At 46.2% G+C, this 71,818-nt stretch overlaps 3 protein-coding genes across 7 annotated transcripts; all 3 read right to left on the bottom strand.

Moving 5' to 3' along the window:
- Nucleotides 1-17,388: 17,388 nt before the first annotated feature.
- On the bottom strand, nt 17,389-37,303 carry LOC128309587 (sodium/hydrogen exchanger 9B2). Of its 3 annotated transcripts, none has more exons than XM_053046017.1 (10): nt 34,109-34,156; nt 33,431-33,624; nt 21,415-21,568; nt 21,250-21,334; nt 20,917-21,162; nt 20,667-20,839; nt 18,800-19,567; nt 18,606-18,728; nt 18,291-18,540; nt 17,389-18,205 (listed from the first exon to the last, which is right to left on the bottom strand). In XM_053046017.1, the coding sequence occupies exons 3-10, from the start codon at nt 21,556-21,558 to the stop codon at nt 18,051-18,053; spliced, it is 1,944 nt and encodes a 647-aa protein (XP_052901977.1). In that variant the 5' UTR covers nt 21,559-21,568; nt 33,431-33,624; nt 34,109-34,156; the 3' UTR covers nt 17,389-18,050. The 3 variants fall into 3 exon arrangements, with proteins under 3 accessions (XP_052901977.1, XP_052901980.1, XP_052901978.1); XM_053046020.1 differs by having other exon boundaries at nt 18,300-18,540; XM_053046018.1 differs by lacking the exons at nt 33,431-33,624; nt 34,109-34,156 and adding an exon at nt 37,298-37,303.
- A 351-nt stretch (nt 37,304-37,654) lies between these two features.
- LOC128302047 (unextended protein) lies at nt 37,655-51,737 on the bottom strand. 3 transcript variants are annotated; one of them, XM_053038782.1, is made up of 13 exons: nt 50,337-51,737; nt 42,540-42,882; nt 42,326-42,466; nt 41,855-42,037; nt 41,555-41,770; nt 41,307-41,480; nt 41,060-41,231; nt 40,493-40,978; nt 40,110-40,373; nt 39,813-40,045; nt 39,630-39,737; nt 39,317-39,416; nt 38,930-39,160 (listed from the first exon to the last, which is right to left on the bottom strand). In XM_053038782.1, exons 1-13 carry the CDS (start codon nt 50,744-50,746, stop codon nt 39,063-39,065), a joined length of 2,928 nt encoding a protein of 975 aa, XP_052894742.1. In that variant the 5' UTR covers nt 50,747-51,737; the 3' UTR covers nt 38,930-39,062. The 3 variants fall into 3 exon arrangements, with proteins under 3 accessions (XP_052894725.1, XP_052894733.1, XP_052894742.1); XM_053038765.1 differs by lacking the exon at nt 39,317-39,416 and having other exon boundaries at nt 37,655-39,160; XM_053038773.1 differs by lacking the exon at nt 39,317-39,416 and having other exon boundaries at nt 37,655-39,154.
- A 2,221-nt stretch (nt 51,738-53,958) lies between these two features.
- LOC128309513 (myb-like protein Q) lies at nt 53,959-58,511 on the bottom strand. Its single transcript, XM_053045920.1, has 6 exons — nt 58,139-58,511; nt 57,742-58,005; nt 56,134-56,773; nt 55,904-56,061; nt 55,713-55,837; nt 53,959-55,642 (listed from the first exon to the last, which is right to left on the bottom strand). Exons 1-6 carry the CDS (start codon nt 58,410-58,412, stop codon nt 55,490-55,492), a joined length of 1,614 nt encoding a protein of 537 aa, XP_052901880.1. The 5' UTR covers nt 58,413-58,511; the 3' UTR covers nt 53,959-55,489.
- Nucleotides 58,512-71,818: the final 13,307 nt, after the last annotated feature.

Here is a 71,818-nt window from a genome sequence, read left to right as displayed (position 1 = left end):
TGGCCGCCATCTTGTCCGCCATCTTGTCCGCCATCTTGTCCGCCATCTTGTCCGCCATCTTGTCCGCCATCTTGTCCGCCATCTTGTCCGCCATCTTGTCCTCCATCTTGTGTCCACCATCTTGTCCGCCATCTTGTCCGCCATCTTATCCGCCATCTTGGCCGCCATCTTGGCCGCCATCTTGTCCGCCATCTTGGCCGCCATCTTGTCCGCCATCTTGTTCGCCATCTTGTCCGCCATCTTGGCCGCCATCTTGTCCGCCATCTTGTCCGCCATCTTGTCCGCCATCTTGTCCGCCATCTTGTCCGCCATCTTGTCCGCCATCTTGGCCGCCATCTTGTCCGCCATCTTGTCCGCCATCTTGTCCGCCATCTTGTCCGCCATCTTGGCCGCCATCTTGTGTCCGCCATCTTGTCCGCCATCTTGGCCGCCATCTTGTGTCCGCCATCTTGTCCGCCATCTTGTCCGCCATCTTGTCCGCCATCTTGGCCGCCATCTTGTCCGCCATCTTGGCCGCCATCTTGTCCGCCATCTTGGCCGCCATCTTGTCCGCCATCTTGTTCGCCATCTTGTCCGCCATCTTGTCCGCCATCTTGTCCGCCATCTTGTCCGCCATCTTGTCCGCCATCTTGGCCGCCATCTTGTCCGCCATCTTGTCCGCCATCTTGGCCGCCATCTTGGCCGCCATCTTGTCCGCCATCTTGTCCGCCATCTTGGCCGCCATCTTGGCCGCCATCTTGTCCGCCATCTTGTCCGCCATCTTGGCCGCCATCTTGTCCGCCATCTTGTCCGCCATCTTGTGTCCGCCATCTTGTCCGCCATCTTGGCCGCCATCTTGGCCACCATCTTGTCCGCCATCTTGTCCGCCATCTTGTCCGCCATCTTGTCCGCCATCTTGGCCGCCATCTTGTCCGCCATCTTGTCCGCCATCTTGTCCGCCATCTTGTCCGCCATCTTGGCCGCCATCTTGTCCGCCATCTTGTCCGCCATCTTGGCCGCCATCTTGTCCGCCATCTTGGCCGCCATCTTGGCCACCATCTTGTCCGCCATCTTGTCCGCTATCCTGGCCGCCATCTTGTCCGCCATCTTGTCCGCCATCTTGTCCGCCATCTTGTCCGCCATCTTGTCCGCCATCTTGTGTCCGCCATCTTGTCCGCCATCTTGTCCGCCATCTTATCCGCCATCTTGGCCGCCATCTTGGCCGCCATCTTGTCCGCCATCTTGTCCGCCATCTTGTCCTCCATCTTGTGTCCACCATCTTGTCCGCCATCTTGTCCGCCATCTTATCCGCCATCTTGGCCGCCATCTTGGCCGCCATCTTGTCCGCCATCTTGTCCGCCATCTTGTCCGCCATCTTGGCCGCCATCTTGTGTCCGCCATCTTGTCCGCCATCTTGTCCGCCATCTTGTCCGCCATCTTGTCCGCCATCTTGTCCGCCATCTTGTCCGCCATCTTGTCCTCCATCTTGTGTCCACCATCTTGTCCGCCATCTTGTCCGCCATCTTATCCGCCATCTTGGCCGCCATCTTGGCCGCCATCTTGTCCGCCATCTTGGCCGCCATCTTGTCCGCCATCTTGTTCGCCATCTTGTCCGCCATCTTGGCCGCCATCTTGTCCGCCATCTTGTCCGCCATCTTGTCCGCCATCTTGTCCGCCATCTTGTCCGCCATCTTGTCCGCCATCTTGGCCGCCATCTTGTCCGCCATCTTGTCCGCCATCTTGTCCGCCATCTTGGCCGCCATCTTGTGTCCGCCATCTTGTCCGCCATCTTGGCCGCCATCTTGTGTCCGCCATCTTGTCCGCCATCTTGTCCGCCATCTTGTCCGCCATCTTGGCCGCCATCTTGTCCGCCATCTTGTCCGCCATCTTGTCCGCCATCTTGGCCGCCATCTTGTCCGCCATCTTGTTCGCCATCTTGTCCGCCATCTTGTCCGCCATCTTGTCCGCCATCTTGTCCGCCATCTTGTCCGCCATCTTGGCCGCCATCTTGTCCGCCATCTTGTCCGCCATCTTGGCTGCCATCTTGTGTCCGCCATCTTGTCCGCCATCTTGTCCGCCATCTTGTCCGCCATCTTATCCGCCATCTTGGCCACCATCTTGACCGCCATCTTGTCCACCATCTTAGCCGCTATCTTGTCCGCCATCTTGGCCGCCATCTTGGCCGCCATCTTGGCCGCCATCTTGTCCGCCATCTTGTCCGCCATCTTGTCCGCCATCTTGTCCGCCATCTTGGCCGCCATCTTGGCCGCCATCTTGGCCGCCATCTTGGCCGCCATCTTGTCCGCCATCTTGTCCGCCATCTTGTCCTCCATCTTGTGTCCGCCATCTTGTCCGCCATCTTCTCCGCCATCTTGGCCGCCATCTTGTGTCCACCATCTTGTCCGCCATCTTGTCCGCCATCTTGTCCGCCATCTTATCCGCCATCTTGGCCGCCATCTTGGCCGCCATCTTATCCGCCATCTTGACCGCCATCTTGTGTCCGCCATCTTGTCCGCCATCTTGTCCGCCATCTTGTGTCCGCCATCTTGGCCGCCATCTTGGCCGCCATCTTGTCCGCCATCTTGTCCGCCATCTTGGCCGCCATCTTGGCCGCCATCTTGTCCGCCATCTTGGCCGCCATCTTGTCCGCCATCTTGTGTCCGCCATGTTGTGTCCGCCATCTTGTCCGCCATCTTGGCCGCCATCTTGGCCGCCATCTTGTCCGCCATCTTGTCCGCTATCCTGGCCGCCATCTTGTCCGCCATCTTGTCCGCCATCTTGTCCGCCATCTTGTCCTCCATCTTGTGTCCGCCATCTTGTCCGCCATCTTGTCCGCCATCTTATCCGCCATCTTGGCCGCCATCTTGGCCGCCATCTTGGCCGCCATCTTGTCCGCCATCTTGTCCGCCATCTTGTCCTCCATCTTGTGTCCACCATCTTGTCCGCCATCTTGTCCGCCATCTTATCCGCCATCTTGGCCGCCATCTTGGCCGCCATCTTGTCCGCCATCTTGTCCGCCATCTTGTCCGCCATCTTGGCCGCCATCTTGTGTCCGCCATCTTGTCCGCCATCTTGTCCGCCATCTTGTCCGCCATCTTGTCCGCCATCTTGTCCGCCATCTTGTCCGCCATCTTGTCCTCCATCTTGTGTCCACCATCTTGTCCGCCATCTTGTCCGCCATCTTATCCGCCATCTTGGCCGCCATCTTGGCCGCCATCTTGTCCGCCATCTTGGCCGCCATCTTGTCCGCCATCTTGTTCGCCATCTTGTCCGCCATCTTGGCCGCCATCTTGTCCGCCATCTTGTCCGCCATCTTGTCCGCCATCTTGTCCGCCATCTTGTCCGCCATCTTGTCCGCCATCTTGGCCGCCATCTTGTCCGCCATCTTGTCCGCCATCTTGTCCGCCATCTTGTCCGCCATCTTGGCCGCCATCTTGTGTCCGCCATCTTGTCCGCCATCTTGGCCGCCATCTTGTGTCCGCCATCTTGTCCGCCATCTTGTCCGCCATCTTGTCCGCCATCTTGGCCGCCATCTTGTCCGCCATCTTGTCCGCCATCTTGTCCGCCATCTTGGCCGCCATCTTGTCCGCCATCTTGTTCGCCATCTTGTCCGCCATCTTGTCCGCCATCTTGTCCGCCATCTTGTCCGCCATCTTGTCCGCCATCTTGGCCGCCATCTTGTCCGCCATCCTGTCCGCCATCTTGGCCGCCATCTTGGCCGCCATCTTGTCCGCCATCTTGTCCGCCATCTTGGCCGCCATCTTGGCCGCCATCTTGTCCGCCATCTTGTCCGCCATCTTGGCCGCCATCTTGTCCGCCATCTTGTCCGCCATCTTGTGTCCGCCATCTTGTCCGCCATCTTGGCCGCCATCTTGGCCGCCATCTTGGCCACCATCTTGTCCGCCATCTTGTCCGCCATCTTGTCCGCCATCTTGTCCGCCATCTTGGCCGCCATCTTGTCCGCCATCTTGTCCGCCATCTTGTCCGCCATCTTGTCCGCCATCTTGGCCGCCATCTTGTCCGCCATCTTGTCCGCCATCTTGGCCGCCATCTTGTCCGCCATCTTGGCCGCCATCTTGGCCACCATCTTGTCCGCCATCTTGTCCGCCATCTTGTCCGCCATCTTGTCCGCCATCTTGTCCGCCATCTTGTCCGCCATCTTGTCCGCCATCTTGTCCGCCATCTTGGCCGCCATCTTGTCCGCCATCTTGTCCGCCATCTTGGCCGCCATCTTGTCCGCCATCTTGTCCGCCATCTTGTCCGCCATCTTGTGTCCGCCATCTTGTCCGCCATCCTGGCCGCCATCTTGGCCGCCATCTTGTCCGCCATCTTGTCCGCCATCTTGTCCGCCATCTTGTCCGCCATCTTATCCGCCATCTTGGCCGCCATCTTGGCCGCCATCTTGTCCGCCATCTTGTCCGCCATCTTGTCCTCCATCTTGTGTCCACCTTCTTGTCCGCCATCTTGTCCGCCATCTTATCCGCCATCTTGTCCGCCATCTTGTCCGCCATCTTGTCCGCCATCTTATCCGCCATCTTGGCCGCCATCTTGTCCGCCATCTTGTCCGCCATCTTGTCCGCCATCTTGTCCGCCATCTTGGCCGCCATCTTGTGTCCGCCATCTTGTCCGCCATCTTGTCCGCCATCTTGTCCGCCATCTTGTCCGCCATCTTATCCGCCATCTTGGCCACCATCTTGTCCGCCATCTTGTCCGCCATCTTGTCCGCCATCTTGTCCGCCATCTTGTCCGCCATCTTGGCCGCCATCTTGTCCGCCATCTTGTCCGCCATCTTGTCCGCCATCTTGTCCGCCATCTTATCCGCCATCTTGTCCGCCATCTTGTCCGCCATCTTGTCCGCCATCTTGTGTCCGCCATCTTGTCCGCCATCTTGTCCGCCATCTTGTCCGCCATCTTATCCGCCATCTTGGCCGCCATCTTGGCCGCCATCTTGTCCGCCATCTTGACCGCCATCTTGTGTTCGCCATCTTGTCCGCCATCTTGTCCGCCATCTTGTCCGCCATCTTGTGTCCGCCATCTTGGCCGCCATCTTGGCCGCCATCTTGTCCGCCATCTTGTCCGCCATCTTGGCCGCCATCTTGTCCGCCATCTTGTCCGCCATCTTGTCCGCCATCTTGTCCGCCATCTTGTCCGCCATCTTGTCCGCCATCTTGTGTCCGCCATCTTGTCCGCCATCTTGTCCGCCATCTTGTCCGCCATCTTGTCCGCCATCTTATCCGCCATCTTGGCCACCATCTTGTCCGCCATCTTGTCCGCCATCTTGTCCGCCATCTTGTCCGCCATCTTGTCCGCCATCTTGGCCGCCATCTTGTCCGCCATCTTGTCCGCCATCTTGTCCGCCATCTTGTCCGCCATCTTATCCGCCATCTTGTCCGCCATCTTGTCCGCCATCTTGTCCGCCATCTTGTGTCCGCCATCTTGTCCGCCATCTTGTCCGCCATCTTGTCCGCCATCTTATCCGCCATCTTGGCCGCCATCTTGGCCGCCATCTTGTCCGCCATCTTGACCGCCATCTTGTGTTCGCCATCTTGTCCGCCATCTTGTCCGCCATCTTGTCCGCCATCTTGTGTCCGCCATCTTGGCCGCCATCTTGGCCGCCATCTTGTCCGCCATCTTGTCCGCCATCTTGGCCGCCATCTTGTCCGCCATCTTGTCCGCCATCTTGTCCGCCATCTTGTCCGCCATCTTGTCCGCCATCTTGTCCGCCATCTTGTGTCCGCCATCTTGTCCGCCATCTTGTCCGCCATCTTATCCGCCATCTTGGCCGCCATCTTGGCCGCCATCTTGTCCGCCATCTTGTCCGCCATCTTGTCCTCCATCTTGTGTCCGCCATCTTGTCCGCCATCTTGTCCGCCATCTTATCCGCCATCTTGGCCGCCATCTTGGCCGCCATCTTGTCCGCCATCTTGTCCGCCATCTTGTCCGCCATCTTGTCCGCCATCTTGTCCGCCATCTTGTCCGCCATCTTGTCCGCCATCTTGTCCGCCATCTTGGCTGCCATGTTGTGTCCGCCATCTTGTCCGCCATCTTGTCCGCCATCTTGTCCGCCATCTTGTCCGCCATCTTGTCCGCCATCTTGTCCGCCATCTTGTCCGCCATCTTGTCCGCCATCTTGTCCGCCATCTTGTCCGCCATCTTGGCCGCCATCTTGTGTCCGCCATCTTGTCCGCCATCTTGGCCGCCATCTTGTCCGCCATCTTGTCCGCCATCTTGTCCGCCATCTTATCCGCCATCTTGGCCGCCATCTTGGCCGCCATCTTGTCCGCCATCTTGGCCGCCATCTTGTCCGCCATCTTGTCCGCCATCTTGTCCGCCATCTTGTCCGCCATCTTGTCCGCCATCTTGTCCGCCATCTTGGCTGCCATCTTGTGTCCGCCATCTTGTCCGCCATCTTGTCCGCCATCTTGTCCGCCATCTTGTCCGCCATCTTGTCCGCCATCTTGGCCGCCATCTTGTCCGCCATCTTGTCCGCCATCTTGTCCGCCATCTTGTCCGCCATCTTGGCCGCCATCTTGTGTCCGCCATCTTGTCCGCCATCTTGGCCGCCATCTTGTCCGCCATCTTGTCCGCCATCTTGTCCGCCATCTTATCCGCTATCTTGTCCGCCATCTTGGCCGCCATCTTGTCCGCCATCTTGGCCGCCATCTTGACCGCCATCTTGTCCGCCATCTTGGCCGCCATCTTGTCCGCCATCTTGTCCGCCATCTTGTCCGCCATCTTGTGTCCGCCATGTTGTGTCCGCCATCTTGTCCGCCATCTTGGCCGCCATCTTGGCCGCCATCTTGTCCGCCATCTTGTCCGCCATCTTGTCCGCCATCTTGGCCGCCATCTTGGCCGCCATCTTGTCCGCCATCTTGTCCGCCATCTTGTCCGCCATCTTGTGTCCGCCATCTTGGCCGCCATCTTATCCGCCATCTTGGCCGCCATCTTGGCCGCCATCTTGGCCGCCATCTTGTCCGCCATCTTGTCCGCCATCTTGTCCGCCATCTTGGCCGCCATCTTGGCCGCCATCTTGTCCGCCATCTTGTCCGCCATCTTGTCCTCCATCTTGTGTCCGCCATCTTGTCCGCCATCTTGTCCGCCATCTTATCCGCCATCTTGGCCGCCATCTTGGCCGCCATCTTGTCCGCCATCTTGTCCGCCATCTTGTCCGCCATCTTGTCCGCCATCTTGTCCGCCATCTTGGCCGCCATCTTGTCCGCCATCTTGTCCGCCATCTTGTCCGCCATCTCATCCGCCATCTTGGCCGCCATCTTGGCCGCCATCTTATCCGCCATCTTGACCGCCATCTTGTGTCCGCCATCTTGTCCGCCATCTTGTCCGCCATCTTGTGTCCGCCATCTTGGCCGCCATCTTGGCCGCCATCTTGTCCGCCATCTTGTCCGCCATCTTGGCCGCCATCTTGTCCGCCATCTTGGCCGCCATCTTGTCCGCCATCTTGTGTCCGCCATGTTGTGTCCGCCATCTTGTCCGCCATCTTGTCCGCCATCTTGGCCGCCATCTTGGCCGCCATCTTGTCCGCCATCTTGTCCGCTATCCTGGCCGCCATCTTGTCCGCCATCTTGTCCGCCATCTTGTCCGCCATCTTGTCCGCCATCTTGTGTCCGCCATCTTGTCCGCCATCTTGTCCGCCATCTTATCCGCCATCTTGGCCGCCATCTTGTCCGCCATCTTGTCCGCCATCTTGTCCGCCATCTTGTCCTCCATCTTGTGTCCACCATCTTGTCCGCCATCTTGTCCGCCATCTTATCCGCCATCTTGGCCGCCATCTTGGCCGCCATCTTGTCCGCCATCTTGTCCGCCATCTTGTCCGCCATCTTGGCCGCCATCTTGTGTCCGCCATCTTGTCCGCCATCTTGTCCGCCATCTTGTCCGCCATCTTGGCCGCCATCTTGTCCGCCATCTTGGCCGCCATCTTGTGTCCGCCATCTTGTCCGCCATCTTGTCCGCCATCTTGGCCGCCATCTTGGCCGCCATCTTGTCCGCCATCTTGTCCGCCATCTTGGCCGCCATCTTGTCCGCCATCTTGGCCGCCGTCTTGTCCGCCATCTTGTCCGCCATCTTGTCCGCCATCTTGGCCGCCATCTTGTGTCCGCCATCTTGTCCGCCATCTTGGCCGCCATCTTGTGTCCGCCATCTTGTCCGCCATCTTGTCCGCCATCTTGTCCGCCATCTTGTCCGCCATCTTGTCCGCCATCTTGGCCGCCATCTTGTCCGCCATCTTGGCCGCCATCTTGTCCGCCATCTTGTTCGCCATCTTGTCCGCCATCTTGGCCGCCATCTTGTCCGCCATCTTGTCCGCCATCTTGTCCGCCATCTTGTCCGCCATCTTGGCCGCCATCTTGTCCGCCATCTTGTCCGCCATCTTGTCCGCCATCTTGTCCGCCATTTTGGCCGCCATCTTGTGTCCGCCATCTTGTTCGCCATCTTGGCCGCCATCTTGTGTCCGCCATCTTGTCCGCCATCTTGTCCGCCATCTTGTCCGCCATCTTGGCCGCCATCTTGTCCGCCATCTTGGCCGCCATCTTGTCCGCCATCTTGTCCGCCATCTTGTCCGCCATCTTGGCCGCCATCTTGTCCGCCATCTTGTTCGCCATCTTGTCCGCCATCTTGTCCGCCATCTTGTCCGCCATCTTGTCCGCCATCTTGTCCGCCATCTTGTCCGCCATCTTGGCCGCCATCTTGTCCGCCATCTTGGCCGCCATCTTGGCCGCCATCTTGTCCGCCATCTTGGCCGCCATCTTGGCCGCCATCTTGTCCGCCATCTTGTCCGCCATCTTGGCCGCCATCTTGTCCGCCATCTTGTCCGCCATCTTGTCCGCCATCTTGTGTCCGCCATCTTGTCCGCCATCTTGGCCGCCATCTTGGCCGCCATCTTGGCCACCATCTTGTCCGCCATCTTGTCCGCCATCTTGTCCGCCATCTTGTCCGCCATCTTGTCCGCCATCTTGGCCGCCATCTTGTCCGCCATCTTGTCCGCCATCTTGTCCGCCATCTTGTCCGCCATCTTGGCCGCCATCTTGTCCGCCATCTTGTCCGCCATCTTGTCCGCCATCTTGTGTCCGCCATCTTGTCCGCCATCTTGGCCGCCATTTTGGCCGCCATCTTGGCCACCATCTTGTCCGCCATCTTGTCCGCCATCTTGTCCGCCATCTTGTCCGCCATCTTGTCCGCCATCTTGTCCGCCATCTTGGCCGCCATCTTGGCCGCCATCTTGTCCGCCATCTTGTCCGCCATCTTGGCCGCCATCTTGTCCGCCATCTTGTCCGCCATCTTGTCCGCCATCTTGTCCGCCATCTTGGCCGCCATCTTGTGTCCGCCATCTTGTCCGCCATCTTGGCCGCCATCTTGTGTCCGCCATCTTGTCCGCCATCTTGTCCGCCATCTTGTCCGCCATCTTGGCCGCCATCTTGTCCGCCATCTTGTCCGCCATCTTGTCCGCCATCTTGGCCGCCATCTTGTCCGCCATCTTGTTCGCCATCTTGTCCGCCATCTTGGCCGCCATCTTGTCCGCCATCTTGTCCGCCATCTTGTCCGCCATCTTGTCCGCCATCTTGTCCGCCATCTTGGCCGCCATCTTGTCCGCCATCTTGTCCGCCATCTTGGCCGCCATCTTGGCCGCCATCTTGTCCGCCATCTTGTGTCCGCCATGTTGTGTCCGCCATCTTGTCCGCCATCTTGGCCGCCATCTTGTCCGCCATCTTGTCCGCTATCCTGGCCGCCATCTTGTCCGCCATCTTGTCCGCCATCTTGGCCGCCATCTTGTCCGCCATCTTGTTCGCCATCTTGTCCGCCATCTTGGCCGCCATCTTGTCCGCCATCTTGTCCGCCATCTTGTCCGCCATCTTGTCCGCCATCTTGTCCGCCATCTTGTCCGCCATCTTGGCCGCCATCTTGTCCGCCATCTTGGCCGCCATCTTGTCCGCCATCTTGTGTCCGCCATGTTGTGTCCGCCATCTTGTCCGCCATCTTGGCCGCCATCTTGTCCGCCATCTTGTCCGCTATCCTGGCCGCCATCTTGTCCGCCATCTTGTCCGCCATCTTGTCCGCCATCTTGTCCGCCATCTTGTGTCCGCCATCTTGTCCGCCATCTTGTCCGCCATCTTATCCGCCATCTTGGCCGCCATCTTGTCCGCCATCTTGTCCGCCATCTTGTCCTCCATCTTGTGTCCACCATCTTGTCCGCCATCTTGTCCGCCATCTTATCCGCCATCTTGGCCGCCATCTTGGCCGCCATCTTGTCCGCCATCTTGTCCGCCATCTTGTCCGCCATCTTGGTCGCCATCTTGTGTCCGCCATCTTGTCCGCCATCTTGTCCGCCATCTTGTCCGCCATCTTGTCCGCCATCTTGTCCGCCATCTTGGCCGCCATCTTGTGTCCGCCATCTTGTCCGCCATCTTGTCCGCCATCTTGTCCGCCATCTTGTCCGCCATCTTGGCCGCCATCTTGTCCGCCATCTTGTCCGCCATCTTGGCCGCCATCTTGTCCGCCATCTTGGCCGCCATCTTGTCCGCCATCTTGTCCGCCATCTTGTCCGCCATCTTGGCCGCCATCTTGTGTCCGCCATCTTGTCCGCCATCTTGGCCGCCATCTTGTGTCCGCCATCTTGTCCGCCATCTTGTCCGCCATCTTGTCCGCCATCTTGTCCGCCATCTTGTCCGCCATCTTGGCCGCCATCTTGTCCGCCATCTTGTTCGCCATCTTGTCCGCCATCTTGGCCGCCATCTTGTCCGCCATCTTGTCCGCCATCTTGTCCGCCATCTTGTCCGCCATCTTGTCCGCCATCTTGTCCGCCATCTTGTCCGCCATCTTGGCCGCCATCTTGGCCGCCATCTTGTGTCCGCCATCTTGTCCGCCGTCTTGGCCGCCATCTTGTCCGCCATCTTGTCCGCCATCTTGTCCGCCATCTTGGCCGCCATCTTGTCCGCCATCTTGTTCGCCATCTTGTCCGCCATCTTATCCGCCATCTTGTCCGCCATCTTGTCCGCCATCTTGTCCGCCATCTTGTCCGCCATCTTGGCCGCCATCTTGTCCGCCATCTTGTCCGCCATCTGGGCCGCCATCTTGGCCGCCATCTTGTCCGCCATCTTGTCCGCCATCTTGGCCGCCATCTTGGCCGCCATCTTGTCCGCCATCTTGTCCGCCATCTTGGCCGCCATCTTGTCCGCCATCTTGTCCGCCATCTTGTCCGCCATCTTGTCCGCCATCTTGGCCGCCATCTTGGCCACCATCTTGTCCGCCATCTTGTCCGCCATCTTGTCCGCCATCTTGTCCGCCATCTTGTCCGCCATCTTGTCCGCCATCTTGTCCGCCATCTTGTTCGCCATCTTGTCCGCCATCTTGGCCGCCATCTTGGCCGCCATCTTGTCCGCCATCTTGTCCGCCATCTTGTCCGCCATCTTGGCCGCCATCTTGGCCGCCATCTTGTCCGCCATCTTGTCCGCCATCTTGTCCGCCATCTTGTCCGCCATCTTGTCCGCCATCTTGGCCGCCATCTTGGCCGCCATCTTGTCCGCCATCTTGTCCGCCATCTTGTGTCCGCCATCTTGTCCGCCATCTTGTGTCCGCCATCTTGTCCGCCATCTTGTCCGCCATCTTGGCCGCCATCTTGTCCGCCATCTTGGCCGCCATCTTGTCCGCCATCTTGTCCGCCATCTTGTCCGCCATCTTGTGTCCGCCATCTTGTCCGCCATCTTGTCCGCCATCTTGTCCGCCATCTTATCCGCCATCTTGGCCGCCATCTTGGCCGCCATCTTGTCCGCCATCTTGACCGCCATCTTGTGTCCGCCATCTTGTCCGCCATCTTGTCCGCCATCTTGTGTCCGCCATCTTGGCCACCATCTTGTGTCCGCCATCTTGTCCGCCATCTTGTCCGCCATCTTGTCCGCCATCTTGTCCGCCATCTTGGCCGCCATCTTGTCCGCCATCTTGTCCGCCATCTTGGCCGCCATCTTGGCCGCCATCTTGTCCGCCATCTTGTCCGCCATCTTGTCCTCCATCTTGTGTCCGCCATCTTGTCCGCCATCTTGTGTCCGCCATCTTGTCCGCCATCTTGTCCGCCATCTTGTCCGCCATCTTATCCGCCATCTTGGCCGCCATCTTGGCCGCCATCTTGTCCGCCATCTTGACCGCCATCTTGTGTCCGCCATCTTGTCCGCCATCTTGTGTCCGCCATCTTGTCCGCCATCTTGTCCGCCATCTTGTCCGCCATCTTGTCCGCCATCTTGGCCGCCATCTTGTCCGCCATCTTGGCCGCCATCTTGTCCGCCATCTTGTGTCCGCCATCTTGTCCGCCATCTTGTCCGCCATCTTATCCGCCATCTTGGCCGCCATCTTGGCCGCCATCTTGTCCGCCATCTTGTCCTCCATCTTGTGTCCGCCATCTTGTCCGCCATCTTGGCCGCCATCTTATCCGCCATCTTGGCCGCTTTCTTGGCCGCCATCTTGTCCGCCATCTTGTCCGCCATCTTGGCCGCCATCTTGTGTCCGCCATCTTGTCCGCCATCTTGGCCGCCATCTTGGCCGCCATCTTGTCCGCCATCTTGTCCACCATCTTGTCCGCCATCGTGGCCGCCATCTTGTCCGCCATCTTGTGTCCGCCATCTTGTGTCCGCCATCTGGGCCGCCATCTTGTCCGCCATCTTGTCCGCCATCTTGTCCGCCATATTGGCCGCCATCTTGTCCGCCATCTTGTCCGCCATCTTGTCCATCATCTTGGTCCGCCATCTTGTCCGCCATCTTGTCCGCCATCTTGGCCGTCTTCTTGTCCGCCATCTTGTCCGCCATCTTGGTCCGCCATCTTGTCCGCCATCTTGTCCGCCATCTTGGCCGCCATCTTGTCCGCCATCTTGTCCGCCAACTTGTCCGCCATCTTGCGCGCCATCTTGACGGTGGAAGGGGGGGAGGGGGATGGAAGATGTTACCTCTTGAACAACATGCTCTCCTGGTATCGGAAATCTGAAAACAGCTGGTTTGTATGAAAAGTTAGTGTATAAACATTACATACCTTACGGCGGAAAGTTGGTTGCAAAGATAGTGTATAAACATTGCATACCTTACGGCGGAAAGTTAGTTGCAAAGATAGTGTATAAACATTGCATACCTTACGGCGCAGTACCAGGAGCTACCTCTTCCGTGGATGCTCTCCTGGTACTATACATTCGGAAACTGGTAGTTTTCGAAGAAAATTTTTCACGACCAACGGGAAAGTTAGTGTTTAAACATTGCATACCTTTCGGCGGTTTTCGACCAAAATTGCTGTACTAGGTGCTACCTCTTCCGTGGATGCTCTCCTGGTATTATACATTCGGAAACAGGTAGTTTTCGAAGAAATTTTTCTCGACCAACGGGAAAATTAGTGTCCTGGTCCTGGTGCAATTTCGTTTATACTTTAAAGTCACAAAGTCGATATTCTTCTCTGCATTTAATTTATCACATAGAAATAAATGTTTTATATAACCAAGGAAGTTATTTTTGATCAATTTTCTACCTTGTAAATTAATTTTTTTTGCTATAAATTAACTTTGTTGTTAAATTTTCAAAAATCGCACAATCGGCACAAATTTTTTGGGGCCCCCAACACGGCGAGGCCCTAGGCGACCGCCTACCGTTTGATCCGCCGCTGAAGCTCAATAAACTTTATTAAATCCTCGATTGATGTTTAGCATTTCTGCAATATCTTTGCCGGATGCACCATTTTCGTACGCTGTAACAACACGGTTTCGACCTTCGTCAGATGTAGTTTTGTTACGGCGTCTAGGTACTGCCTCCGATGTATCCAAGTTTACTGTAGGATTATCATGAACAGAATTATCTCCTTATTGTATTACAAGGATAAAATACACAGTACCGCTTTGAAATGCGTAGCTCTAAATGTGTTCCTAATGAGTAACACGTGATACCTGTGTGATACCTGTAAACAAGATCGTGGGTGAGTTAGAGAATTTCGGACGAACAATTACGTACCTGTCTAATGACACACAACACTATTGTTAGCAGCAGCAGTATTACGTGGGAATATATGAGGTTTAAGCAAAATTATTACACCGATGTCCGTGAATAGCTCTGGAGAAGATTAGAAATCTGGCGCCATTCTGTCGGTTAGCACAATTTTGAACCAATCCTATGGACATAGGTTTATTTCCAAGGATCCACTGCTGTACATTTAAATAAATCTGTTGCATACATAGAATGAGAGCGTTTTGGGCATAATACTTGAAATACGTTACCCAATACATGTTTTTTAAACCTTCTCACAATTTTTAAAACATATTTTGCACCAAAACTTATCAAGTAACTAAAAAAACAAACAATATTGCATATAAACAAATGCTACAAACTCAAACCAATCTTTCACAAGGGGGGTTATAAACATGTGGCCGAAAAGCTTTCAAGCATCTGGCTGTTGAAATTAAATGCTCCCGATAAAAAATCCGGTGCTTGCAATCAAAAATGTGCGCCGGCGACAAGAAATCGAGTGCGGCGTGTCAAAAAATGTGTGCTGCCAATCTGAACTAAAGTGTAAAACCCTGTAAGTAGACCGCGTGGGTTTCTTTGACAGTTGACAAGTGTAAACATCGTTAGGAGAGTGTAACGCCCAGGAGCGTTACACTGGTAGGGAGAATGTTGTGACTGTTATCACAACGCGCGTTGTTTACACTAGAGTAGCCCCTTACAACAGCATTGCTGTTGTAAGGTTTCGGAGTTAGGATGATGGTGGAACAGTGCCCACCATCATTATAGCAGCGGTTACGATGGCGCCCTGGGCAAAAAGCATAAATAAGGCCGAAGGATGCGCCTTCGGCCTCTTTCACCGCGAACCGTACTAAAATACACACTAATTTTGTGATATACTTCAAAGAATATCGAACATTATTAATTTACTTAGAACGGGACGCAAACATCCGCAACAAGCACTCTAGGCACAACCATGACTAAAATACATTTTGAAAATAACTCATTAGAACATAAATTCCATTTGATAACGAAAGACATTGAATTGAATGCAGACGGTATTCTAGGAAGAGACTTTTTTTCAAAACACAGATGTAACATTGATTATGAACACTGGTTATTAAATTTTATGCATGAAGGAGAAACAATCTCACACCCAATCGAAGACAATAGAGAAAGAAATTGTATGCTACCAATGCGAAGTGAGGTAGTACGCAGGATTTATTTACCAACATTGACAGAAGATTCAATAATTTTCTCTCAACAAATTCAAGCAGGTGTATTTTGCGGAAATACAATTATTTCCAAAACTAATCTGTACTAAACTGTAGTCATCAATGAAAATAATAGAACCACTAAGAAATTTTTACCCTCTTCACCCACTTCATCGTTTTTATATCAATGCATACTTGATTTCTTCAAGTATCTTTTTTCTTGTTTTTTTTTTTTTATTTAGATGAACGATTTCGCGGTGATGATCTTCAACCGTATGGATTTAGAATTGGAAATTTTAGAACAATTTCAGTCTAACAACGATGCAAATGTTACCGAGATTACAACAATGTAGTTTGAACAGTATTCTACACGGGGATATGATGAAGTATTTGGACAGTTTGGGATGGATGGACATAAGCTGGACCTACAATCCAACTTCGAATAAGTATTAATCAAGAAAGACAGAAATGGTATTCCAGGAACCATGAAGTATCAAATATCGAACGGAAAAGAAAGTTCTAATGATTGCAATATGATTTTATTCATATGCTATGACAATGCTAGCTATGTCGTAGTATACTGACAGATTGTGTCATTTATAACATCATTACCGGCTTGCAAACTTGCAGAAATTGTGACAATCGAAATACTAAACACAATACTCCACCACAATACTGTTTCGAAACACGTAGGCTGGACATTTTCACGGTTCAATCGGGGAGAGAAAACAATACCACACCACGAGTATCGCAATGGCAATAGCTTGCGAATATTGCGGAAGTGAAAATTAGCATGGTTTCTATTCTAGCATCTAATGGTAGGATCATTTACGAACAGATGAAAAAATCCCGTTCAAGAAATAGAATTCATGAATAGGTTGAAGTAAAAGGGCATATAAGGGTTCACGGGGCCAGATGGTGTATTGGTAGCGCAGCCGGTCTGCACAAGACTGGACCACGGAAAAATTTCATTTGGACCACCAAACCTCCGTACGCAGCACTGACTATCCTACGGGTAAATAAAGTAAAACAAATAGAAATGGTAGGCTTAAACATCCTAAAGATGTCGTGCCGATAAAGAAGAAGGAGTTTGAATACACTGCATACCCCTGCTAGCCATGTAACCGGGCCGATATAGCTAATCAAATAAAAAAAAATTATCTAACAAAGGATATCCAATTTTCTACCTTTTGAATTAGATTTTATGCTATAAATTAACTCTGCTGCTAAATTTCCAAAAATCGCACAATCGGCACAAGCTGTTTGGGGCCCCAAACACGGCGAGGCCCTAGGCGACCGCCTACTCCGCCTACCGCTTGATCCGCCGCTGGTTGTACGCAAGGGAAATTTGTTTTCGATACTTTGCTGAAGTTTGTTTGATCATGGAGGTAGTCTTTCAACACAAAAACTTGACTTGATTTTAGTTTTCAAATGCTAAAAGCTATGCAAATCTAACCGGCTGGGCAAAACACAAATTACTATTATTATTAAATAAAATTTGCGTTGTTTGCTTAATGGGATACACAATGTTAAACAATCCACTAAATAACAAATAAATAAAAGAATCGAAATTCACAACTTAGTAACTCGCTCATTCTGTATTGAAAATCGTACTGGACTATATTCCTGTTATCAACACTCGGATTACGAGTCACGGTGATGAACAGTTCTGATTTGCCCAAAAGCACAAACAATGATCATTGAATTTTGATACTGTGCCCTCATGTATCCGCTGCAACTGAGTGTTGCATGGCGAATATCCCGGAAGCACTGCGAGCGAACCTATTCGATGGCAAAGTGCTCCTTGAATGCTGTAGTTGTAAAATGCAGCTTCTCAAAGTTGGCACACGTATGATTGTAGCTCCATTTAGAAGAGTACAGATACAGTGGTAACCGGTGTTGGTGGTGATATAGCCGGTTCCGTTATTGTATTCGAAGATGGTGATGGCCCTGGCGGACCATTTGAAGAAGATGATTAGGGGTGGCCCAGCGGCGAATAAAACGGTAGGCGGAGTAGGCCCTTTCTTACTGCGCTTTTCGCCTTGTCTCATTTCAAGTCCCCTCAATGTTCCCCTTCCCTCCTGCATCGTTTTTAAAATTAGAGGCCCCAACTATAATTCCGCCCTGGGCCTCCAAGGGGATTGATCCTCCACTGCGGGCATTATAAACTAGAATGGATAGCATTTCTTTCATAAACACTAGCAACAAATCACCTCACAGGTAGTAAGTACTATTAACATCTTAGAGTACATTCATTTTCATACAACAATAATGAGCTATAACAGTGCTACACTAACTACAGCGCGTTTGCGAGTACTATTTCATTTACGATAAAAAAAAATACCGCAAGGGAATCGTATTTCCCGTCACGAATCCCACTAAACAAATGGTTTTTCAACGATCCGTGTCGTCCGTTTGTATGTCCATTTTCTACACACACGGCAGCACCAAATAATCATTCCTACCGGAACAGCTCGCTACACTATTATAATCTATCGGGTAAGATTTAGGAATGTATACATTTGTTGAAACGCTATTTTATCTACAAATGATCACATTCACCATCATTGGAAGATATCGTTGAGCTGGATTATAGCAGGGAATATAGTACGCTGGTAAGCTGATCATCGTTTTGCAATATTAATGCTACAACAACAACATTTTTTAAACTAATTGTATGCTAACTACAGCGAATGTTGATACGCAAACGCGATCAGCACGTTCTCCATGACGAACCGAGCATAGTAACTAACGTCTCCTTTCTTAGTGTCTCTCGCTGTAGCACTTACGCTTCTTTAGAATGCACGTCGTCCAGTAGACAGAAAGATCGTTCGTGGTAGCTCTTTCCCATTAGCAACGTATCGTCTCTCCGACCGTTCGAGTGATCTACTTCGTGATGGTGAACGCTGCTGCCGTTTGGGCGTTGGACAGCGTGTTGGCAGCCGTATCCTCGTCCGCAATACCTTCGATATCTTCCCGCTCTTCCTCCTCGTCGATGATGCTGATGTCGTGCAGTGAGGGTCGATGGCTTCGCCGCCAGCCTGAAACACACGGGGGAAAAAAACATCGATACAATAGTGGGCGATTTGTGACTGATCTTCCGGCATGACTGAGCTCCCAACGCACCCAACGTACCATCCATGGGCTCAAGCTGTTGTTTCGTTTTCTTGAGCAGCTTAGTACCGGTCACCGAAATAAGAATCGCACCGAGCGGTGCTGTCAGGATGATGCTCATGATGCACACCATCTTTACCATCTCCGCGTAGTGGACTTCCTCTTCCGTGCGGTTTTCATTCGACATGACCGTCTTCAGGGCGACCGGTCCGAGGGCGGCCTGAACCGTCGCTTTCGACATCCAGGAAATGGCAACAAAGATCTGGGGAATCGAAGACAGTATATTAGCTAGGTAAGAGGCCGTGTATCTACTACCTTACGACGTACCTTTTCCTTGACGTTAAGCTTATCACCAAAAGCGATCGCCACCGTGGTCAGGATGCGGATTACAGCCACCACGTAAATGCTTCCAACACCGATCGATACTATGTGAGGATCCAGTTCAGCAATCTGCAGCGAATATTTATTACACTTGATTATGCTCGCTCCTAGTACCCTCAAATCCCCGCACCCGTTCCTACCTTGATAGAAGCACCAGTAATACCGAACAGAATTGGTTCGAAGATCATCCAGAAAATTTCGAACGCCGTAGACACCGGGTTGTCCTCCAGCTCCCAGCCCTGTCCGCACCAGAAGTACGACGCGGTGAACGCGGCAAACACAACGCCCAACGGTCCGGCACCTTCGAAATTGATTTCCTCGCTACCAAACACGGCAAGCAGTCCGCCACCGAACAGCATCAGTGTGCGAATCGGAACAACGTACGCATCGCCCGGTTCGGGCACGTACTTGCACAGAAAACCCCACACCACACCGAATCCAAGCCCGCCGATAATACAGACCGGCGCCTGGGCAATTTGCAACCCGAGGCTCTGCGTGCTGAACATGATGCTGGAGATGATGCCGAAGCCAGCCACCGAAACCGCATCGTCGATACCGGCTACCGCGATGATGAGCGTCGGAATACCTTTCACCACACCGTACCCCTTGGTGCGCAACCGGAACAGGCAGGGCACGACGACGGCCGGCGACACTGCACCCACAATCGAACCGAGCAGGATACTCCACATCCACGGTAGCTGCAGGAAGAACCGTGCGCACACCGCAATCAGCGTGCATTCGACGAACCACGGGATGAGACCGAGCTTCAGGATGGTTTTGTAGATCTTCTTGAACGCGGTCGGATCCATTTCAAGCCCGGCTCGCACCAGAATGATGACCAGCGCGAGTTTGCGCAGTTCGGCCGTCACGATCTGGAAGTCACCGTCCAGATTTACCCAGCCAACGTTCTGTTTAAGTAGAAGAAGAGAATAGAAAATAGCTTGTTTGTTGGGAGAGTATATTGGAAATACTTCGAACAGTCTTAGAACATCTTAGAAACAGCGGCGGAGTAGACGGTGGCCTAGGGCCTCGCCGTGTTGGGAGCTCCAAAAAACGTGTGTAGTAGTAAATGGTGTATACATAGGCCCCCTCACCTTATGCTAGAGGGGCCCCGAAGAGGTCCCTGGCGAAATTTGACCCCGGCCACCCCCAGCCACACCCCCTGTGCGACTTTTGAATATTTGCAAGAACTACCCGGGGGATAATTCAAAGTGAGTTCAGGGGCCCTATCTTACTGCGCTTTTTGCTTTGCCTCATTTCAAGGGCCACCCCCTTCATCGTCTTTAAAATTAGAGGCCCCAACTATAATTCCACCCTGGGCCTCCAAGGGGATTGATCCTCCAGTGCTTAGAACAGTCATAATGCGAATCTCTTTACGGTTCTCGGTACATGATCATCATTTACGATCATTCCTTTGTGTAGCCAACGACTCTAGCCATTGTTACAGTCTGTTTACTCACAAACGAAACTATTCTGCGCACTCCACATCATGAGCTAATGGGCTGATGAGCTTTAACTCGTGCCCAGCATGATACCGAGCTGGGTCATGATAAATACCAAGCGCTACCGCTTTACCAGGGACTTCCACCATCTCCCCTCGGTTCGCTACTCGATCGGCTTTAAGTAGATGCAAACCGACCGAGGTTTGCCGCGAAAATGCATATGCAATCAACTCTTCATCAATCTTTCGCGCATTCCACCGTGGCTCACTCGAGCGCATCTTTCCTCCCGTTTGGGGCGAGTTCCATGAAGATGACTTAATATAATAATCCGTATCTTCGGTCCGGTGCAAAATGCGTCTCCGGGCACGGTGGCGCGGAAGGCCGCAACTAATTTATTATCCGATTCCATTCCACCGCCAGCGCTAATGAGCCGTCCGGTAAAGGTCCGGGGGCGGTGTACAGTCGCCCGTCGACAGGTGACCTTTTCCCATGTCTGCCGTACTGCCTGCACCAGCTGTCTGGCCGATAACTCACGTATACAAAGTGTCGTTTGCCGCTAACTCACCTGAAACAGTATGCCCACCAACAGCATGCCTATCAGCCGGGGTAGAGTGGTTAGGGAGATGAGAAAGCCGCCAAAGTTGGCAGCCACTGTTAGCACCACCAGCTGAAACAGCTGCCCGCCGGGTGCGGCCGTATCACCGATGATGACAAACGCCGTAATCCATAGCAGTACACCTGAAACACAGGTACGGGTGTGAGGGAATTGTTGAGCACACGCGCGGCACTAGCACTTCTCGCTTGCGCTACCATACCTATAAGAATGATCGACAAGATCCGGGCGAACTGGCGGTAGGACGGACACAGGGGATAAGGGCAAATCTTTTGCCAACCGGGCGGTTCCCACGAGGGCGTTGTGTACTCGACCCGACATCGCATGCACAGCGAATAGATCCAGGACTGCTCCAACCGGGAGTTATCGTAATCTCGTTCGATCTTCTCCAGCGCTTCCGAGAACGATTGCTTTTTGGCACGACCACCGGCTTCGCCATTGTAGCGATCTTAAGAGCAAAATTAAAAAGGAAAATGGATGTGTTATAAAAATTGCTCTAGAAGAATAGTACACGCGTTACTACGCGCCCACTTACCACTGTGGATGGACGAGGTGTCAAAGTTATTGTTGTGCAGGTTACTTTTCCTCCGTGCCGGACCTTCCTCGGAATGGTGCGATTGCTGCGAAGGCACGCGATACGGTGAAAATGGGATGTATAGTTTTTTTGAACGCCATCGCGCAAGCAATAAATATTACCAACCTGCGATATTTTCCGTTTGTTCTGCTCGAAGCCCAAGTTTTCGTGCCCTAATCGCTCGACGACCGGTTCGGTGATGATGCTGACCTTGCGCTTCGTGTCGCCGCTGGACGACTGCGAGGAAGCATTCCCTTCCTCCGAAGGCATCTTGATAATACTGCCGGGAATGGGACCAAAGATTTAGCGATCGATTGGCGATCGTGCATATTATTCTATGAGATCGTAATAGATGATTGAATGACGTGGAAGATGCGAATTATGTTTTTGTTATATTTGCGTCACCAAGTTGAAGAGACCTTGTTGTTTTAACTGCAGGAAGAGACGAACCCTATTTGGCTTTCAGATCCCTAAGTGACACATCTCATTTTACTCATATGTGGATATAATACAGGTGATAGGTTTGCTCGGTTTATCACACGACAGGACCGGACCAAAATCCCATCGGGACCAATCCGACGGGAACAAGGTACGACATGTAAATTAATTCTAGTTTTGCTGCATCCGTTTCATCATTTAAACATCAACGTTTGGTCTACAACAAAACATGGGAGTTACGACTTCTGTTAAAATTATCCCACTGGTAAAAATGGAGCCAGTGAAGTTTCATTCTGCGTCCGCGATCCGATCTAAGACATTCACGTCCCGTCCCGAAGCTGAAGTGTACGACCTCCTTTGTTTGTCCCTGGTCGCATAATTCATTATGGCCAGTTTTTATCCGTTTTTGATAGCAATAACATATTGTTATGCGAGGGACTAGACCAGTAGAAGTCGCAGGCCGGTGACGGGATTTCTCTTCGGATGAAGCAGGGCACTTCACTTCGTCCCATAACTGTCTCCATAATGTCCACCAGTCGTAGTGCATTCATCCTATTCGAATATTCCATCCTATGTTTTATCGTTGCCCACGTAACCGAGTCGTGATCAACTAAGGCTAGCTTTATTTATCTGGTTAATAAGAACTTTATGGCGAGGCGTAATGATGGACAATTTTATTTAAACATATATAAATATGTTTGACTCTAGACTGGAGGCATCGACAAAGCTCCAAGAAATTAGGAATGAGGATCATGATAACCAAGTGATGTTAACCAAATGGATCCAGTACGCATGACAAACTCAGAAACTCACTGCCTACGAGTAAGTTCAGTACAGAAACTAATCCTATCTGAGCTTTGATCGTAGGAGAAGGGATATCAATCCAGTACCTTCCAGGTTTGAACGAATGTCTAAATATTGGTAACAGTAAGCAATCAATTGAAAACACATTCATTTTTGGCAGTTTGGACTTATTGCTATTAAGGTGAACTGCATTAGAATTCTTGGCGTACCGTCCTATTAGTAGACAATTTTGGCTTAGTAGACATACTAGTTATCACCAAACCCGATGATGTCCGGATGGGGTTTTATACCGATCCTATCGTGTGAAACCGGTGCCACTACCACCCCGATCACAATCGTTAACGATCAAAGTAGATTGTTGACTCCAGTGTCATAATCATGCCATCTGTGTGTATACACTGGTCGTTTAGATGGAATTTTTAGAAAATCTCTTCCTTCACAGCCGCATACATTTGCTCCAATATAATTACTCCATTTCATAGCAACCTCAATTTTAACCCTCTCAATGCCAAAGGTCAACCACGGACGATGAGAAGGTACATTAATTGTCAGTTCATCTTTTACGGCCCCGTTGTACAAAGCGATGATCCAATGCTAGATATCTCTGATTGATTGGAAATCAGACGAACAGCTTGTCTTTATGTGTGTGTTGGTGCTTATAAATGTGTGCTCCAAGTTCCGCCCAACCACGTGGCACCGGGATGCAACCGCCAACCGATGCCCGATACCTCCCAAACACCACCCACAGCACAGAGGCCCGAACAACGCGTTTCTACTCCGGAGGCGCACGAGTTCAGCTACACGCTTGCCGTAAGCCGTGGAATTCAAACAATCGCACCCGGGCCACCCTTTGTTTGACGCTTCAACAATAATTATTGTTTCAAAATCGTTGGGAGAGGGGGAACCGTACGCGCTGCGCTGGCTAATGAGTGCTGCCGACACCAGGCTGACCGAGTTTACGGTGGGTGATGAGAAATTAAATGCCGCCCACGGAAAAAAAGTTAACTCTCCAACCTCAGAAAAAGCGATCGAACCGCGAGGTGCGTAAGGCTTTTGCATGTCAGACTGCAGTTCGGGGAGAGTGCAACAAGATAATGCTGGAGTTGCATTCTTCAACGAGCTTTCCTCAAGAGCACAGAACGATGCGACTATAACTAAGTTATACGAACCCAAAACGGATGTGAACCCCATTATTCCTGATTGTCAATGATAAGTCCAAGAAAAGACGCAACCGTAGATCGTCACTTGATGATGTCTGGTCGGTGAATGACAAGCTTTATCAAGCCCCCGAAGCTCGCAACAATGGTTGGGCAGGTTGGTGGAGAAATGGCAGTTTGTTCTCGAGGGCACTGGGTCGGTTCCGTCAAGTGCGTCATCATCTCCATCGTCGTTTGTTGACCGCTGTGCCCAAACGATGCTGACTCGCATGGATCACACATTCCGTGATCATGTCCTATCTGCATCTGTATCTGTACAGCGATACTTATCATTTGCTACTTGCTGAACCTATTTCGGAACGCAACAGACGTGGGAGAGACGTACGATCCAGACACGGTCGATGTTAATCGAAGGGCATCAGCCCAGCGGTTATCTCTGGAACTATTAGTACGCATCTTCCTAGCAATTATAGGTCAAGACTGAACTAAAGCACACATGCAATGCCGGTTGAGAACATTCCCGTCCAATTCACGTCCAACTGCAACTGCTCGAAGGGTGCGCGAATAGCTATTCGCACTGATCACTAGCGGAGTGTCACCACTGGCCCAAAACCCAACAATAAAACTAGGTCTAGGTCCGTACGGATTAGCATGTCAATTTCAGCGATAAGATATAGTTGCTCCAAACAGAACCTAGGAAGGATGTGATAATGCTGAAAACAATCACCATAACTAATTGGCGTCACATTACCAAATCTGGACGCCCAGCGCTGTGTGTTGATTGACAAGTTTAGCAGGGTAAGACATGAGCGTACCCGATCTTCTCACCTCCTGGCTACGTGTTAGGACTTAAGGTAGTTGGATCGTTCGTGTTTTTTTGCCGCCCCACACACACGCTACTGATTTTTCGATCTGTGTTTGCGCATCCAGTTAAGAGTCACGAGCGTTTCACGTCCGTTTGCCGTTTTAATTTGTGCTCCCAAGCTCAATCATATCAGCGCGGCCTGGAACCACAACCCGATTATAGGGAAGGGGCACGATGGTAAGATCGCGTTAATTGAATCGGCAGATGTTTGACTAGTAAATATAGCCACTGCCATCGATGGGAGTAGCGAAATGAGAGCTATATTTGTTAGCCAATTTCGCAATGCAGACCGATCGTCCCGCATTTGGAATGTATGTTGGCATCCCTACTGCGGCAGGGTGCTGCCGTGGGCGTAAAGCTAAAGCCAGCCGAGCAAAAAGTTGTGAAAAGAAAACAACGATGGAAAACAGATCATATTTACGGATCCTGTTATCGCTGATTTATTAGCCCCAGTCGAAGCCATCTTTTAATTGATATGGGAAAAACAAATTACATAAGTAGCGTTTGTTTGTTTGGGTGGCCCGATGGCATGATGGTAGCGGCACCGGTCTTCACACGGAACGGACCGGGCCAAAATCCCATCCGGACCAATCTCCTGTAGCCCAGGCACTGACTCTCCAGCTACGTGGTAAAACAAATATAGGAAGCCAGAAATGGCAGGCATGATCTTAGTAGGTCGTTACGCCAAGAAGAGAGAGTAGCGTTTGTGTGTAGCATTTCTGATTGGAACGATTTATGACAACTGATAGTATCCGTAAATAACGTTCAAGTGATATGCACAGCTTGTAGAACCTTTGATTTTATCGCAACACACAAAACAATTTGACATAGATATCATGATTCCAGCTAAATATTTGTAACGATTGCATCGCATGCACACTCGCCTGTGCAAATGCAACTCGCACGTCCGCTTATGCATTATTGTTTGACATACGATCGCGTGTAGCACCGTCCAGCCGACACACACGAAAGCGAAGGGAGCAATGGACACACCACCATCGCTACCACACGTGGCGATCGTGTTTCTCGACCGAACCAAAGGGTGATAAACGGTCGAATCTTCTTCGTCGCGAGAGTCATGTGAGTCACGACATTAGGCTTACCGTCGGCTTTTGACCACTTGCGAACCGATACTACCGGCGTTATGATGATGATGATGATGATGAGATGATGATGAGGTCCGGCACGGGCACAGGCCATGTGATAAGTATGCTAAAAGGTGTCTCGACACGGTAATGCTTCATGTTGACCAAGCCGCCCTGATGGTTCGTCAATCTGGAAAGCCGCGACAATTTCGCTCGTACACCTACATATACGTGTGCTTAACATATTTAAGGAGAAATTCGAAAAAAAAAGCTCCATTTTTATCGCTACACAGTGTTGGTTTTGTGTTTCGAAGATGGGAGACATCAGCCGTTAGGTTTCCCCCAAACCACGATCACGATTCGCACTCACAATCGAAACGTACGTCACCGCACGATGTTTGTTTGATGTCTGTAGGCGTACTGTACGACCAGATACCAATTACAGGTAACATAATCCAATCTGGGATCTTCCATCGGCACGGATTTTTAAATCGGCGGTATCATTAGACAATACCACCGCTACTAACGAGAGAAGCACCGACGACGGCAATTGGCACGAGTGCACGCTCCACTAACGTCATTCGTTAATCGTCTCTGGGCACCATACTGGTAGTACTTAATCGATCGATTGAAGTCATCAGCTGAACCGAGTGGACATCCGCGAAAATAGATAAGGGAAGTCGCTCGTAGTCACCTCCAAGAAAGGAAAGCGGGTGTGAGGTTCTTGACGTTTAGAATTGCATTCAAGTGGTCTGCATTCGTTGGGGGTAAATTAGAAATAGTTTGGCAACTGTCGTTGCGCTTAAGTAGCTTGTCAAACGTTTCAAAAACTATGATGTTTAGACATCGTGTTCTTAATAAATATGTTGAATGTCTGTTATCTTTGATTATTGTTCTTTTATCCATTTTAAAGTGGTTCTATAGGGAGCCTTGTTGACTTGTTGACCTAATTCACAGGATCATCCATTAACATACTTGCACCAACTTCGACTTTATATCTTTGGAATTATGTTCTAAATCTATGTGCGATTTTTAATCTTCGATATCTAACGACTAGACTAAGCCCCGTTTCGTCGCTACATTCTATTCGTTCTGTGATGTGTTTGACTTCATCACCCAGCTGTACTTTATATCTTTTCAGAGATAGACAAAGACTCCTGCCATGACCGTCATAATTGGACGGATTTGTTGTCGTCTTTGCTATGCTGCTCATAACTTTGTTTCGTGAAATCAGTAACAAACTGTAATGTACAACTTAACAAATACTTTACTGTATTTTATACTCGATTCAATCCTTACATCCTCCAATTAATTAGAACTAGACGACAAGTAATAAAGATTTTAATGTCATACAAGTTCTTCACGTAATACTTCAAGAAGTCGGCTCACAGATGAATGAATGAATTCGTAATTGTCTGACATGAGGGTTTTGGTCAGAGCAAAAGCCAACGACAATCCCTACGGTATTTCCACCGCAAATAAAAAAGTGAATCAGCAATCCATTCGCGGCCTCTAAAGCAATTAACCATAAACCGATTAAATCTTTCGAAACATACTTATTTATAAATGAAAAAAACACCACTTAAGCCTCGATGATGTAACCGCACCCTTAACAGTATGCTAACCGAACCTGAAAGGACGAATGTTTGGGAGGCTCTCAAGCATACAATATGGCCAACATGTTTGCACAAATAAATGCAGCCCCATCGCGCTGAGGACGGTACCATTTAACACCTCGATCCGTCACAACCGGAACATCGCTTGATCTTGACCATCTTGATGTTGCGATCACAGCAGATCCATGATGCAGATGGTCAATGAACGGGACCCGCCCTGCTATTACGTCAGCACAATCATGAACACAATTCGAATTCTGTGAGGAAGCAAATAGGGTGGTTCCCAAAATTTGCCGATAGTTCCCACCAAACAACATAATTAGAGCAGTGGGACAAACAAATAAAACGATTGCCTTCATTAGTCAGCGCGCCTCGCCAAATGATTGGGACAATGAAAAGGGAAACCGATTCGCGTTCGTTCGGCAAAACGGATCAATTACAAAGTTCACCCCACCCCAAAAGGGCAATTGAAGTTGTTGCGTGGCGTCAATGGTAACGCATCCACTTGCTTTTTCCGGTTCTGGCTAGGCTGTTTTGATTCTCTAATGCCGCGTACGCTGATTGTGTTCTCGTGACAGTAGCCACATATGTGAACTATGCTCCTTTCACCATCGCGTGATCGCGTGTAGATCGCGTGCAATATTTCTTCGCGCTCCCATCCTTCCTCCGTTCGTTTGTTTTTTTTTTTTTGGATGGACAGTAGTTAAATGACTCACCCTGGAACTGGGCGATAAGGATAATGGGATGGAAACGATGCTGCAGCGAAGCGTTGAATTGATTGTAGGACAAATATTTGTTAATTTAAGTGCCACCCCATTCTAATCAATTGAAGGCAACAAACATGACGCATTGAATGTTGGATGTTTTTTTGTGTTCAAACATAACATGTGGTGCCAAGCTCTCGACAGATAAGACAAAATACATCCCATCGCTCGCGCCGTAGCAGCAGTATACAACCTTGATCATTCATTAAGCAGTTGCGGACAGTGCCGAAGCCACCCATCGGTGGCTTTGCGGTAATAAGAAATGCAATAAAAACACCTCCGTCGTACGTGCAATTTACGTTCCCGACTACGTATGGACAATCGTTCTGAAATCATTATCAAAACCACCATTCGGGGTGACAGATTTGTGCGAGGAATTCCACCAATCGTCGGAAGATTTATGGACGCACATTTCATCACACGCACTGCCCGGCAGTATCTCCATCAGTTTAACGCGCACCAGACATGCTTCGCCGCTGGAAAAGGGAATTCCCGTCCCAAACATGTTACCATGTTGCGTGCTCAAGACATGTTTTCATTCCATTTTAAGCTAATTGTTTCGTACGAGTACGATCGCGATCGCGACTGGCGCTTGGAAGAAGGCGGCAGTAGAAAAGTGGTAGCGAGCAAAGCAAAACATAGCTCGGCCAAAACAAATCTACCAATCCACGGCGGCGGCGGCAGCTCCCAACCTCGCCTGATAACTGCTCGACATTAATAAGCGCTAGAATTTAATAAATCAATTAAAAGTTAATCAATTAATCAAAGCGCTTCATAATTACGCTAGGGCGCGCATCAACATGGCGGCGGTCGGAGGGGTGATAACAGCCCCCAAAATGGCGGCCAAAGTAGGTGTCGACCGGACGCACCGTAGAGGCGGTGGGTATTCGGTGTTACCAATGCGCGCAATTAAAACGATGTGCACCTTCCCGATGTCTTCCCGACCACCGCCAGTTGGTATGACCTTTGTGGAACGGCAAGCAAAAAAAAACAAACAAACACCTTCCCGTCCTGCCTAGCAGCTAGTGGTGGTACCGGTGCTACTACTGGTTAGTTGGCGAACGCGATGGCCATCTTTGGCATGTAACAGGGTCGCTGTCAAAAGTTTCCACGAACGGGGCTGGCAAACGCAACCCGAGACCGCTAGACGGCAATGAAATTATCAATTCATGTGCAGACCGCACCGTATCCAATCCATGCTTCAGAGGTGGTGGATTGGAGGTGTAGAACTATTTGAGTGATCCACTCGCACAGGCAGTGTAGATCATGTGTCTATGGATTGAAAGGTTACATGGAAGAATTGGCAGCAATCGAAGGTGTATTGTAACGGAAAGTGGTTTGTTTTCATGATTACCTTCATTGGGTGAAAGAATTTTATGCGGTAAGAATCGTTGTAAACATGACAGTAAGTATTCTTCATGTGCCAGAGAAGATACAATAATGGACATGTTTGGACTTAACGGAATTAGTCTTCATGTGATTTGATGGGAAACTATACTGCAAATATCTTCTCATTTCACATAATTGCCATGGGAAATTATTAAATAGTTTGCTAAAGTCAAAGAAACGCAGATATAGTAGGCTTAGACCTCTTGAGGTTGTTCTGCCGATAAATAAAAGTTTGCTAAAATAAACCTTCACTATCTACCTATAGCGTTTTGGAGAGTCCATACGAATGGTCGCATTGAATACATTTTTTTAATTATTGAAAATTAAATAAATTAAATGAATTTAGGAATGTAATTATAAAAATAATAAATAACTTCCTAAAAAACTTCTTACTGTACTGTGTGTCTATTGTTTTGTCCGTATAGCAGATATGCCAACCAATAGACATTACATCTTACAACAAGTCCAGAAATAGATATGGAGACAACCAATCTGCAACGTTGCGCAGGTTGCTACCAGTGCAACGGCTGCATTACTACAACCTTGAAGCAAAGTGCGTGAGAGTTCACGAACATCATCAGCATCATCATAATCCGTCCCTTGGGTCATTCCTACCGGTTACCTATAGCCACCGATCGAACCGTAGATCAGATGATCACCTCTCGACACGCACCAAGCGTTGACGCACAATGGAGACGATCCAGATGCACCCGATTGTGGGCTAGGGCTGGAGAAGGAAACCACAACTGCAGCTTCCATTTAAACTAATCCGGGCCCGGCGCAGTAGACAACGGAGCGGAGCCGTGGGAACTGTTCTCACCAATCAACGACGCACCGCACCGGTGTGTGCCGCCGTTCGATCCAAAATTCGATCGCAACTAGATCGCGCCAGTTGGTTGGTGGGGAGAGGGCAACCGGACTAATGAGATACTGCAAGAATGCAAGCGGGCTGGAGTGGGCCTCCGCTGGTTGGTAGTGGGTGAGATGGAGAACAATTTGAAACCGCGCCATTGCGCTCTATAATTACGTTTTCTTCATGATTTCGCTTCGGGAGCGCTCTCCGGCTCCGGGTACGGTGGTTCCGGGTGTTGATAGTACACACGCTCGTTGAACTACGACGGGGTACTTTGGGCACAAGGGCGTACGCTCCTAATCTCACACTCACGCTACTTGGCCCAGGGACCGTTTAGCGATGGTAACGATGATGACGGCTGATTTGGTACCCTCGGGAACTGTCACGAGCTCGCACCGATGACGGAGGACGAGTGCGAACGTCCGAAAGCGATGCACGCGCCACACTTATTCTAAGGCACTCGTAAGCAGGCACACGGCGGCGCTAGACTTTAACGCAAACAACAGAGACACACGCGACTACTGTCATCTGGACAGGTGCTAGGTGATGATATGCGCAGGACCTTCTCCTATCCTTCGCGAGATGGACAATCGGCTGACGTTAAGAAACACGCACAACGGTTCACATGCACGAATAAGCCTGAAGTTGCAGTACACTCGAGAACATCATCACCATTATGACGACACGCTACACAAACTCCACTCCCGGATGTCACTAACTGATCACACCGTCTACTGTGATCCTTGCTGGCGAAACCAATCTCAAACGTCACTCAACGCCTGCAAGTTGTGCCCGATGTGGAACGTTACGCCTGGTGAATTTATCTGCCTAGATTAAGGCGTCTTAGCCCCGCCAAAGATCTCGCACGGTCAATTCTGTGCGCTTCTCCGAACTGGACGACGAATTGCAAGCGACTATTGGGGATCGCCGGCACGGTACCCTTATTTATAAACTAGAACCAAACACCCGCGTCCAACTAATTGGTGATGTTTTATTGTTCTTAACCCTTCCTCCCTTCGTTTTAAATGCGACTACAAACCACACACACACACACACACCGACACCGTCACACTCCCCAGTACCGCTGTAAGTTGCCACAACGGTGTGCATCGAGACTTCCCAGACGAACAACGGCTCCGCGACCCTCGCCGTCGATCGTGCGACGTGCGATCGATTCGTTTCGAGGCACACGCTGGAAGCTGCGAACGATGGGGGGATTCGATCAGCTTCGGGCACTTTTACCAGTGGGGCTCCAGGCACTGCCCAGCTAAGCCAGTCAAACCGAGCACCGAGACACCGGGGCGGTAGAGACAAATCTACGATGAGCCACACCATTCTAGCTGAGGATGATCGAAGTCGCGCGGTGCACATTCGCCGAAGTTTGCCCGGGTTGTTGTAACCTATTGCAAATGCGAATTTCAGGTGCCGTCTTCTTCTTCTCTCTGTGTGTGTGTGTGTGTTTGCCTTACTCTACCGCAACAGTAGGATGCTTGCTCAGGGGATACTGGGATTTATGTCACGACGCGAGACGACAGCGCACTCGACACCAAAGTCGAAAGACCTAATCAGAGTGGATCGGCTGTGGCCGTTCGATTGGACCGGGCACCCGGGACAGGTTCGGTTTTCCCAACGACCCAGCACTACTAATATGGTCATCGTGGCTCATGAATAAATATGTTTCTGCTGTCTCGCGGTCGCACAGGGTACAACAGTGTACGTCGTATACGGCACGTTGCATCTTAGAACCGGTGCATCGGATCAGTTACGATACGTTCGAGTTCTAGCACTGTCTGTCCACTGTCAAACAGCTTCTTTTTGCTGCTGTGACGTAGCCGCACGCATCCAAAACACACCCAGCGAAAGTGACCGACAGATTGGTGGCGGGATCGTTCATCGGCACTTGGAAAACCCCTTGACCAGCGCGCCTAATCAATCTTAACGCACTGATCGTATACGCATCACGCCAATTAATATCAAATCGGTGTTGCGTCGGTATTGCGATAAGGGTTACAGCGATTCCACTTCATACTTCGTCACATATACGGGCTGTAGCACAAGCTGACGGATGGTTCGGTTTAATGGTCAGTTCTAAGACCACCCAGTCCACCCACCCAGTGGACCACACTAATCGATCATATTTGTTTGTCTACACGGTGCCTAACAGCCACGGGGCAATTGATGATGTATCTTGGCTCATAACATTTGAATGGATGGGCTTTAATCATTCATCGCGCGATCATCGGTCATAATTGGACACCAAAGTGTGGGTATCATCTGCGTTCAATTACCGATAAAGGTTTTAGAAACGATTGCATTGGGATCGTGAACAAATTCGTGAACCATTTCCAAACAAAGCGACCCCGAACGAGCTACCTCTATGGTGTCACCGTAAGCTAGTAGCACGTACGTCCAATTGGCCGCCAAGTCGTTTCGCACATGTTGCGTTGATGTGCATTCTTGTACAAAGAGGGAGGTGGGAAGACACACAGCGCCAGAAGAACCACTACAAATCACGGAGTCGAGATCGAAATCACCGCTAAGCCGCCTAAGTAACTCCTACGCCCTAGACCAGGGAGAGTAATTGAGATGCACCGCTAGATGCAAATCGCAAACACACCAACCGTATGTAGCTAACTGCTAGAGACTACCGCTTCAAACACACATAACTGTATCAAACAAACAGCAACATATTTTGTTCCATTTCTCAGATCAGCCTTTAACAAATAAAGTTATACAATATTGTTACTTTGAACGAAAACAAAATTCTCCCTAAAACAAGAATCTCGTCCAAGTGTCATTCACACCCTCGTAAGATGGGGTAAATGATGAGACACTGTTGATCACACGTGACACCGGTCAAGATCTTTTCTTGTCTCCCGATCAATCGGCGAGAGTGATGGGGGCGTTTTGGCGGGGGGTGGTGTGTAGTCACATTTTCTAATCTTTGCCAATTTCGAATCCCTTCCGACAGCAAACACAGAACAAACGATCGACCTTACACACTAGGGTCGTCAGTTTGGGTTGGGCTACTCCGTTTCTGTTGGACGCCAACATTGGACATAAGCGCACATTAGCTGGTATGTAGATGACGATGCATACGAGGTGATGGTGGGGGGTACGTGATGATACCAAAGTGTTCCAAAGTAGAACAGAGAAGGAAGTGCAACTAACCTGTACGCTCTTTCGGACCACTTCCGCCACTTCAGTAATTTCAGCAATCTGCAATTGCCACCACGGACGCTGGGTTGGGTAGGATTATGCGCCGCGCTATCACACAAACATGCACGAACACATTCACGAATTTGAATAAACGCAAACGTCTCGGTACACTACACTACAGTACACTTGGGGCCACCGGGTTGTAACTATTTGGGATGGAGAAAAAAAGGGAAAATGCAGTAAGAACAATTAGTCCCATTATGGTAATGGATAGTTTAAGCCACTACTGCTTTGCAGCAATCTAAACTCCTAAACATTAACTCCTTGCAAACTTGTTAACTTGCTCACTTCACGCACTTTTTACTTGCCCTTCTTGAATAAAAGTTTTGAAATGTCATTGAACAACAATAAAGTAAAAACATACACCCGCACTGCTCATTTGCTTTTGCCCCAAGCAGCCGATACGGCCGATACACAATAAAACACACGCTTAACAATCGGCAATACCATCTAGCATTGTGAAACAATGCACACGGTGGCCACGGGGGGGCCAATAAAAGGGCATCCACGACGCGACCCATTCGCCACAGTTCCAGATGTGCGCGCTTTTCCTTTCATTGCCCACAGGAACACCACCACCGAAACAATAACCCCCACCAAGCCCCCCAAAAACCATCCATTCAAACATACAACACACGATCACCACACACGGTGCGAGGAGTGTAACGGTTTGGTCCCCGTTCGGAAGACTTCTAAAAAGCGTCTTCATTTGGCGACACGCTTTTATAGCCTGGTGCCCTTCGGCCAACCACACCGTGGAAGGAAACACCGTGTCAATATGTAGTGCTAACAATGTTTCCGATTACGCTGTACCTATACGCGCACACGAACGAGCACGAGTGCGTGTGTGCGAGCGCGCGCGCGCGCGTTCCGGCGAACCTGCGGACCGGGTGGAATAATAATAAAAACAACAAAACACGATCGTCTTTGGTTCAACCCGTCCAGTATGCCCCAGAGCTGGGCCAAGATAATGTGGCCGGATCGGAATGGGGAGTGCAGGGAGCATATTGGCGGGAGGGCGATGGGTAAGAAAGGGAAGCATGGGTTAAGTATCGGTAGTACACCGTGTGTGGTGCGATATGCGCCAATCGGTCGTCCGAGTGTGTTTGTGGGACAAAGCTGTCATCTCGGAGCGATCGATCCACTGTGGCACACGGGAGCTATCGCTGTTGGACAATCTTTTCCCCCCGACGGCAGATGAACAACACCTGACAGGTAACTGGAGCGGAATGGCGCTCACCCAACAGCTTCATTATTTCACATACAGTCGGTACTGCGCACCATTTCAGGAGGAGGACAATTAGTGAGGATGATAACGTACCACTTGTGGCATGTAAAAAAAAAAACATTCACATAACTTAGAGGTTAGAATAAAACGATGTCACTAGGTAGAGGGATATATCCAAGCAAAGTAAGCTTTGCAATGAAATGGGCAAATCAAAAGTAAATTGTAATAACGAACTGCTAATTAGAACTGGTATCATCCAGTGGTGCGGACCGTTCCCTGGCTGTTATTCCAGTTACGGCCGTAGTAAGCCGATTAACGCTTTCTCCCTACCATAGACATGGTTTCCAAAACTGGATGATGATAATTTTACACTTCCAATAACCGGAGTGCGTGAATTGAAGGAACCATTGAAGACTAACCTAACAAACCAGCGACTATAAAATGTCACCAAAAAGTTTACTTAAACTCACAATACACTCATTGAGCATTTGATAAACTCTATCAAGTTCGATTCTGGAAGCAAATCAAGCGAAGTAAAGACCATGTGGTTTTTGGGTGACAGAGCACACACGTGCATCCATTTGACGAGGTACAGTGATTAAGAAATCGCTAGTAACTACTTCCGCTGGGCAAGGTTATAAACTTCTTCTACGCAACGAAGGGTTTCTTTCTGCACTTGAAACGTTATTAAAGACGTTTCCAATTATCTTATTCTTAAGCCACTATCGCACTACGTTTAATATACCTCCAAAAGGCCTTCTTGGCCAAGGTAGACAAGAACCACGACACATGATGAGCGCTGATTAGGAACCACACCGGCAGGTGCCACGCGCAAATGGATTAAAACATCCTTCAGTACACGACTTCTTGAGCACCCGCTATCGAACATGAACATTACATTAATTAATTTACAAACACTCATCGAATTGACAGTTGCAGTTGAAGAGCACCCTGCTTGAAGGCTGAAGTGTTCGGATTATCGTAACCAGTCGCCAGACAATGACTACACTACCGGGTACCGTGACGTAAAAGTTCACCTCCGTTGTGTAAACATTGCCAGCAGCCTGGATCATGAGTAGACGTTGTTTCACGCTGTTCCGTTAGCTGTCGATACGCTAGAACCGTAAATCGTGTTCGGAACATAACTGTCACAATATCGGGTCGCAGTGTGTCAAGTTGTTAAGATTTATAAACTGGTGCTTTGGTATATATATATAGAGATATGTACGAGCAGTACCTCTAACGGCTTTGTTTTAGGCGCAACGTAGCGTTCTGAGCCGCGTGCCTTCCGATAAGCTTGCAGTCGGTTATTGCAAAGTTGTGTAAGCACAAGTGGATTTAATTCTGCAACAGTTTCAACTTCGCTTCAAACTCCATCTCAACCCTTACGGTTACTTTCGAAAGTGATTTTGCTTACCTCCAGAAGAGCGCTTCTTCTCGGAGCATCGAGTTGCTTAATAAATGGCACCCGATTGTTTGTTTAAATAAATCAGGATCTCTTATCAACTATCATGGCTTTGCCGTAGCGAACACCTCACGATATGATTATGCGCTAGTTAAATATAGAACTACTAGTTGACATTGAATAATTCCAGTTACACAACACACCCACTCTGTTACGCACGAAATGAACATGACTAAACGGATCTTCGAATGGTTATCAATTTCATTGTGTTCTTCTCGCTGTTTCGTCTGTTTTTTTGTGGAATGTTTGGCCCACTTTATCCCAGTCTCTGTTATCTGTACCGTGTTTCCTTCCAGAGTAGGAAACAAATCTTGTAAGATGCTCTTTTTTGAGCCATTCTTTCTATAATGAAATAATTTTCCCTGCATTTTCCTGGTGCGTTTAGAACGAGAAAAGCAAATCGTTCTTGCTACATGTCACACGGTATGCACAATATGATGTATTGCTTTCCATGCGAAATGTTCACCTGTCCGTTTGGCGATCGGTTTTCGTCACCATTTAACCAATAACCAATCATTCCTACGGGTGATTGATCTCGAATTCCTGGAACGAGTCACGCTGGTCCGCTTGATTGACAGCCAATTTACATACGCAAATTTCGTCTACTAACGTCATTAGCAAATAATGCTGCAAAAGATGGATCGGTATAGGCCTTGCGTCGACGTCTTCGAGACGAGTTCCCACCTTATTTGCCTCACAATCATCTTCCGGTGCATCCCAAAGATTGGTTATCGGGCACAAAAAAGCAATCCGTCCGCGATAAGTAGCTATTTTTCACCAATCAATGTCAACTCAAAACAGATCAATTGCATTTGATGCCCGGAGGCAGCAGCACCAATGAGAAATAACAGTCGGGAAAACAAAAATACTACTTGTGCTGTCCGGTCCACATTGGTTGTGAGTGGAAAGCTTCGCTGGTCACCATTTCCAGTTTTGATAAATTAGTTAAATTCACGCCACAAAGGCACCAAAAAGCTTATACAGATTTTGCTTTAAACAGCCTCATTAAACTTGTATATGTAACAGTATAGCTAATATAGCTTAAACTAAGAGCTACTTAGCAATACAAACTGCAAGATTCAACGGTACGTCAAAATTTAATATTCATCGTTTAATATTTACTTACTTATTTGTTTTCGTAGATATAAATCCTTTTGGGACTGAGCGTACGCCAATGTTTCCCAGCCTAATTCCACTCGAAGCGATTCATTCGAATCATACAAAGCGCACTGAAATAGTAAATATTACATTAGATAGTGTTTTTTTTTTTTTCGTGGCAAAGTGTACATACCGATTATCCTATTGTTAAACACGGTATACATTTAGTCACATGTAACATAAAACATATAAGTAAAGGCGAACAACATTGAACATAGAAGTGAATCGTTGAGATGTCAATGAAGCTGTAAGAGCACAACGTTTTCCAACGTCTTTCTTTCGAGCAAATACATTCAGAACTAAATGTACCATCTAATACATAGAAAGGCGCACCTATATATTCTCTGCAGTATTCGTTTTCATCTACTAGAAGTGTGAAAAATAATTGTTTGCGAAATCCGCTTCGCCTGTTGCACACAAATGCATCTACTACATCTTGCCACCTCTTTCGCTCATGCAGCACCGTAGTATGCGATCACGCGTACTCATTCTCCTATCGTTAGGTTTTGTGTCGTTATTTGATTCGCTTGCTTTCTACCAACCGATTGCTACTACAACAACGAAAAAAACAATAAACAAAGTTGAAACGTACAACTAAAACAAAAACACTCGAGTGCCCCGTGTATTCTGCGTCGGTGCACTACCACGTACTGGCGATTCCATTTGTTCCCCTAATCGTTGTCACTTAGCTAATTCTAGGTGAGTTGTTTTTTTTTGTGTTGTTGTTGCTTTCGTACAGCATTTAGTACATCCTTTCACGAGCTATTGATACGTCCGTTTCCGTTCAATTTCGAATTATTATACATTCGCTATACGCATTATTGCTACGCACCAGCTCGAACTTCGTTTTGGTTTCACTTTTTGGGTTTCATTGCTACAGACAAAACAACGCGGTACATTCCCGTGCCTTTCCGTAAGTACATCGCGCACGAATGCTCGTCCTAGGATAAATATAGCACACGGTGCTTTTGGCTTCTCTTCCCGAACCATTCTATTTTGTATGCATTTCTCTACAAATGAAGCTGATCGATTTTAACACTTACGCGATACTATTTCGCGAGGCCAATTCCCTAATCCGAGATATGGGAAAAACAGGCACGCTCCTTTGTACGCTCAGGTGTAGATTATCTGTGTGAAGGAATTGATTGCGAAGGCTCTAAACGATTGCTTCGAGAGCAGCCACTACCGCGATCGGCAATGGCTTACCCGCCCAAGGATTCGTATTTTGCTTAAGTCTTTCTCCGTCATGGTGGCGTTGGGTTGTAGCACCGCAAACGTCAACCATAAATAATATTTATAATTCATAATCTACACTCGTCGCAAACAACAGATACACCAACATCAACAAATCTCACTAGCATCTATAGTTATGCTGCACGTGCATTGTGCAATTTTTATATCATTTGAATTATGTTTTAAAACAAAATGCAACTCGATTGCTATTAGCACAAACCCTGGTAAACTCTAGGTAACACCTCGATAATAGTAAATATAGAACAAGTAGTAATAATAGGGATCCTAGTGAAAGTGGAAGTAAATCGAGACCGCACGCGAACGGTGCCAATGTACGCGCAAACTAGCACGTCATCCAACAGTCGGACGATACACTCCTATCGATTGAACAGTGATTCCGGTGTTGATTTTGGTAGTGATGATGGAGTTCATGAATGGGCGGATGTGCTGACGGTACTGTACACTGTAGGGTAGTACAGCACAATGAGGAACACCGTGGGTTATGGCTTTGGCAGCAATGGGACACTGCTGGGATCCGATTCGGAGTTCCCAGTGACAATTCCCGTGTCTTTTGTATATGTAATCGATGTTCCTGTTCCTGCAACAGATTCACAACAACAAAAAAGGGGAAAACGGGATACGAAGATCAAGCATTAGTTTACTGATGGCAAGTCACATAAGGTTCGGAAAACGAACAACACGGGTACAATTTGAAATATTTAGAATATTCTTCCTAGTAAGAACATATCACTACCTATGTTAATCTCGTTGGCAGCAGCGGCACTGGAAGAATTGTCGTGCACTAATACTGTATGGTTGCGAGCCACAGAGGAATTCGTATTGTTAGTAAGATCCTTTGAATGAGAAGAAGACAAAAAACATAAAGAATGCAACGTTTAATCATTACAACGAAACAATCATAACCATTGAGATGGTCTCTACTCGTTAAACATGGTCATGTTCATTAGTCTTACGTTTACAAACAACATTGATTGCTATGAGCACAAGAGACAAACAGTTGACACCTAATTTGGACACATTTGGAAGACTACAAATAAATGACTTACATTTAAAGCCGTAGTCGGGGACGCTACATCGCTTGATGATTTGCTAGCCGGCGCACCGGAATTGACGGTCATACTGTTCTGGTCGCCTTTTTCTAGCGAGTGCATTAGCTAGAAAAAAAAACAATACAGGTAAATATCATTCCATCAGTTACATTCTACGTTCCGAAGCTTTTCATTACGCACCTGTTCCACCTCCGGATCGATCGGATCCATCGATTGATCGCCCAGTTTCTGCGAACGTTCCCGCAACGTAGCGCGCTTGGCATCCAGATACAGTTTACGTGGAATCTGCATATACAACACATCAGTAATCGCCTGCACGGTGTAGTCTGGAGTGAAATTTTCTCGAATGCTTTCATCGCGATTGATGGATTCAAGTGACCCCAATATTTCCTGCTGTGTATTGAGCGGTTGTTCTGTAAGGACTCACATATGATCGTTAGAAAAATGAGTCGATAGTAATGTAAAAGCTCAGCTTACCGTTGCTTGCGCTCTGTACAATCGCTTGCAGTCCAAAATGAGTAAAGGGTCCGCTCTCGAACAAAAGATCCTCCTTGCCGACAGTTACCTCAACACGTCCCTCAAGTATCAGCACGAAATAGTCGATCGGAGTGCCACGGTTGATAATGTCAACGCGATCTTTCCGATCCTTGCTCTTGATCTTGATCTGATGGTAAATGTTTTGATTTAACAAACGTCGCAGCATTGTTTCTGACATCACAACGCGCTTGAATGCTGGGACCGCTGTAATTATCAACAATCATATACATGAACTGCTTCAACCAATTTACACAGAGAGAAACTCCCCCCAGACTCCTTCTATAGCATGAAGTGATGTGATGATTTGCGTTGCGTGAACTTACCAGTTGATATGTACTGATACGTGGCGAACATTAGCTGCGGCCCAATGCGCAGACGCTGTTCGTCGGTATCAGCGGGACGATGCACGAACGTGGGAATGTCCGGTCGCTTGATACCCTTGCGCCGTATCTTGTTTTTGTTGTCCGTGTAGACGTCCGTTTCGTCAATAATTTCCGCCTGGATCAGCTCTTCGAGGACGTCCTCCATCGTGATGAGACCAATGATTTCGTAGAACGGATCACCATCACCATCCGCATTCACCCGATGGACGAACGCCATGTGTCCAAACGCACCAGTCTTGAACTCCTTGAACATCACGTCCAGCGTCTGATCGTAGAAGACGTAGTGTAACCGGTTCATGTAAAATTCACACATCTGGCGGATTGGCGTGTTATCATCCGGATCGATGAAAGCTAGATCCTTGCTGTGCAAAATCGATAAAATTTCTTCACGATTTTCCCCATCGTACACGGGAATACGTGAGTAACCTGTAACCGTTGAAAAGAATGGGACAATATTAGTGGCGCAAAGGCACTTGCACTTGAACCAGACGTTGGATGCAATCGTACCTGACTGCATGATTTCAGCAATTTTTTCAAAATCTAGTGTATCATCAATGGAAAGCATGTACGCATCTTCAAGACGTGTCATCACTTGTTGTACCGTTTTTTTGCGCAGCTCCAGTACACCGGCGATGACGTTCACTTCATCTTTATCCAGATCGTTAACATCGTTGGTAACCTGCAATAATGAAGACATTATACCATTAGCACGCAATAGGCCTTGTACCCTCTGCCAGAGAACGAATTCGCCTACCTTAACCAGTTCCTTGAGACGCTCGCGATCGTAGAAATTACCAATTTCCTTGCCCAAAAGAAAGTCGAGTATCTTCGAGGTAGGGTACGACAATGGGAAGGTAAGCACCATCACCGCCTTCGTTATCAAGATCGTTTTTGCTCCCACCGCAAGTCCGTGTCGTGAACAGATAGCCTGCAAACGGTACGTAGCATGGATTAGTATGGATAAGTTTCTTTACGTACACTCCAAACTCTCAGCAGTCTTACCTGTGGAGTGATCTCGCCAAAAATTACAATTGCGATCGTGGAACCAACGATGGCAAACAGCCCTGAGGTGAGACTGTCCAGCAGAATGGTAAACGTTGAGTTGACTAGCACGTTGCCGAGCAGAATGCTGCACAGCAAATAGTTTCCCATATCCCGCACCGGTTTGATCGCATTAGCGTATTGCTTCTCCTTATCGCTGCCCGTATTGCACAGGATCTGTTGGAAGTTATGCATGCAGCATGACATTATCATACGCTTCTATTTTGAGATATCGTCCTCGATTCACACACACACACGCACCTTCAAATCAGTTCTGTCCAAAGACATTAGACCCAGATTAAGGCCGGAGAAGAGCGCCGAAAACATGAGACAGAAGCCTATGACCATTATCGACAGCCAGAATGGCAGAAATGGTTTATTGGTGGTCAAACGCATCCACGAATCCAATCCCTGATGTAGGAACGGCGTATCCTTGGTAGCTTCCTGTGTGTGAATAGATATGAAAACTCGAGCCAAGCTTAGTTTTGTGAAACGAAATAAATAATCGATGAACTGTGTTGTGCGCCTGCATCTATACTTTCCGCACACAACCAAACACGGCGCGTGCTTGGATGGAGCACGTGGTATTCCATGCTGACACCATTGCATCACACCCTTTCCCCGGTGCCATATCGGCCGACGGCACGCGAGCGCTAGACGTACATACCCCTACCGCATGGGGTTCGTTTTGTACTGCCGTTGACATACCACCACCCTTTACGCTCGGCTTACCTTTTCGTTCTCTTCCGATCTTTCTAACGCATCGGTGCTTTCGTACTTTGCGCACATATAGAAGTACTTCTTGTTCTTGATCACCTCCGGTAACTCGATCTCTACCAGCGCACTTCTGCCACTATCTTCCACATTCATCACCTGCAGCAGAGAGAAAAAAAAAGGATCTGTTTTGCTAAGCATTCAGTGCTACCGTGACGTAGAAAAATCTTACGCGAAACTTCTCCGTGACCGGTATCTGACACGAACCAAGGAACCGTGAAGGTTCGTGCGTGAATACGATGACGGTGTCGGGCGTTATGGCTCTTCCAAACAAGCGCACCTTTACCGGCGAATTAACGCGTACGGACGTTACTCCATCTACCATTTCGGGCGCTACATCTGCATGCTCGATCCGAAATCCCTCGATGCGCAGTTCTTTTTGATCGTTTGTCCCACTGCGTTCGGCGTTCATTGTCTTGAAACTGTTCGTCCCAATACCTCCAGGGATGTTGCGTTTTTTTCGCGTTGCTGTGTTGTGCGTCCGATCATTACCGTGATTTGGTTGCATTTCAACTCTGGATAAAAAGACATCGAAAAGAATGTTTGAGAATATGTAAAAAAGGGATATTTAAACAAAATATCCACACATTCATGAAAAAGAAAATCTAAATATTTGCATCGAGTTCTAGTGTCCATTTTGTATCACTGCGGTGTGGTAACAATAGTAAGTTTGCAATGACGTAATGCTCAACAATTCGGATGGCTCTACGGTAATCGATAGGAAGTAACAACGATGAAAGGAAACATCATTATTTAGCTCAAAGATATTAAAAATCGATTCGCCCATCCATCAGCAAAAGTGCGTAAAGCATTTTTCTCAGTTGATGCCTTCGTCCTCGTTAAATGAATATTTATGCAAAATTATTTTATAATTATTTTAAAAAAATCCTTTCATTGCTAGCGTATAATATTGCACCTTTTTGTTAGTCGCAAACATTTTCCCTTCAATGCTACGCTATCGAGTTGAATGCGAAACAAGTTAGCATCCTGCAAACGTACTCTCTTAGACGTGACCAAAGCTCTACCGAAAGAAACACCAACAAATGCCTTGAATCAACGGAACTAGGCCCTTTGCCTTTGGGTGCCGTTTTCTGTTCGGCGTATTCGTGTGCTAATTGTACGATCGGTAATCATCCTTAGCTAGTGAAGTTGCTTCTGTTCTTGCAGCACTCGAAGCATGACTGCATCACTTGCATGTGGCAAGGCCGTTCAGATGTATTAGAAAGCCATAACAATGCGAATATGTTTGTTCGGGATTGACAGTTTAATTGCGCATTAAAAGGAACATTTCGCGCCCGTTTGGCGGTGGTCTACGAAAACAACTTCACAATTACACACGCATACATACAGTTGCAAACCAAATCCCACGGGCAACTCCAGTTGATGTCCACTGTGAGAAACGGTCGAAGATCGAAATCAAAAGGAAACGACAGAAACGACTCGGCGGAATCGAACGCAAGCACTTTTAACGCGTACGCAAATGTTGGAACATTTTTGGTTGTTTCTTTCTTTTCTTCCATATTTGTAGCCTGCCGTACGAATAGAGCCAACTGAAGCAAGGCATCGTGTACAAGTGTCTAAAGCACAAATGGAATAAACGTTACGAATCTAAAACAAGCTATATTCTTTGCCTTTTTTGGGAGACATGTTTGGTTAGAGAAGCATGTTTGTCGCAACGAACGTAGATATCAAAAAATTGTCTTTCCAGCATAAAAAACGACCCCTCAAATGAACTTTCCAACCAGATATGTTGCGTTATTAACCACCAGCGATTATTGTGTCTGAGTGTCGCGCGTTCTAAGCGTAGCAATATGCAATGCTTCGAGTTCTATTGAGATAAACGAATTACGGGTAGCACGTAGTGCTGATTGCGCCTTGTTGTAAATTTTGCCTTCTATTAATAAAAGACGCTAGAAGAAGGTGTTTAAAAAGGTAAAGATTCAGATAATAAATGGTGTTTGAAATGTTTAACTGATATGCGGAATGATTATGATGGTTGATAGTTCTTGGCTAAGTATTTGCTACAAATGTAATTTAGTCCTTTATAAAATCCCCAAATCTTTACCAGATTGAATTGTTAACTCTGATTATCTGATATGATTACATGCCAATGCCCTTAAGGACAGCGTGTTTCATCATTAGAACCTGTAGCTCGAGCTGCTAATATGGTGGTGATCATTGGTACATCAAGATCATACCTTAAATTTTGTGTAATCAAATCAAACGTGTGACATATATGATCTCCTTCACACGTCATTTAATAAAAAATAACACTGAAACACTGATCTTTCCGCCCACCTAAATTAATCTAGTGCAAAAAAAAATAGAATAAGCAAATATCAAATAAAGCGACAATCAAAATAGATAACAACCAGAAGCCACAGGTGATATCGAACCGGTGAGGTCTTATGTCTCAAACCGGTCAATCGTCGCAATGAAGCAACAGCGGGAACAGTATAAAAGGCACTTTTGGCAACAAAAAAAAACCTCAAACAAATCAAATCAACCGTCAACAGATAACCAGGCCGGCACATTATCAGTACATTATTGTACCCCTTTTCTCGCATGTAACCATGTGTCCCGAAGCGAACCTCCGTTGAAAAATGCCGGCCGGCATTTCGGTTTCTTTGTCCAAGCCTTTCGGTAGCCTCCAAGTGTCTGATAAAGGTTGTGGGCGCAAGTTCATTAATACACCACTTTATCCTCACAGACGTTTAGAGTGCATTGGAAGCGAAGCTTTAGAATGTGTCATGGATGAGTCGATGTTTATTAATAAAAACAATGTTTTTTTTATGAACTTGCCCCCTCTTGCTGATTGCACAGAGTTTTCCCCACGAACACGGTAGAGACACGATTACTATTTGTCACGCCAGCAAAAAAAAAACCTCGCTTAAAGATGGATTCGCGAATCTGAACAACATTCGTACTGCAGCAGAACCATTCGCCCTTAAACCGTGTCACTTCTACAGCCGGCTGATAAAACAATGATAAGAAGCGCGTGTCGGGGAGCAACCCGACGACATTTCAGTAGTGTGTAAGTCAGGTGATTAAAGTTCACTACTCTGACTCTTAAAATGCTCATTATACAAGTATTACAAAAATACCATTCGTTGAATAAGCTTGAATAAGTATTTGCAAAGAGTGAAATTGATCGAGTAAATCGTAGTGAGGTTGCCGGCTCGGTTCGCAACTCGGCGTGGTTTGTTTGAAAGCAAGCTTCGACGAGACAAACGCTCAATGTTGGCTTCTCAATATCTACTCCAGGCTGATCGGAAATTAGCAGCCACTGTATCGCGCCGTCAATGGCACCAGGCTTCGGCTACATGCTGCATGCTGAGTACACACGCTTGTAAAAAATGGTAATGTTGGGCCTCCCAAAGTGCGAAGTTGTGAAGGGTATATTAACTGATCAGCGCTTCACCGGATGCGTTAGGAATGCAGCACAACAGGGAGAATAGAATCGGGAAGCTGCCGCCAATCCATCATAACAACGTCACGTGATCGCAGCCTTGAGGAAAGAAATCATGCCACCTTCGGTTGTTTTCCAGCTCGTTTCTTTGGTGTGCGTACACTCTCGTTTGGGAATGGTACAAAATGGGGTTCTTCTTTACAAGAACCTTGTTTTCTTCCTCTATATATATATGCAGTTCACTAACACAAGTTTACATTCGCATTTTCCATGAGCCACATATCATGATCGGCAAGATCGTCCCCCGGATGGTGTTGAAAGTTTGGTGAGTCACAAGATGGTTGCGTTTCAATTCCTTCAATTCTTTTTTTTCCTATTCCAGCTGGTTATTCCTTCACATTGGCCAAGCAGTGACTTAGCAGCTAAACGAAACTCTAGCGGAATGTCGAACATTGCCGTGTGGTGGAAAATTACACATCCAACAGTGCTAGTTATGGTAAGATAGTTCTACACAGCAATTAAATACTTTTTGACAGACATAAACAACGTCTAACCACAATAAACTTAAAACCTCTGATTGGAAATGAACATAATGATCTCCATGGGCTTAACTCGGTGGATGATCACGTGAAGCTCGCGAGGACATTTGAAGGTCACGCAAATTCTTCATTATGATCTGAGACGCAGTTTTATTCAATTGGGAAGTGAATGGAATTTTCCATCAGGGGAGAGAAAAAAACCTCTTTTAGTGCTCTTCCTTAACGATCGGATGATCTGCCGATACCATCCCGCAGACGATGGTGTGACATTTGCTGCCCAATCGAAACATTTTTGCAACACGTGCACATGCACGGCCATTCCTGTGTGCGTTAGAACAAACGCAGCAATTAGTATGTGTTTGTATCAAATTCACATTTCATTACGCATTGAACCACTAGCTTCGGGAACAATCTTAAAACCGGTTTTGGAAATACAAATCGTGCCTGCATCAAACATAATTTCACCAAAGTTTATTTGAATTGAATGATTAGAATAAAACCCAAACCTAGTACAAACGCTGTAAAATAGTGTAGTTTTACAAAGCACGACATAAATCTTCCACACACTTTTCCAAACATAAAACTTAAGATACTTCACAAAAGTACACCAAACACCATCTTTCACTCGCGTTGGTGTAGGATTCATGGCTAACTAGCTCGCTTTTCCAAATGACACCCAAATCACGATGATGGCATCATAAAAGCACATCATAGCCAACGAACTCGTCGCGTTTTCGTTTTCATAAAAAGTGGGTTATTGAAACTACTTCTTAAACTACTTCCCACCTCCAAATGATATGTTATGTGTCAGAAGTTAAATTTTATAAGTTTAAGTTTATAAGATTTGGAATAAAGGATATTTTATGTTTGACCAGAAGCGTACTTGCTAACAAAGGCATCAAAAATCGCTCTGAAGTCACTTTATTACGTGTGCATCACTGTAAACTGACGACGTTGTAGGTTTCGTAGATTTTAAATCAAAATGTATATTCTTGCCAGAACAATTTAATCATTTTAAAATGTCCGTTTTTAATATATTACGGCCATTGAGCATCATTCATTATAATGCAAAATTGAAGCCAAAGTTTATGAACGATTTGGGCAATGCATTACGTAGATTCAGTAGATAAAACGATCAGTTGGTTAAATGTTCCACAGCACTCGACTCGGATTGTAAAGAAATAAAATAAAAAATGACCGAATTTCCTTCCTGGAGTTAAAATAAGCATAAACGTAGGGTATATGTATACATAAATAGATACATTCACAATGTTTGGGTTTGTGAGTTTAAATCGCCACGCGAAAGCATTTGCAATCCGGTAGGAGAGATTGAAATTGCGCAAAATGTTAGCGTTTATTTCGATTTGTTTAAACCTTCCCTGTGCATATAAGTGCTGTGAGCAAATTTTCAGTTCATTATAAAACTGTGCAAAAAACCAACATCTACACAGAAAGATCACGCCATATTGGAATCTTTTCCTTATGCTTCTACTTCTATGCTTTCGTGTGTGCCTGAGGTTTCCCACAGAACGATATGTCTCTCGGGCGAGCCTCTATAGTTCCAGCAATGTTAAGCGTGCTTTTGCGTCTATTTTTAATATTGTATGTGCATCGGTTAGTTCTACTTATACACCGACATATCCGGATTCATACAAAACTATACTTTTACAGCACGCTGTACGCTTAGTTCATGCCTCGAAAGAAAAACGCTCTTCCAACTACCAGCAATCCTTGTAATCGAATAATGAACTATTGGTTTTTCAAACCGTCAGCTTTTGCTTTCTTTTGCCAAGGTCAACCGACATCACCCTGGACGTGGACATGGCGACGGCGCGCGTCCCAGTAGAAATAGAAATTCTACCGCACGGAGTCCACCGCCGGTAATGAAAGTGAATCGTGTAACATACAGACAGACGGCAGACGTGTGTCCTCACAGGCTCGGAAATGGCTCCACTACTACTACCACTATGCACCGGAATGGGGGTGAGCGGTAGCACAAGTACAGAATCCATCATGCGACTCGTGACGTAATGTGGAAGCATATATTTCCACCGCGATGCAGCAAGAAAAAAGCAGGCCGCACACAAAACCAGACGGTGACGCCGTTTGTTGACGACGATGATTGTGATGGTATGGAAAATGCCGCACAAATGGCGTACTGGCGTTTGGTACATCCATTTATTCTGGCAAGGGTTCGAAACGGATGCACATCACGGGACACAACAGGTACGTCGTTGCAGTAGGTGAGCATTGGGTTTAATTTTTATCAAAATCTTTTCATTGGCTTGGAAAAGATAACTCTTCACCACGAAGGTAATAATTAGTAATTATTGCAACCATTGAGACAAAAAAAACAAATATTGAGCTGAGCTCATGCAGCAGAAAAAAAGATGGAAGAAATCAAATAAGATTCCTCCTGGCGATTTGATCACGTAAGCCATTTTGTTATACGAAAGATCTCCACCATTTTGTTAAACAACACAGATCGGTCATATTATAGGAAGGAACGTGTAACGTATGATGGTAAAATGAAATTGTTGCATAATTTAACCTTCTTTTACAAACACAAAGTTAGTTTTTCGTCATAGTAAGCCATTCATGGGAAATATTAGACTCAATACAATGATTATTATTAAATAAATTCCAGCAATTAAGTGCAAAATGTAAAATCTAACGCGATCACATATATATGATCACATTCATTTCGTAGTATGCTTTTACCATATGTAAAGGTGATATTCCTTATTTAACTAAATTTTATTTAAAAAGCTAACCTTAACAGCGTTGATCAATTTGAGTCATCTGACGGAACAAATCGTTATTAATTATTGCAATGAGGTGTCGAAACACACAACATTTAATGATAAGAGAGATAGGGGATAAGAATAATTAGAGACATAATAAGAGAATATAAAAAAATCTGATGTTTCGAACGGCAAAGAAACGTTCTAGCACATCAGGTTGTGCGTAGATAGTCTTTTACGAAGTCATTAAGCAAAGCTATATGAATCGACCATCGATAACACAGTGCGGTATGGTGCTATCTGGAGCCAGTAGCGCAAGCTTGTGCGGTTTGCTTACGGAATCTTCCCGTGAAGGCTCCATCATGTACAGCCAGATTACGCTTCCTCCCAACGGGAACTCGCCGTATGACAGCAATGGAGGAGCCGATATGTTAATTTTACTTAACCCCATCAGGATCTTTTCTGCACAGTCCATAAATCTTACGGTTCCCCAAATAATCCGAGTTGTTCATTAACATTTGATCCATGCAAAGATAAATGCACAATTTGGTGCAAAGAAGACCCGATGGAAGCTTACAGTCAGTCAGGTTCGATTCAATACTTGCGTCACCGTTCGGTATCGATTTGCTTCAATTTTTAGGCTGTTGAAAGTGGCATTAAAATGCTTCCAGTGGTTGTAGGTATACCGAACTAAAGCATTATAGGTCAGCCATTAGGTGACGTTGTTCTGCTTTGTTCAGTATCAGGCTGGGTTCGTTCGAAAATAAATCCGGACTGTGACTTTCATTCGCGCACAACTATCATTATTCACTGATAGGGTAACACAACCTTCCGATAAGCTTGCCATTAGCGACGGGAGGCCACCAAGACATGCGATACGTATTGAAATGTTGCAAAAAAATGACCAATCTATTTTGCTTCATCACCAAAACTACACCAACTCCAGTTTCTTCTAACCTAGCTGGAAATATTTTAATGTATTATTGAAAACATAAAAAGAATTAGTCGACTTTGGTTTGAAATATCGGGCCATTTTGGAGCTCAACAAACGTAGGAATTTATACAGCCAAAAGCTACAGTATGATGGTTCCGAAGCAATAGACGATTTCTAAGAATTCCCTACTATCTTAAGGATGAATTCGTCCCTCTCAAACCTTTGCCGAAGTTAGAGTGGTGGAACTTATCAGCATCATCTACCATTGACACACACCACGTGTCCGTGGTGGAGACGCATGCAATGTAAAACCGAGTACAGTTCGAGACTTTTAACAACTTACCCATCCTTTAGCACGATCATCACCGGTGATCCTTGGGCCGACCAGCAGGGAATATCGCCACTTCTCAGGTACTGCTCGTCCTCCTTCGACACGGCCGTAAGTTCTGGCGGCAGTAAGGTTTCGTACACGTGTACCTGCTCGTGGCACTCCATCTGGCGACGATCGACGACAAACGAGCGTCCATTGCCCACGGTGTACAGCAACAATTTGTCCCCAGTATCAGCCAAGGCAGCGACAATCTCCACACGAGGGATGGCGACTGCATTCGGCTGCACATCCGGGGATGCAGGCCCCGGTTCCTGGGTGCCAACTGACCTACTCTCCACCGGGTGCCAGGTGTCACCGGACAGCAGGATTAGCGTAAGGTGTGTAATTATTTTTAACATTTCCCATCTTCCCGACCTAGCCATCGTATCGGGTTGTGCGTCGCGTGCTTTGTGCCGATGCGCGCGCCTGTATATGCCCAAGAAGGAACGCCGATCTGCTGGTTTACGGTTGCTGATATGGTTTTGCCCCGTCTAGTAGCCAAAACCGTTGGCTCCCAATTCCCGGCCCCTGTGTGGGGTCGGTACAGACGAGATTCACGAGACCACTTGTGAATCACACAATTACTCACTCACACTTAAGAACGTCGGAGAACAAAAGCAGAGCGTCACAAAGTGGCACACAACCGAAGAAAATGAGCAAAATTTACAAACAGGTTGATGGCGTTTAAAGGAACATCACGAGATAATACGGGCATTGGCTACGCAAAGGAAATCGAGAGAGAACAAAAATCTGCCACTAGGACAGCTTCGGTGGTTTCAGTTCCATTGTTTCTTTGCACATTTTCACATCAACCACGGGTCCAAAACGCTCCAGAATGTATCGATCGATTTAAGGCGGGCAATGATTAAAACGAGCTAATTTGTGTGTACAAAATCGTCCACTCTGTGTCTCACACACGCAAGCAAACACCCTCACTAGCGCACACGAAGCGGATTCTAATGCTCGCAACGACGGAATTGTTGCGTGCAGCAATGTTACCGTGGTGGTCACTGTTCAGAAAACGGTGGAACCACCAACCATTGTGAAGAGGGGCAAAAAATCACACACACACCTCCAACGACAAAGACGTTTTGTTGGATAGATTCGCGAACCGCCGGCCACTTCTTGCTGCGTTCTTATCGTGCACGACTGTTTCGTCGTTGTTTTGCGTACGGGGAATGCGACTGCAGTACCAAGACGGTCCGTTTCTTTTACGCACACGCACCACGGGACGGTGATGAACATGGGAGAACCATACCGATTTAGTCCGTCGACACACTTGACGGTGACGAACGGTGGACTCAATTAAACCTCGGCTACCGTTCGGTGGTGAGACTGTCTTATCAATTCCTTCGAAGACCACTTTGTCCGTAAAGATACCGCACCACAGGACCGGATCGCGTTTTCACAGCATATTTGCGGTACAGGTTGAAAAAATCATAACAAAACAATAACAATAATCCGGCAGCAGTCACATGCACGTCACTTTTGGCCGGCGGTAACGTTTTGTGGACGCACTATCGCACCCACTGTGCAAAAGGCACAGCTTGAGTCGGAACGGTGTGTGGTAACCTTGAACGTATCGCCAATTTTGCTGAGCCGTTGCTGGGCAGGAAAAGTAAAAGAAAAAAAAAACAAAAAAATGTTATACGATGTAAGGCGTGCGCTTTCACGAGCGTGTCACGTCCTATGTTCGAATCCCATCTTGGTAGAATCTGCGTACGGGTTTTCTTTATCAATACGCATTCCGTAAAGGACGAAAACGAATGAACATAGAGAAAGTAAAATATACACACCTTCTGAAAAAGCAAACCCTACCTAGACAGGAGAATTTAACTTATATAAAACAAGCACGCACGATGAAGGAGAGTTATACGAATAATATGGAACAATTTAAAGTGAAAGAAGGAAACGGAAATGCACATGCACAAGACTAACGAGTGTTTTCAATACAGTTGGCACATACGCTAAGGAAGTACTTAAGTTCACGAAGCAGTCACGAGAATAGAGTATAAAACACTGAACCCTTTATTTATATGCTTGCGATGCTTGCGAAAATACGTCGTACGAATTGGTGTTTCAGCGTGTGTCTGTTTGTTGCTTCGAGAAAACGTTACCAATACAGAAAAACGATATCGTACGATAGTATGACGGTATCAATGCACCAATCGCGTTGCAGCAACCATAAGCCCGGATACGATTTGCCGACGAGATGTTCCTGTGAAATGTTACGAATCGTCAAACTGAGCACTTCAAAGGACAAATTGGATGTTGAGTGAAAATATTGTAATAAACGTGAAAAGGTTAACCTTTCGCCCGCTGGTAAACGGTTTTTGCTTTGTATGGATATGGAAAATTCCCATATTTTTGGATTTTCCACCATTTTTGCAGCTATTGTGTAAAGCCGCAAATAATACTTTTCACAGCGTTCGCCTATTTGCGCGGTCATCTGACGGCGTTTCTCTGGTGGTGTCTGCGACCAGGTGGTGTCTGCGAAAGAATTAGATGTGCGGCTAGACACAGACTGAGTTTTTCGGCGCATTACGAGAAAAATACTCAGATAGCCTCTATCTTCTAAGCCGCATAGCTTCTGATTTCTCAGGTCCCTTATTGATTAATGTACTTTATATTATAGCCTTTTTTTGTTTCGTTAGAACGGCCTGGCCGTATCGACTTATTTTACCACGTAGCCGGATAGTCAGTCCTTGCTAAGGGGGATTGGTCCGGATGGGATTTTGGTCCGGTTCGTTCGTGTGAAGACCGGCTCCACTACTATCATGCTATCGGGCCGCCCTAACTAATGTTGGTGTTTTTCACACATTTTCATTAGTTCTTTTCATTTTCATTAGTTCACTAATGTTGATGTTTTTCACACATTTTCTTCTAGTTTTTTTTTTATGAAAAATGAAGTCCATTTAAAATAGTTCTTCATATTAGTTTGTTTTTGATTTTCCTTCAAATATGTAGTAGAAATTATTATGTATTAAATGATTCTGTGACTTTGAAATTTAAACGAAATTGCATCAGGATTCGAGTTACACGGAAAATCGAGTTACGTGGATTTTCCCCGGATGATAACGGTTCTCAATAATAGCGTATTTTGCGAACTGGCTGTAAAGCGATTTGATCAATAAATCACATTTTCAACAAACGCTCCACAGTATAACAATCAAACGAACACAATGTGTGGGAGTCCTGTCATCATTGCCAAGGTATACAAAATGCAGCTGGGATTAACGAATGTTAGCCGAGACACATTTTCGAAAAAGTCGTTTTTGATTCGTGTCTAAGCTAAGAATGGAAATAACGGCCAAAATAGTCAGACTTAAAAACTTAAGTCTCTAAAAACTTAAGACTTTTAGTCAAACTTAAAAAAGCAACGCAGTTTGCTATAGATCGCCTCGTGCACGAAAACTTACCCAAATGCACAAAAATCTAGATATTGCACCTTAGTGTAAACCATTTTTAGATGACCAAAAGTGGTCAAAAAGTTTTCCACTTTTCCTAAGCGAAAATATAAGTTTTCGTGCGTTTGAGGGAACTGGAAAGAAATACCAAATCGTACAAATAACACACCACGGTTGGTTTTGGTTAAATTCATCAATTCATTTTATACGTTCCAACTATGTTCGGTTTGTTGTGATACAAACAAATGTAGTTTTGTTTTTCCTAATTCTTTTTTGTTTCCTGTACCATCCACTTGTCGAAGCCTGACTGGCATTTCGCAACATAACTATCCTTCCTTTCCAACAATTACAACGCGTGCATTGATCACTTGCATCGTCTCACACACCACGTCCCAAAACTACCTTTTGGACCCTAGTCACGAATTCGATACGTTTGCTCCAAATAACGAGTTTTGCTAAAGATTTTCTACGACGAATGATAAGATTATTCTGGAAGGTAAGTAGGCTGAAAAGCCTTCCTTCCCCGTTTCTCTGCTGTTTCACACAAACACCGTTGCTAGTGCATTTTAAGTACAAAGTTGTTGTGAGTGTTGCTTTACAGCGTGCGACTTTACGAACTAAAAGCATTGTTTGGTAAACGATTTGACTAGCTGTTTTACCTACTAGCATTTGCTTACCGAGAACGTTTTATTGGCTTTGGCGTTCGAAAATACTCTACACTACGTTGTTGGCGATTGTAGCCGCTCTCATATACAGTGGCAATCGGTGCACGATTAAAACGGATACGAAATATCGATCGATTTTCCTTCCAATCGAAACACCCGTGCCATAGCGTGGCTATGAAGGTAGTGTTACACATCAGCGGAAGTAATAAGGGGTTTTGTTTTGCCGTCTCGGTTTCATTCATCAGTCTTCATTTTGTAACACGTGTGTACATATTGTTTGTGGGATTTGGGGTTATCTGGTTTGTCCTGTTGCCGGTTAATACTTGAAAATTTGGTTTTTGTTTCACGCAACATTCAACATTCGGCTAGAGTGATGCTTCTTTTAGTTTGATAACGACATTACCATCACGGGTGTCGTCGTCGAGTTGCTAAATACATTTAAAAGGAAATGTCCGCTTTCGCGAGTGAGGGCGAAACGATGCCGAGAGCGATTTGAAAGAAAGAGAACATCGAATTCTATATGCTAATACGGTTGGGATTGAATAAATGTAACAACGGCTTAATGCAAACTGTTCGCAGTACAATAACCACGATCTAGCATCGTCGAAATTTTCTATGGCAATTGAGCATGTGTCTGTCCTTTTTTTCTAACGAGCCGTTACGCTGAAAACTAGCTCTTCGCATACTCATTCAACACTAAAGAGGAAGTCAGCGGCTTGAGTGGCACTGGGCGGTTAATGTAAAGGTATGCAAACCTTACAACGGTTTCCTTCGGAATCGAGTGATTATGCTACGGTAGCGGTATATGAGAAATGAGTGTACAGACTTGACCACATTCGTTTACGTACACCCAAAAACTGGAAAGCGTTATTCGTCCTCTTTCGTTTAGCTACAACTACGGTCGATTGGTTTTGTTCATGGTTTTACACGACACTCAGAACGTCGCAGAAAGGTACAGCCAACCTGCTTCTATGAAAGAATGTACATTGCCAGCGGTTTAACTTCCGGCCCAAGGCACAGGGGTCATGGCGGAGGGTGAACAGTAGGGCGCTGTCTAGAGCGCCGTCCGTTCATCGTACACGACCACTGCATCCTGATCGGTGGCGAGCGGCAGAGCGGCCAGATTTTGCGACCGTGACCGGCACAGGGCAATAATGGCGGCCTCATCGTTGCGCATCCGGTTGCGTCGTTTTTTACTAAAGTTTACCTAAAAGCAAGAGCACACGTATGGTTACAGTAGAGGGAATCTGTTTTGAATCTGTTCACCGGTGGGTCACCTTTGCGTAGAGCTCCTCCAGATCGTCCGCATTCGACAGTGGGCGCTGTTTGTTTTTACCCCACGACGGTAAGGATCGTGTCCGGTAGGTGGTATTTGTGTAACCGTCATTGTCATCGTCGATCACTGAGGAAAGTAATATGGTCGGGATGGGTAAATAAATTGAATCGGAAGGAGGAGAAAGAGTCTTACCTCCACTGGAAGCGTATAGTGGATTGATCGCCCACATCGACTTGTGCAGCTGCGTGTGCACCAGTTGACTTTGCGGAGACTGATGATTATGCCCTGAGGTGGATTGGTGATGTTGATGTTGCTGCTGTTGCTGCTGATGATGCTGGTGATGATGTTCCCTAAAATTAAACGCATCGTGTCAGTTTAGTATCGAAAGCTAATGAAATAGTACATTTCATTCCTTCAACAACCTTTGCTGTTGATGATGTTGCTGCTGATGTTGTTGATAGTGAAGGTACTGTTGTTGCTGCTGTTGCTGTTGCGTTGAAGGATGATGATAGTACTGATGCTGATTATACGGGCTGTACTGCTGCTGTCCATGCACATGATGGCTGTGTAGCTGCACGTGCTGCTGTTGCTGTTGTTGCTGCTGCTGCTGCTGCTGCTGTTGATGATGATGATGCTGCTGCTGATTGTATTGTTGCTGCTGTTGCTGGTAATGTATGCATTGGTGCTGATGGTGCTGCTGCTGTTGCTGCGCATGATGGTGATGATGTGCGTACTGCTGGGCAGCGTACTGCTGTGGCGAACTGCCGTACTTTACGTGGCTATAGTCCTGCCCACCGGATGCCATCGTGCACTGCTGGTTCGGGGCGTGTGTGACGGTGCTGCAGGTATGATGGGCACAACCGCCAGCAGGATGGGAAGCATGGTGTAGCGAACTGTTGCTACCACTAGCGACGGTGTGCTGCGGGGTGTTGGTGGTCGTGCTGTTGGAGGGCGGTGGAGGGGCACTGTACTGTGGTGGGCAGATACCGATCGAGAGGGGCATCACTAGTTGGTTCGAGTCGCTGCTGGTACAAGATTTGGCAACAATCGAGCTCTGGGAAGCTGTGAAGGTAGAAACAACATAACATTCGTTAGTACCATTGTAAGCTACCAATGAAACAAATATTTAAAACTGAACATCATTAGAAAACTCGCCAGCTAGCTATTGATAGCGGAACGAATTTTCACTACAAACAAAGAAATATGGAAGAGCAATTTTCTAAAGCAAATCAAAACTGAACGAACACTTTTATTCCATAGACGTGCTAAAAAACTTTAAACTCGATTCGACCAGCTCAATAATAGAAACGATTACATCTAATCGTCGGCTGATGAAAGTTAGGAAAACTTCTAATACTCTGTCTTTAAGCATTCCGCAGAGAAAATGCCGGAGCAGAGTTACATCTACGCATCCTAAATCGTTGCCAATCAAGGGACAAAAATTGCACCACGGTTCATAACGAAATTCCCATCACTTCTAGCAACTATTTGCGAGAACCTCAAAAATTCAAAATTCGTTCCTTTAAAACCATTGAAATAATGGTTGAACACCATCAGCTAAAAAAAATTGGAGCAACAGATTCGCTCGTGTTGCCTCTGTCCACACACTAAAAGACAAATAAATTTCGATCGGAGCACATTATAAAGATGCAGGACCCTACCAGGAAGGTGGTGCCCGCTAGCGACCCATTCGGCACCAGGCGTTGAGCAGCGCATTGAGCACTTTTGTTGGATCAAGTAGATTTGGAGACCTGTCAGAGAAAGAATGTAGCCGGGTATGGAGCAGAGTAACCCTAGGTCCGAGTTTCCTGGAAACCGATTGGTGGCCAAGCTATATCAGCACGACGTACGGCCAAGAAGAAGATCGTCTACTACAAACCCGCGTATTTGAGGATCCGTGTATCTCGGGGACTACGTTGCAGAGGTATTACATTCTACGTAAGCATTTACCGAGACTTAATATTGCTTTATTGTTGTGTTTAACCTTAGGTGTTCAAAAATTAGCTTGATTTAATATAGCGAATACCTACCGTGTCCGTTATTGGCGGTGGTGGTGTAGTAGCTCGAGTTGAGCAGTTTGCGCGTCCGTGGCTGTACCCAGCAGCAGAAGAACAGTGTCGCTAGGATTAGTATCAGTATCACGACCGTTCCGATCAATATACCCCAGATCAGCGTCGGTAGGCCCCAGATCGACTTTGCCGCGGTGGCCTCAATCGGATACATTCGTGCGGTTAGCGTCACCGATTGCTGGTACAGTCCAGTGGTCGTGTTGAGCAGCAGCACATCTTCTGGCCCTGGAATGGCGTACAGTAAGCGCACAAAATTGAAGGATGCGTTAGTTTCGATTTCCGATACTATCTTTCCCTTGAAGCTTTAGCAGCGTATAGAATCGATTCCGGAAAATTTCACATCCCCACTTGCAGGTACCTGGCAGTACGACGAAATCATCCGTCTGTACGACGGTCGTCAGGACGGTTGGTGAAGTTGCGGCGGGCACTGATGAGCTCATTTCGGACACATTGTTAAAGCCGCTCGCAGGCCGATATCTGGCCGACGGTACGGTTACCGGATAAACGCGAGCCTCATGCAGCACGGCCGATCCGGCTAGACGGTCCAGCTTGTTCAGCAATCCGGCACCAACTCCTGCTACCGACACCGTGGGTGCCTGCGTCGTCGGCGGGCCAGCAAATGGTCCGGCCATGATGAGAAGGTAGAAACCCTTCGAACAGGGACGCGGGGTTTCGTCGTTTACAACGCACACAGTTTTATCGCTTGTTGAGTACAGCTCCGTAGAACAAGAGTCAGCATACGGCCACACTGGCGTCAGTGAGAGGACACTTCAGCTGCTAGCTGGTGTTCAAACTACTAAAAACTCGTCCCTAAGCAACATAAAGCGTCCATCGTTTAGGAAATGAAACCACAGAATGGGGTTGAACAAATAAACAAACAGTGAAACCCATCTCGCACTCCCAGCCATCTTCCACTCCCAGCCCGAATCGAAAGCGAAAGCTGTCCAGCCAACAGTACCGAACATCATTTTTCACTAGCCAGCTCTCGCTGGACGCGCTTTGCCGGGAAATCTGGCCATCTCCGGGCCAAATCAAGCGACGGAAATGAAACGAGATGTGAACAGTTTGTGATTGAATTATCAAACACCCGCTGCACGATACGGTCCACCTATCGTCCACCACCCCGGTCGTCCATTCTCGCTGGTTGTGGAAGAGGTAAACGCTTATTCGGTCCATTGCAATGGCGTCACACACGCTTTATGTTAATAACCCACACTCCCCCCAAACTTCAAATTAGTGCACGCGGAAGACCATGGGCCGAGGTATGGAAAACGTAAAAACACATTACAGTTTACCCATTTTGCTACCATCGGTGGATCCGACTACCAATTGCTGCGTTGGTCAACAGGTTGAATTGCGAACGAAAGTGTACTGTCCGAAAAGACGTCCCCGAGACCAGGCCAGGCACGTCGCTCACGTCGCTCGCTAGGGTTCCATTTTAAGAAACGGGCCCAGGTTGTGTCAGGGGGGTTTGGACATACCATACTCCGCGTTCAATGTTGAGCCAACGATCTAGACAAACGCGTGCGGCTGAGAAGTTCACGGTCAATCTTTGCATGCGGCCATTATTCATGATTCACGACTGACTTACCCATGAGCTCATCAGTAGTAGGGTTTAATTTAACCGACTCTAGCCTCAATTATTGCTGATGGTTTGGTGATTGATCGCTATAGAGGACGTTTTACTAAACAACGCACGTCTTTTAAATATTCTTAATTGCGTTTAAATTATGCTTTGGTCGTATGATTAAAATGAATTCAATCACTTGGTTATAAAAGTTACAGAGTTCAGAATACATAGTTTTTTTCTTCATTTTTTAGAATTAATAATATACCTATTTTATTTACACCTTTTCTTATGCTCTTTTAACGTACATTAAGCATAAAAATACGCTATTAAATCCAAGCGTTGAAATACTTTGCAACACAACAGAAGAGCAACACTTTGCTTAACTGCAAAAAAAAAAAAATAAAATCCGCTCCTCAGATACTTCAAACATACATGAATTTCTAATATTTTAGTCACGGCCTCTTCTCAAATTAACACTTGAACTACCAAGCGTTTCAGCGTTTTTTTTTGCATTGATGATCACTTTACAAACAATTTCGAAGGCCTCGATTATGAAAAAATGCATTTTTGAGTTCTCATTGCAGATATGTAAAAGTCATGCATCAATTATGATATTATGGGTTATTGGTCAATTATGACTGGTCCTATAATTGAATCACTGATATGTTTGTCTTTTGGAATGCTTTCTATTGGTTTTCGACTTTTAAGTTAAATTATTATACAGAATTTTCGCTGCCCTTCTGGACCAGTATTATGGTAATATTATTTTAGATTTATCACTGTGATGGGTGTTCGATCTAATACACCAGAGTTGGTATACGCTGTTATGCTGTTTGTAATTTCGTTTATGCTTCAAAGTCACACAGTCGACTTCCTCCTCTGCACTTAATATATTCAGCGAATTAGGCGAGTTTCAGAAAGATTACATTGAAATAAGTTTAAAACAAATGTTTAATTTGACACAGAAAAGTTCTTTTCGTCCAATTTTTTCCTTTTTGCTTAGATTGTGTGCTATAAACTAGCTGAGCCGTCAAATGTCCAAAATCTGCATATAAGAGGAATCGCATACCTCGGGGACTACCTGTACTTACTTTTAAGTGCTCTCACAAGTGAATATTTTTCATTAAAAAATCTCTATAAAACACAATTTAAACGTTGCATGACAGCCACACAGCGAAATACAACATGGTATTATATCACAGCACAAAAAAAACGAGAAGAAACAAATCCGGTTACAATATTATAGGAAAGAACTTGCCGAAGACAATTTATACCGACAAAAAGAAGGTTGGGCTGCAAAAACAAACTTAGTTTTCCGCAAGAAACGTGAAAAAAAGAAACATCATAAATATTCGTGAAAGCACTAATCGTCCTTCTCCAGCGACAAGCTTTTCTTATAATTAAGACACTGGCATTTTACCACTTCTGTTTTGTTATCCTCCCAAAAGCAACGACACAAAACTATGTCACATTCTTATTTTCAGCCCAAATTGAAACCGCTCCACCATCTACTTCAGCCACATGCTTTTCCACATACACATCCACTGGAAGCAACAATGATCTTCTTTTGCTGTTGTACCTTGAGTTTTCCAGCATGGCAACACATTGAATGTGGCTTCACAATACCGCACAATGTGCAGGCGGAGGATGAAGGATGTTCTGGCTGTTCTGGTGTTTTCGTTTATTCACCCATTAGGGATTCTAGTTTCTTGCTAAAAACCATCTAGCGTGAAACGTGTTGACCCACATTGCCGCGTGATAGGTACCAAAAGGTAAGCGGAGGCCTTCTGTGGTTTATGTAAAATTATTTGCCCACCAAAACAATCCGCTGGTGGGAGCAACGAAGTACGAAGGAAATGATACATTAGTACACGTGCACATTACTGTCTCATCATTCTTCACTTTACGCTCAACCCGATTGCAGGTGCATTTATCTCTTGAAGTGTGCCCAACTTCCCCACAAACTGCACGCGTTAATGTGTATGTTTTTGCATCAACAAATTAACTGAAAGCTTTTCTTCTCTCCTCAGCGGGCTCGCGCCCATTTGCAAGCACTCGTGGCCAATTAATGAGAGAACGTGCGAATGTACGCTGCGGTATAAATACTCTACTTAGTATCGTACACTAAACACACATAAAAATGTGTGTCAAACCAGGAACGATGGAATCAGCCTGGCACGGGAACGTGCTCACCACACGTCATTCACCTCGCGCTGGGTGAAAATTAAATGCGAATTTTCCACTCACTTCAATTACGCATCCGCTTTCTAGCCGTTAACAAAAAAAAACACGGCGAGTAACACATTAATTAAGGGCAAAAATTGTCACACGTTTAATGCAGAGCAAAACCAGCGGTACAAAATAGAAGTGTGCTAAAGGCAGAATGTGGGACTTGGATGAACCGAGAGGAAAAAAAAATTACCACAAATGTAAAAGCATCGAAGAAGCTTCAGTTTTCACTCCATCCGTAGCGTTGCGATTCTTTTGGGTGTATTCAAACGTGTCTCATCAACACCCGGTAATGCCGTGCTCGGAAGGGAAGCTTAGATGGAATGGAGTAGAGATTTTTCCTCCACTGTTTCCTATTACATCGCTCCGAGGGAAAGCTTCAGCTTTTGATCTTCCCATTCGCCTCAACGCAACGTCTAACGCCTTTCGGGTGAAGGGGTAAAGGAACGATGACACAGTGGTTCTGGTGATGGGAACATTTTCCCACGCATCTTGAAGCACCACTGTGCGCTGATATGTGTTTCATTGCTGTGATTTAAAAATGGGCAGGATGCGAGCAGGAATAATCCAATTTCGAACCATCTACGCTCATTAGCGGACATTGCGAGGTTTGCGAGTGAGCAGAAATAGTGAATATGCTGGTTAAGATCAAAGGTATATTATGTGATTGGTGAATGATTTTTTATTTTTACCATTCAATAGTATTATGATTGGTTCCATGGAGGTTATTAATCAAACAGGAACACGTTTTGGTTGATGTAAAATCACATTTTAATCGTTAACAGTTAAGGTCCAGTTTCAATTTGAGTACGCTTAGAATATCTTGTTATAATGATATATAAATATATACATTCTACATTGATATACATTCTATATTTTGTGATCAGAATTTAATTTTAATAGTTACTTGTGCGCAAGCAAGATTTGTTTTCATTTCATAATTAAACTAATTTAACTAATTAAAGATTCCAATAGCCGTATAAATAATACGGCCATTTTTCATGAGTAGAGGAAAAGCTATAACACCTGCAATAAGCTGTGAAAACATCTTGCAAGTATAGATTTCTAAACAGTGCGAAGTTGTTTTAGTGGAATTATTTATGATTTTGTAGACAAAGAAAGTACATATTTTTATATTAAAGTACTATATTTTACATGATCATACGATCAACACCGAAATAATCAACTATTATAGCATGATATTTTGGATTTCAACGATTTCAACGATCTAATTAATGCGTTGATAGTATTGAACCCCAAATAGGACGATTACCTTAAAAATCCGTAGCTATTCCAGAGGAAAGAGTATAAAGACCTCTCCTTTAAATATATTTAAGAGACCGTAAAAAAGACATGCGTGAAATGATTTTGGTGTTGGATGCCATATTTGTGATCACACCGGAAACAACGACGCGTTGACGCTATTGGTGGCCGTTTGATTATTGCGTTCAATTATACCTCCACTCGGCATAATTTCAAACATGAATCCCCAACGATAAATGGGAAAGAAGATTCGCTTAAATGTGTTCGGAGGATAAATGTTCTGACCGTTGTTATTAGATAGGAAATAAAAACAATTACGATAATAAAACGATGCAATACAAATAATCAAAACAAGAATATTAAAAATTAAATGTTTTATTTAAATCTTTTAAATAATAAATTCGAAAATTAACCGACCATACCCAGGATAAGGCAAAGGGCCGTGAAAACTATGATAAATAAGAGAAATAATAAAGGATAAGTAATAATAATATAAACTGGCAAGTGAAGATAGCAGATTTGTCTCGCATAGAAGGTTAAATGTTAAAAGAGTATTAGTTGGGTTGAGTTCTTATCTTTCACGCTATGCGCAAATGTCAATAAGTTAAACTGTAACACGCCTAAAGCTATACAAACTGCATAACAACGCCATTTTATTATGCTGTGCTGTGCTGTTGTTAGACGTTTTACACTGTATCAACAAACTTGCGCGACACAAACAAACATCGAAACAATAATTCATAAATAATTCACTTTGTTTTACAGTACGGAAAACAAAGCTTTACACGTGTTCAAACCGGCATATGTGCAGGAAAACATCGAACCATTCCACCTATTTAACCACCTTTTAGCTATGCCTGACCCTCCGGCACATGTATGGTATCTTGTACCTGTGTCGAGTACCTACAAATTTATACCACTTTGAGGCTTTCAAATTTTTACCAACCGAAAGTGATTTGATGAAACTTATGTTACCAGCAAGTGTATAAAAACGTACGTCAAATGGTATCTAAAGCCCAACACGCTCGCATCAGTTTTAAATCTTCTCCGTACCCCAAACTTTTACGAGACAATGTGCAGACTGCTACAAAATGACGGACGCAAAAATCAACTTTCAGACGGCTTCCAGAACACCTTCTGGTACGGATACGCACGTGTGAATTTCCATTTCGCCGAAAACAGCACAACAAAACAGACCGTTTCTAGGTGGTTTGAAATTATTTTAAGACAACCTTTTAAAATCACCCACAACTTCTCCGGAACTTTTGCAATGATCGGGAAGGGTCCTTTGCCAAGTGTGCTTACTTTCAACATATTTTTGCAATTAAAAGGAAAACCTTTCGCTAATACGCCTCACCCCGAAACCCCGCGTGTATCTATTGCTCTAGCACGAAACCCATTTCCAAATGTTATTACGTTTTAACGCCTTCTTTGTCACACTTGGTTTTGAGCTTTAGCTGGCCAGATTGGATTGGTTAATTCACTTAATTCTCGGATTGTTCTAATCCTGCTACGGTGAATTCGATCGCACCAAATGCCTTTGAAGACACGTCAGTCGGCGGCTCGATAGAAACAGCCAGTGCTTGGTTGCCGATTGTGGGAGACAGTACCGGTGGCCCCTTTGTTTTTGTCACGAAACCGATGGAGGACGCTCTGCTCCAAACACCTGATTAGCTTCCATCCTTCCACAAAGATGGTGGCAGGTGACAGAAGGTCAAAGTGAATTGTATTATATGCCCGTCGACCCCCATCGCTCGTGGAAGGATAGCACACGCCGATCCGGGACGCAATGGTTTGCGAGGACTGGTGGCACACAATTTTACCACCTAATCCCGCTAATCCTATTACCGATTCGGTACCAGCCACGGGGACAACTGAACCGAGTGCACTAAAGCAAAGCAATTTTGTCCTTTTTCGTGACGCTTCTCCCATTGGTAACCGATGGTGTAACTGGGAAGGCTTTTAGCTGGAGGGTTTTGCTGTATTTGTGGCGAGGAAAACCTACAATCATGCCGTTTCAGCAGCCAGCATTGTCCGTGCGCTTGTAGTTGTGTTGCGGTACGAAGTAGGAAGTTGTATGGAATTATCAACGTAAAACCAGAAACACACGCAGTAAAACAAACACACTTCTTACAATCACTTTTGCCGTGGAGCACAACACAGAAGCGTGTACTTCGTGTACACTAACGCATGATCGACTCAATCGATCGTACGGTTGAGCACGTGCGGGTCGAAGAGTTCAAGCGAGGTTGTGTGTAGCAAATTAGCGAAATATGTGGCAGAGTAGGCACAGCTTTTCTTAACAATCACTTATTTTTAGAAATTTTATTTATTTTTGTTTTTGTTAAAGCACCAATTCCCTTCATTCACTAATTATAATTAATTAAAAAGACGTGTTATTGAACTATTCACGCACTTTCAATTCGCAATTCAATACACTTCAATGTCATGCTATTTTCTTGTGACGGAGCCTCCACTATCATGATCATAGCACAACCAAACGAACGTCAACTATCAAGAGCCCACACACCAATAGTGCACGCGACTTGGAAAACACAATCAACGTTAGTTTTCCGTATTGTACACAAGCACAACACAAACACACATGTACACAGTGGTGCATAAATATTAACAATCACAAAACAAATCACCGCTGGGGTAGAAGTACCACTACGTACAATGCTTTCCCCACTCAAAGTGGGCACCGATTGATGGTAAACCGTGGGAACACGTGCGACGAAAAGTAATATTAATCATTCGCGTACCACCGAATGTCACTTACTGGCTCATCCGGCAAATACGTTATTTGCGGATTGTGTTTTTGTTTTTTTTTTATGCGTTGCGTTGTTTTGTAAATCAACCACCACCGCAATAATATGCGGCCGCCTGTGCAGTTGGCGCAAAATGTGATGTATTGTGGCACAGACGGCACCCGTGCTGCACCAGCTGTTGATCGCGGCACCGTTTTAGAGAATGTAAACAATATTCCGCTGGCCGCGTGAGTTTACACCGCAAAAAGACAGAACGCAAAGCAGGGAGCAAATTTTACTCCGCAACTACCATTTTGACATCTGTAGAACCCACAAACTGAGCTACTCTCTCTCTCTCTCTGAGATTTTATTCCTCTCTCTGTCGTACATGCCGCTGCTTTTCTTGCCTTCTCGTTCTACCGAGACTTGGGATTTTCTTCCGCTGTGGTGATGTGATAATCGAATATTTGTAGGGATTCGAAGCATTCTGTTATTATAATAAATAATGTGGATCCCATTAACAGATCCTTATAATCCAAAATCCCGAACGATTTGCATAAGAACTCTTGTTTTGTATTCCTCGAATTCCGATTATGACAAATCCTCCGAATCCGGATTTTTGTTTTGGATTTCGATCCCAAATTCCTGCCATGAGATCCGGATCTAGAAGGATTGTTTGGGATTCGAATAAAGAGGATGCTGGATTGAGGATTGAATCCGGCTTGACCCGATGAAGGATTGAATACCAGAAACCGTTCCGTTCCGATCCGATCCGCTCAACGCTAGAGCAGTTACAAAGTGCAGAGAAAAGCGATGGTGTATGCGGTAAACAATTTTAAATTTTTTCTTACGATAAAGAAGATAAAATTTCAATTGATGTACTGGAAAAAAGTGCTTAAAATAACATAACAATTGTTGTACAGTGTGTTTATTTTCCCATTCGAAAACAGCAGTGGTGGAAACTCAGCGGTTGTGCGAGAGTGCCTCCATCACCGCTGTCGCGAGAGAGCTTTTTTGGAGAGAACGAACATCGGAAAACCGAACGACCCCTTCCTCGTTCCTTCATCCTCTCACACCCACTCCACGGGCTTAACAATCCTGCTGTTGAGCCGACTTCTGATGTGTGTAAAAATGCTTTTCTGATAATGCAAACAGTAATTTTGGTATACTTGTGATAAATCAAGCTTTTAATTCTTAAATTATTTCGTTTACTGCAGTTTTGTGTTTCATTTTTTTATATTGTTTTGCAAAAATAAGGCTTATCGAAATAAGGCATGGGAAGAATTTTTGTCCTTGTGTTTCGAAACAAAATATTAATTTAGGAATAATATTTTTTATTTAAAAAAAGAGCTATATTTTTACTTTGAAAAACTATCAATAAAAATATGCATTAAACAGTTATGTAGAATTGTATTTATAATGATGAAATGTCATGTATTTAAATATTTCGGATGAACACAAAACAAATTTTAGCAGAACAGTTAGCGTTGGACAACAGGGTATTCGCACAAGCAAGTCCCATAGTGGAAATATGCATGGAGAAGGATGGAAAATGCAGCAACTGCCTTCATTTCAAACATTTTCTATATTATTGTAAGCTGTGGGAAGAGCATGAAATCTGTCTCATTTTGTCATTCGTATTTCACATAATTTCTAGAGTTGGGTAAAAAGAATCAAGAAAATTGTCAAATTACTTTTCTTATTCGGCTTGTTTGGTAGAGCTGTTGGAGTACCTTTTTTCCTCAACAGTTCTCTTATAAAAAAGGCCTACTAAGTACATTTTTACTGATGTTAGGTAGTTAGCACTAATTACTAGTTGCATTGTTCATCTATACTTTAAGATTTATCTCGAATATCAGTATGATATTTTTTAAATAAATTTATTTAACCTACTTATCTAGCTAGTTCAGAGTAGAAACCAACCATCAATATTGTTACTACCTACCAACAATCAGCTTTATCTAAAATTCTATTAACATACCAACATTCTGGCAATGTTTTACTCCATTTTTGTGCTTTCTACCAAAGAAACTTTTGTGCCACAGCGTCAACAAACTGCTAGACGAACAAGCTTTTAAAACGAACGAAAAACACAAACAATCGAACGTAAAAAAGCTGAGGTGCGCATTTCCCATTTCCCGTCACCACACACGGGGGTAATGCAGCAGTCGTACTTCGTAGCGTATGCCAGCTGACGTTCGTGGCAACGCGTTGTCATTTTCATCACTCACTGGGAACCACAGCCACACGGGCACTACTTGCAGGGCTCCTTCGAGGACGGAGCTTGCTCCACCGGGACACGGCTAGATGGTGCACGCGATAGGAACTGGACTGGTCCTACCGTTTGCCTAATCCAACGCTAAACGATGCAGTATGTAAGCGTCCGTTTTTAGCGCACGGAAAGGGACAGTACACCGAAAGGGATTGATCCAAATTCCACCAGCCATGGCACGTGACCGGATGTGCACTAGCAGGGAATTGATGTGAGTGTGTGGTGGGTTTCGAAAAACCACATGCTAGGTCTAAGTGGTTCAACGCGTCCCAAAGACCATGCCGTGCCGAGTATCCTCAACCCTCGGTGATAAATTGTTGCACCAACTGAGCTGTTAGGTGCTTCCTTCATTTTTTCCACCTTCGTATAGATGTATAATTTTTTCGGGTGGTTCATTTTTTAATCGTCCTTATGCTCCCCGTAGGAAAGATACTTGGCATCACAACATTACTACGTGTTTGGCGTTCGGCTGATGTTATGGCAAACTTATTAAAAGGATGAAATATTCTCACGTCACTGTTAATGTTGGCCAGGCTGCTCGTTGCATTTTCGAGCAGAGATAGTGATTTTACAAATTGTAGGACAAACAACACTTTTACCGCTCATTAGCGTGAAGGTTTTAGTCCTGTTGCCTGAACGTAATGGTTTGGGTCTTGGACAAATAAATGATCATCAAAAAGGTTTTGTTTCCCCAGCGTGGTAATATGTTTGGTTTGAAGGTTTTAAAAAAGGACCAGTGGATATGAATAATAGAGGCACTGAACAACATGACTTTAAATTACATTAAAATGAACATCGCACGTTCCAAGTTTTGTTCAAAACGTATCTTGTACAGCAAGAAAAAATATTGACTCCTACATGCGCAATAGCCTAAATTTCATTCCATGCATCTCCATTGATATAAAATGCTGTCTCGGAACAAAGAACCGTTCGTTTGAAGTCTGTGCCATTCAGCGTCATGTGAAATGAAGTTGTCAAAATTGACACTATTTCGATACGCATTTGGAGTAGCTTATATGAAATAAAAACCTTTCCCGAATACGATCAAACGAGCTATTCGAGCTGTCAAGGCAAGAGATCGGAAGAAATGGCGTCCACTTTTACACATTTGACTTCCGATGTCTGTTGCTGGATTGATTCCTGTGAATTTTATTTGTGTTTTCGTTTTTCCTTGAACTTACTGCATTCGAAATGCTTGACCATAGACGTCCATGCTTGCATCATTGCAAGGGATAGAATGCAACAATGTTTCCGACCCTTTCGCACTAAGATGTTGGCGTGTATGTAAATCAGTGTCAGTAGCTTTAGTACTTCAGTACAGAAAGGATCTAAGGAAGATGTGTATCCTTAACACCACTCACCTGTATCGGTACGATGTCTTGCATTTGGTTCGCTCGACAATTACACTTGCCTTTTTGTGGCGCTTGTTTTATCTTCAAAGAAACCTGATTCCCGTTCCGATACTCGCTTTCCGAACCGATAATGAACATTCTGTCAAACTGTCGGATCTAGCCGTCACCGGGTTTGAGTAGGAGCCTTTTGGAACGACGCCAGTGTTTTCCCATTCAAAGTACGAACAGAAAGTCGTTGCGAGCGAATGAAGGAAAATTACTGCCAAAAGATTGTTGAAACCGGATGCAAAATGTGTGTTCCTTTTTTATAATGATTTGTATCCCTTTTAATCATCAGAGTACGATTAAACAGAAGTTGGTCTCTTAAGGACCTTTTTTGAACTTATGACTAATAAACTTGATCAACGTTTTTTGCACATTTTATGTTTCTGTCTGCGTCAGACATCGCTTTGCACGAGAGTTATCTTCATAAGCCATATTTCATGCTAACGATCACTTGATGATTTTTTAGCAAAGAGAGAAAAAAACAAATATGCTGCCGAGGACAGAAAATTATTAACTGTTATATTCATTCGTATTGCTTTCGCCATAAGCAAGGGCAACGATTGAAGAGACCGGCCGCGCCACGGGACAGCAACCTGTCAATTCACCATCAACCTCATCATTCGGCATGACATGCACCGTTGGTTTCAGTGAGTGAGTTTACGTACATGAGCACTGAAAATGAACGATGGGCTTTAACGTGTCTACAGCCGAATCACAGCAAAACCACATTTCAACAATACACCCACTCCTGTCACACCGTATGGGGATCCTAGGGACACTAGGGATATTGAACTCTCGATAAGCACCACCACCGCCACCAAAGACTTTGATGAACTACAGTACATCCATCCATCCCTAACTCACCGGCTCACCCGTAGGCACCCGATTGGCAGATGAATGTTAATTAAAATTGTTTGAAATGCGAAATCCCTTTTCTATTGCCGTAGATTGGAAGCTTCCACGCGTGCCGGGAGAAAAGTTAATACTTGATGACATACACCAATCCGCAACATATTAACGCACGTGGAGGTGATGCGTTGTATGGGATTTTCTTTACGGGGACGTTCTGAAGGTTTGACTTCATCTGTCAGACTAAAACACTCCACCGCTGCTGATTACTGAATGCTATTGTCATTCGTAATGATTCAATTCTTGTCAAACGAAAGCTTAAACCGGTATGAAGACGTTACTTTTTGTCAGATTTAAAAACCTCACCATAACCGTACAATGCGGCTCTCGTCGATTTTCGTCTGCATTTCTTGAACGTGGCATGGTCCATGGGTCCTCCGGCTAATTCATAAAAAGCTTACGTGAAACATGTCATAATGAGTCTTTGCAGCAGAAGCCTCTAAGAATGGAGACGCCTAGTAAATCAAGTCACAATGATACAATGATGATGTGGGGAAGTAATATTTTTGAAGAAATTCTTTACGAATTTTGATCCCGTTTTGCTCCAAATTATATCTAAAATTGAGACCTTAAACGAAATTATTTGATGAATGTCGATAATGATATGTTGCGTGTCAGGCAGTCAGTCAGTCAGTCATCTCCTACCATTCCTGTTTGATCCTCATATGGTATCCGGTGATCCGGTGTCATTTTCATGACTTTCCCAACGAATAAGAACCCGTGTTAGCTTTGCAGAGCTATTTGGACGCGTTATAACAAAATTTTGAATCAGAATTACACCAATACCTCCTGAATGAGTCTGGAGACCTTCATGTCCAACGAACATAATATTATGACGAGGATCCGGTGATTTCGTAAACGTTATTTTTAGCAGGGGATTACAAAGAGATCAATCAATATCTCTTGAGTTACTTCAATTATATATAACTCATAAAGTCTCAGTATTCAACAAAAGCCTTTGAGGCATGGTCGTTATCTAAAATTGAACGAAAGGAGGAAGCAAAAATAGAAGGAAGTTTTAAGTGATTTCTGCAGCCAAGTAAGAAGGTATATTTTTAATTCAAAGCACTGAATTAATAAAATAAATTGATTTTGGGAATAAACTAGTACTATTAAAGTTTTATTTGACGAAAAAATTAGTGGAATCAGCTGAAAATGAATCAAATCAATATTCTTGAATCATTTACTCGCAGCATCTCGCTTAGAAACGTGTTTCCAATCAGCTTCAGCTGTAAGAGTTGGAGCTGAACGACCACGGGATTGAAGTTTACAGCATGTAAGCATCTCCGTTTGGTTCACCCGTAGACATGTTAGTGGCCAAATAGAATGGAAAAATCATGAGCAAAAGACGACTGCCCCCAACTAGCCCAGTAACTAAGCAGTACAATAAAGACCTTGCACAAGACCTAGCGCACCACGCTGCAACGGTGCAACTTTTGCCGGTCGGTTGAGTTTTGATTGATTAAATTTCCCTCGGATTCTCTTGTTTTGTGTTTTATTTTTTGCACATTCATCCACCATGAAAAGAATGCTGTTTCGAGACGTTGCTAGCCAACAGATAAAAAATAAGAACCGAGAAGATGTGTCACTGTGTCGCTGCTCGTGTTAGAAGCAGACGCTTTCTTTGTATAGAGATGCTTTTTCGAGC

Source organism: Anopheles moucheti, chromosome 2, assembly GCF_943734755.1.
Source record: "Anopheles moucheti chromosome 2, idAnoMoucSN_F20_07, whole genome shotgun sequence".
NCBI lineage: Eukaryota > Metazoa > Arthropoda > Insecta > Diptera > Culicidae > Anopheles > Anopheles moucheti.
The sequence above is the reverse complement of the archived record's forward strand: the minus strand, read 5'-3'. Positions and strand labels throughout refer to the sequence as shown.

Bases quoted from the DNA above. Each gene is read 5' to 3' on its own strand.
- LOC128309587 (XM_053046018.1), bottom strand. From the start codon at position 21,558: ATGCCTTCGGAGGAAGGGAATGCTTCCTCGCAGTCGTCCAGCGGCGAC. The intron at 20,840-20,916 runs GTATGGTAGCGC...CCTGTGTTTCAG, and splicing joins CTTGTCGATCATTCTTATAG to GTGTACTGCTATGGATTACG. The intron at 19,568-20,666 runs GTGAGTTAGCGG...CTACTTAAACAG, and splicing joins TGGTGGGCATACTGTTTCAG to AACGTTGGCTGGGTAAATCT.
- LOC128302047 (XM_053038765.1), bottom strand. From the start codon at position 50,746: ATGGCTAGGTCGGGAAGATGGGAAATGTTAAAAATAATTACACACCTT. The intron at 40,979-41,059 runs GTACGATTGCAT...CAACGGTTACAG, and splicing joins TGCTGAAATCATGCAGTCAG to GTTACTCACGTATTCCCGTG. The intron at 39,161-39,629 runs GTAAGTCATTTA...AATCTGTTGCAG, and splicing joins CCCCGACTACGGCTTTAAAT to GAACAGGAACATCGATTACA.
- LOC128309513 (XM_053045920.1), bottom strand. From the start codon at position 58,412: ATGGCCGGACCATTTGCTGGCCCGCCGACGACGCAGGCACCCACGGTG. The intron at 58,006-58,138 runs GTACCTGCAAGT...ACGCCATTCCAG, and splicing joins TGATTTCGTCGTACTGCCAG to GGCCAGAAGATGTGCTGCTG. The intron at 55,838-55,903 runs GTAAGACTCTTT...TACTTTCCTCAG, and splicing joins ACTATACGCTTCCAGTGGAG to TGATCGACGATGACAATGAC.